At 39.2% G+C, this 67,149-nt stretch overlaps 6 protein-coding genes across 7 annotated transcripts; all 6 read left to right on the top strand.

The window, feature by feature from the left end:
* Positions 1–8,103: 8,103 nt before the first annotated feature.
* LOC139925078 (N-acetylaspartate synthetase-like) lies at positions 8,104–12,771 on the top strand. Its single transcript, XM_078289986.1, has 4 exons — positions 8,104–8,223; positions 10,631–10,844; positions 11,147–11,311; positions 12,284–12,771. Exons 1-4 carry the CDS (start codon positions 8,104–8,106, stop codon positions 12,676–12,678), a joined length of 894 nt encoding a protein of 297 aa, XP_078146112.1. The 3' UTR covers positions 12,679–12,771.
* A 6,014-nt stretch (positions 12,772–18,785) lies between these two features.
* LOC139910680 (uncharacterized) lies at positions 18,786–23,871 on the top strand. Its single transcript, XM_078291469.1, has 7 exons — positions 18,786–18,899; positions 19,244–19,362; positions 19,672–19,770; positions 19,895–20,668; positions 21,525–21,667; positions 21,794–21,903; positions 22,077–23,871. Exons 2-7 carry the CDS (start codon positions 19,284–19,286, stop codon positions 22,210–22,212), a joined length of 1,341 nt encoding a protein of 446 aa, XP_078147595.1. The 5' UTR covers positions 18,786–18,899; positions 19,244–19,283; the 3' UTR covers positions 22,213–23,871.
* An 8,611-nt stretch (positions 23,872–32,482) lies between these two features.
* Positions 32,483–37,935, top strand: LOC139928190 (uncharacterized). The gene is made up of 7 exons (XM_078289982.1): positions 32,483–32,492; positions 33,800–33,931; positions 34,151–34,249; positions 34,362–35,156; positions 35,902–36,044; positions 36,171–36,280; positions 36,454–37,935. Exons 1-7 carry the CDS (start codon positions 32,483–32,485, stop codon positions 36,587–36,589), a joined length of 1,425 nt encoding a protein of 474 aa, XP_078146108.1. The 3' UTR covers positions 36,590–37,935.
* Positions 37,936–45,813: 7,878 nt separating this feature from the next.
* Positions 45,814–51,016, top strand: LOC139910681 (uncharacterized). Of its 2 annotated transcripts, none has more exons than XM_071898058.2 (7): positions 45,814–45,950; positions 46,922–47,074; positions 47,294–47,392; positions 47,505–48,299; positions 49,046–49,188; positions 49,315–49,424; positions 49,578–51,016. In XM_071898058.2, the coding sequence occupies exons 2-7, from the start codon at positions 46,996–46,998 to the stop codon at positions 49,711–49,713; spliced, it is 1,362 nt and encodes a 453-aa protein (XP_071754159.2). In that variant the 5' UTR covers positions 45,814–45,950; positions 46,922–46,995; the 3' UTR covers positions 49,714–51,016. The 2 variants fall into 2 exon arrangements, with proteins under 2 accessions (XP_071754159.2, XP_078138779.1); XM_078282653.1 differs by having other exon boundaries at positions 45,817–45,950; positions 46,897–47,074.
* Positions 51,017–53,230: 2,214 nt separating this feature from the next.
* On the top strand, positions 53,231–56,573 carry LOC144538492 (uncharacterized). The gene is made up of 4 exons (XM_078282655.1): positions 53,231–53,251; positions 55,084–55,239; positions 55,509–55,607; positions 55,715–56,573. The coding sequence occupies exons 2-4, from the start codon at positions 55,134–55,136 to the stop codon at positions 56,536–56,538; spliced, it is 1,029 nt and encodes a 342-aa protein (XP_078138781.1). The 5' UTR covers positions 53,231–53,251; positions 55,084–55,133; the 3' UTR covers positions 56,539–56,573.
* A 3,646-nt stretch (positions 56,574–60,219) lies between these two features.
* Positions 60,220–65,433, top strand: LOC139910688 (prostaglandin reductase 1-like). The gene is made up of 9 exons (XM_071898066.2): positions 60,220–60,383; positions 60,671–60,716; positions 61,708–61,767; positions 62,051–62,218; positions 62,380–62,497; positions 63,048–63,203; positions 63,745–63,850; positions 64,103–64,221; positions 64,679–65,433. The coding sequence occupies exons 1-9, from the start codon at positions 60,278–60,280 to the stop codon at positions 64,787–64,789; spliced, it is 990 nt and encodes a 329-aa protein (XP_071754167.1). The 5' UTR covers positions 60,220–60,277; the 3' UTR covers positions 64,790–65,433.
* The last annotated feature ends 1,716 nt before the right edge of the window (positions 65,434–67,149 follow it).

The following is a 67,149-nucleotide window of genomic DNA, read 5'->3' as shown; positions in this document are numbered from 1 at the left end:
ATAAAAGAAGAAGAGAGAAGAGAAGAAAATGAAGAGAGGAGAGGTGAGGAGAGAGGTTTGGTGGAGAAGAGAGGGCAGGACACAAAAGGAGAACATGAAGGATGTGGAGGAAACGACAGCAGAGGAGACAAATTGGAGGGAAGGGGTAGACAGGAGAGGAACGAACACAAGAAAAACAGACCAGAGCAAAACAGATCAAAATAAATGACCTGTCATTGAAATACCATGGATCCAGACACGGCACTGGCTAACTAAATGACGCTTTGCACATCTTACATTCTATTTAAAATACTATGGGAAGGATAGTTATCACCAACTTAATAAATCTGTCTGACCCGTGAGTCTGACCTTTCTCACTCTCATATTTTGTGATGGTCAGTCTACTCTCTCTTTTTTCTTCCCACTGTATTATTTTTCTCTTGCAATATCACTGCACACTGAACTCAAACTGATTGAATTCACTGTGCCAGTGGTGCCTATGTCCTCTGAAGTATCAAAATACATCATGTTGTGGTGTTGCCTATACCTACTCCAACTTGCTAAAGAGCTCAGACATGCCTGCCACCTCTAATTTGTCTCTGCTCATTGCCTCAGGTGATAATTAACATAAGCCAAAATAATTTTACTGTGCAACAGATTTTTCCATGGTTGCATACAGTATATTGACATAGTCAGCTTCATTTGTCAGGATTTGAACCTCTACTTTGAAACAGGATTTTGTGTTGAAACCTTAATGACCACTATCTTTCTCTTTAAAATGTGGCAGCTACCAAATTATGGCACTTTTGAAAGGAGAGAGTATTTCCTCAGTCCTAGATTGACAAAATGCTAACATTTTTAGAGCCTATATTTAGCTGTCTGTATTTATTATATACAATTTAAACCCCTGAGCGAGGTTCTCCTGTATCCTGGAGGAGTTTGGGGACATAGACATGGAATGGACCCTGTTCAAAACATCTGCTGAGGAAGAGGCTGTGTAGCCAGTAGGTGGTCAGTGTGGGAGTGAGTCAGTGAGGGAGGATGTCAAGTTGAAGAAGGAGGCCTTCCGGGCCTGGTTGGCACGGGGGACTCCTGACTCAGCAGAGACGTACTGGCAGGCCAGAAAGGTAGCAGCTGCAGTAGTGAAAACCCGGGTGTGGGAGGAGTGTGGACAGGCTATGGAGAATGACTTTCAGGCAGCCTCAAAGAGGTGCTGGAAACCCATTCGGCAAGGCAAGAGGGGGATGCAGGACATTGCCCAGGCTGTTCTCAGCAGGAGCGGGGAAACACTGACCTCAACTGGGGGCATTGTCGGAAAGTGGAAGGAGTACTTTGAGGAACTCCTAAACCCGAGAGACGAAGAGGCAGTGATGATTGATGAAGATTCAGGAGGGTCTGAGCCCATCTCCTTGGCAGAGGTCAGAGGTAATAGAAAGCTCCTCAGTGGTATGGTGCCAGGGGTGGATGAGATTTCTCCTGAAATACTGAAGGCTCTGGATATTGTTGGGCTGTTGTGGTTGACACGTCTCTTCCATCTCACGTGGAATTTGATAACAGTGCCTTTGGATTGGCAGACAGGGGTGGTGATTTTCAAAAAGAGGGACTGGGGGATGTGTTCCAACTATGGAAGGATCACACTACTCAGCTTCCCTGGCAAAGCCTATGCCAAGGTGCAGTAAAGGAGACTAAAGGAGTGATTGTCGAACCTAAGATTCAGGAGGAACAATGCAGATTCCATCCTGGCCATGGAACAGTGGACCAGTTTCTGATAATTGCAGGGTCATGGGAATTTTCTAATCCTGTCTACATGTGTTTTGTGGATTTGGAAAAGGCTATGATCGTGTTCCCCAAGGTATCCTGTTGGAGGTGCTGTGGGAGTATGGGATGCCGCGCTGCTGCTGCAAGCCATTCAATCCCTTTATGCTCGGAGTGAGAGCTATGCTCGCATTCTTGGTGTTAAATAAAGCTTGTTCAAGGTGGGCATTGGACATTAGAGTGACATCTCTGCTTTTCGCGTATGATGTCATCCTTCCGGCTTCATTGGACCGTGATCTCTGATGTACACTGGAGCGTTTTGCAGCTGAATGTGATGCCGTCAGGATCAGCAACTCCAAATCTGAGGCCATGGTTTCCCCCCAGAAAAAGGTAGATTGTCCCATCTAGATGAGTGGTGAGCAACTGTCACATGTGAAGGAGTGCAGGTATGTCAGAGTCTTGTTCACAAGTGATGGTAAGAAGGATTGTGAGATTGACTGCCGGTTGGGTGCACTGGCTGCAATAATGTAGCCGTGGTGATGAAGAGAGAGCTGAGCCACAAAGCAAAGCTCTCGATTTACCTGTCAATCGTCATTGTGACCCTCACCTATGGCCACAAGCTCTGGATACTGACAGACAGTGAGATTGCAGTTACAAGCGGCCAAAATTAGGTTTCTCATCAGGGTGTCTGACCTCACTCTTTGTGAAAGAGTAAGGAGCTCAGTGATCCAGAAGAACCTTGGCGTGGAGCTGCTGCTCCTTGAGAGGAGCCAGTTGAGGTGGTTCAGGCACCAGGTAACGGTGTACCGGGCACGACTAACTGGGATGAGACTCCGGGGTAGACCCAGGACACGCTGAAGGGACTATATTTCCCAGCTGCCCTGGGAGGGCCTGAGGATCCCCAAGGAGGAGTTGGTGGAAGTTGATGGGGAAAATTATGTCTGGGCTGCTCTGCTTGTGCCTCTGTGACCCTGACCCAAGGGGCCAAAACCACAGGTGAATTTTGAAGCCAATAAGGAAGTGGCTGAAAGCTGCAATTCCTCTAACGTCCGCTAGAGGCCGGCTCCAAAAAGACTCCAAATCCCGCCCAACTCCATTCATGTCAATGGGACAGCTCAACTTCTCACTCAAAATATAAAGTCAATACATTTTTTTGACAACAGATTATGGTCTCAGTAGCTAATTTTACTTCTTTTAATATGTGTCCGTATGGCGATTTTCAAAATAATTGCGTCATTAACGGGATATAACGGTTATAAAATGGGGTTGTTTTCCGAGTGATTGACAGGTCGCCTGTCCAGTGATCGACAGGTCGCTGATCACGGACCAATAGCAGGCGCCGCTGTGGCACTGCGGGAAACCCCCGGCTTCACTCTGGCTGCTCCGGCTCCAAAAAATGTCAACATGGCGGTGCTCGTAAACCCCAACTTTTGGCTTCCAAACGGCCCTTCATAAACCTATGGGTGATGTCACACTCACTACGTCCATCGTTTTTTACAGTCTATTTTCTGACCCGAATAAGTGGCTAGAAGATGGATGGATAAATGGATGGACAACGATTTTAGCGACTGTGAGTGAAAAAGTTCAAGACTTGAATTTTTCCCCCCAAAGTGAATATACTGTATAGTGTTTTGGAACGGAATTCATGTACAACTGTTTTAGGATATTGAAGAACCAGTGATTTGTCCCACAGTAAATTTTGGCTAATGTTAATAATTGCCAGAGGCTATGAGTACAGAGAAAATATTTCTGGAAACTAGGGGGGCGGGCATGTCTGATCTCTATATCTCATGTAATCATGATACAGCACCAATAAATTACTCCTACCCACAGTTCCTATTGCTCCATGTCCTCATTTCTTTCTCTGCTTCCGGTGCTTAAAACTGTCACAGACCAACTACACTGCAAATTAACCATGGAGTAATCGTGATGCCGCCCCCTGCAGTCCAGTCCCCTCTCCCTCTGCCTTCTTTCTTTATCTCTTCCAGTCCACGTTTTTCTACCTCACATGGAACCACTCCACCTGTTTTCCCCTGCTCACACTTGTGTCTTTCAGTACAGGATATAATGGTGAGTTTGCATTCATCTCAACCCCTTCCCTGCTCCTTGCCTCTCTTTCACTCCCTCCCTCTCCACCTCTCCTCCTCTCACTCCTTTTCTCTTTCTCAGGCACATTCTGTTCTGTTCTAATGGTGATTACTGGTCGTGTCACTGTGGAGTCACCTCTGCCAACAATGATTTATAGTCATCTTTCTACTGCATCCTTACTTGTACATTTTGTCTCCTCCATATTTTGATGGTATTGCATGAGCACAAATTGTACTTATGCATGCATTTGACCTGATTATTTGGTGCTGACACATTACAAGAAAGTTACACAATACAGGATTGACATACAAGGTGTTGGACAAAACATAACAGGACCCCACGAGTCAATATGGTGTTGGGGGGCTTATGTGGATTATCATGCAGTGGTTCATCAAACCTGGTAACCTGCTCCTCTGCAAACCTGTAGCTGCAAGATGGGGGGCGTGTACTGCCTGGCTGATAACCACCTAACTATCTTGCATTTCAATGGGCGGCCTGAGTACCAAAAAACCTTATCAGTTGGGAGCAGAAAAAGGAAAAAAGAAAAAAAAATGAAGAAGGGAGAGAGAGCAAAAAGTTTACTGCATGTCACGTTTATATTTGTTTGCTCTGACGAGCCAAGCAAACATCTAAATGCGGCTTCATCAAGCGAGCTGTCACTCATGTAAATGCGACTTTGGGACAATCACATATCTCTATACAACTTCAGCATCAGTACAGCCAATCAGGAAAGGGGGAGGGGCTTAAATGAGGTTCAATAGATATAGATGAACCGACAGACCAACTTATACTACCTGCTGGTTGCAGCTAATAAAAACATAACTAACACTACATGATCATTTTTGTGACCACTTTCTCACTAATACAATAATTTATATATAAATATGACTATGAAAGTCTATAACCCCCATGTTTGTTGCATTGTAGCAGCACTGGCATTGTGCATCACACGTGACAAATACAACTACGTAGATAAATTATCTCAATAGTCCATTTGTCCATGTGCAGATTAGCAGAATTTAGTCTGTCAGTCCAGACTAGCCACTAGCCCGACAAAGACATTTTTTGCAAAGAACAGATAACCAAACCCTAACCCTAAACCCTACCCAGTCATTGGAGTGAGGGTCATGGGACAGCTCTTTACACACCTAACCCTAAACCCTAACCCTAACCTGTGCCTTGCCTATAACTCTCTATCTAACTGCCCAGTCATAGGACGAAGCAGGGAGAGTCAGAGGATATCATTTTAAAGACCTAACCCTAAACCCTAACCCTGAACAAAAGATAAATCAGGAATGAAAAAACAAACAACAAAAAAAACGGCCAGCGGTCTCAATATCCTGTGGTGACATTCTGTTAAGCATCTTCGCCACCCAGAAATTGGGCAACAACTGTAAGTTTGCTTTTATTTCTTCTTCTTTTACTTCTCTGTCATACACAGGGTCGGTTTTGGTTATATGTTTACTTTACAAACAACAAAAAAGAAAAAGAGAGAAATAATGACCAAAATGACAAAAAAAAGCTATAAATGACACCAAAACTCAAAAACAAGGAGAATGGTACAAACACAATACAATGTAAATAACAAGGGGAACAAAATGCATTAAAATAACCCTGATAGAGATAATGCTAATCATATCATATCATATCATAGGAAAGGTTGACAGTGTGGTAGTGAGTGGGAGGGTGTATGTGTGCATTGTATGTATATTCAAAGAAGGAAAAAATACGAATTTACAGAGAGATGTAGATTTGTTTTACTTAATTTTGAATGTAATATTGCATAAAAAAGACATGGCACATGGTGGGTTAGTGACGTTTTAACCATTCGGATGTCTCTGCCTTATCCACGCCCTTACCAAAAAGTCGCATGTGAAAACCCACATGTGAATTCAAAGCACATGTGCTTTTTGGACACATGTTGGTTTTCATATGTGAACGTGAAATTTCCCATTGACATTTTCACCTGTGAACTGTCTCTTTGCATGTGAAATTAAGTTTTCACATGTGAAATAAATATTGGCATATCTAATGGCAGGTGAAAATGTGAAAAAAAAGTTCACGTGTAAAAATACTCTTCATCTAGAAATGACTAGAAAAACTGTCATGTGACATCAGAATACAACATGAGAAAAATGTTCACATGTGAAACCCAACATGTGTCCAGAAACCACATGTGCTTTGAATTCACATGTGGGTTTAACTTTTTTGTAAGGGACATGCTCTTTATATTTGACCCAAGCTTGAATCGTTCTTTCCCCTCCCTTTTTACTCCAATTTCTTTGCTTCACTTGTGTAGGAAAGGGTTCATGATGTGACAAAGTGTTTCTGAGCAGACAGTGCTGTTAGTCGTTTCAAATAAATGAGAAAGAAGTCACTCAATAGGGGACAGGTGTTCTAATACGTTCATCCAGTGTGTCAGACTAAAGGTATCAGCTTCATCTTTCAGGCCACACTGACAGAGATAGTTAACATTAATGATCCTTGACAAGCGCTCCTACTATCAAAGGTTTGACAGTGCACCCCCTGTTGAGTCCCTTGTCCCTCGCTCTGGTTTGAGCCTTTTATTTCTGCCTTCTTCCACTTTCATATGCAGCACACCCGAAAGGCGTCATCGTAGTTTAATATAGCATCTAACTGATCCCACCCTCATGTCACTTTTGGCACGCTCAGTCTTGTCTGATGTTCACTGAGACTTTCTGATCTCAAAAGATCTTTCTAAAGTTGGCAGGCTATTAATGAGTCATTCTCCATAACTCTCCCTCCCTTCTCTCAGCGCCTCGCCTTCTGTCGTCATCAATGTGATCTATTTTCATCCTTTGAAAGCTGGTCAAATGACTACAGTGTCTACATCCCTTTGTACTGTTGCTGGATAAACTGTATCGTTCATGGCTCATTTTAGTAAGCTTTGTCTTAAGCCTCTAGTCAACACAACAGCAGTTGGTATTTGTATATGTTGTTGACTGTACTCATTCAAAGCTTGCTCCTATGATGCATTTGCACTTGTATGCCTTGAACAATTTGCAATTTATTAGTGGTTTAAACATTGGCCCTAACTCTAAAGGCTGTTTTATAGTTCTGCGTCAAAGTGTCGCCGTTGCTACACTGTAGGTGCCTAGAGCAGTGCAAGCATTCATAGTTCAGTGTTGGTTATTCTGCGTGTAGACCACCGAAATGCTAGATCGTATTGGCGTACTTTGTTAACACGGAAGTAATAACAGAAGAAGCAGCAGTGTTTACATTCTCTGAAACCATGCGGCCAAAACTCACGGGTGGATAATGAAGCCAATAAGGAAGTGGTGGCAGATGGCAAACCCTCTAATGTCCGCTAGGGGTTGAGCTCCAAAAAGACTCCAAACCTGGCCCAAGTCAATGGGACCACAACCCAACTTCTCGCTAAAAATATTAAGTCAATCAATTTTTTCAACAAGAGGTTATGGTCTCAGTAGCTAATTTCCCTTATTCTAATGCATGTCCTTATGGCGATTTTCAAAATAATTATTATTATCATTATCATTAATGGAATATAGCAGTTATAAAACGGGATTGTGTTCCTAGTGATTGACAGGTCCCCGATTACGAGCCAATAGTCTGTGGGACGACTAGGCTCGCTCTGGCTGCGCTAGTCATAAACCCAATCTTTTGCCTTCAAAACGGCCTCTCAGAAACCTATGGGTGACGTCACACTCACTACGTCTTTATGGTTACACTATATTATAGAGAATATAGTGCCGTAGAGACCAGGCATTGTATGGTTGATAAGTATAGTTGAATAAAGCGGTAGGCCTACATGTGAAAGTCCCAATCATGGGAGTCACGTGAGGCGGGCAACAAGTATGTCGGCTTGAAAGAGAGCTCCGGCTGTCGATGCAGTATATTTCATAATATAACGAGATATTACAAACGAATCAACCTCTCTCGAATCGAAATATCAAAGTAAACTGACAAAGATGCCTAACCAAACAAAAACACCCGGTATTCCTACAAGAAACAGCTCAAACACTGCAAAGTCTGGGTTAGCTCCCAGCACCAATGCTAGCCAAGTAACGGACCAAGCTAACCTCGATGCTAAGTCCAGCAAGCCCGATGTGGACAATGCCTCACTGGCTGCGGACATTGCTAAAATGTACGCACTACTTAAAGAAATGTCTGAGAAACAAGAGGAAAAACTCAACATCATTCAGCGAGCAACCGTGAAAACAAACTAGCAGACATTAGGCTACGGCGCGCATCGGTAATGCAGAATCTCGGCTGGATTTTCTTGAAGATGCCAATAAAGCCATGGAAACGGACCCCCCAGCCACCAAGAGTGAAGTTGAACAACTCCGCCGGAAAATCGACGACCTGGAGAACAGGAGCAGACGCAACAACTTACGGTTCGACGGTTTCCCCGAGGGATGTGTGGGTCGGGACGCACTCTCTTTTTTACGCGAAAAAAAGATCCCAAACCTTTTGTTATATCATTTCGCCTTTGGTCTCCGGCACATGGTTCACTGGTCCTTACCCCCCAGAACGATCTCCTCCCTGGTATACCATTGATAGCTCCTTGTGTAGACTGCTTCACCCTATTCACTTTGTCACAACCTAGTTGACAACAGATGAGCAAACTCATCCAATTTTATCTCATATGCAGTGGTTGTGGAAGAGAATCGCTGCCATGTGCAAATTTGACCCTCACCGCCATCTCTCAGCCTCTATTTGGTTAAACCACAAGTTGTGTATAGGGCACTCACCTGTTATCTGGAAATTGTGGTTTGACAGAGGAATTAAGGTACTGGGTGATCTTTATGAGGGGGGCACTATTAGGTCTTTTAATAATCTAAAGGAGTCTTTTGCGCTAGCTCAACATCAGTTTTGGCGTTATTTACAACTTAGACATCTACTTGTTCAAACATTTGGATCCCCCTCCACACCACCCGCCACTGCAGACATCCTCACGCAGATACTTAAGGTATTTGGGCTAGGACACAAAGCATCTTACTGTTACTTAATGCTTCTACGCTGCTCAGATAATTCGGCCTCTGCCCTTAAAGTGGTGTGGGAGTCTGATCTGGGCACATCATTCACAGAAGGAGAGTGGAACCTGATATTAAGAAATTTTAAAAAGATCAGGGATCTATGTCCCTCAGATGCAGAGTGGATTCAAACAGCCCTCATGCTGGGTCGCAAACTAATCATGTGTGAATGGAAGGCCCCCGATGCTCCCTCTGTGAATTCCTGGTCTAGTCAGCTTGGACATCTGGCAGCACTGGAAAAGCTGTCTTTCAGGCTTATGAATAACGTAGACCTTTACATGCCGAAATGGAATAATTGGGAAATCCACATTAAGGGCCCTGATGGAAGTTCGACTCACCGTTAACTCTCTTGTCCTCCATCTCATTGTGTACCATTGTAAAAACATGTTGGTTGTTTTTTTTTTAATCAGTGTTGTTTGTTACTATTTAAGTTTTGTTTGCACTGCAAATATTTTCTCATGCCTCCCTTTCTCTCATTAGATATAAGTCTACTTTATTCAATGCATTATCCTTTTAAGGGGGTTGTTCTCAAGTACTGTTTATGTATTGTTTTGTCTTTGTATTGCATTGGTGTTTACATTGCGTATGTTGTATGTGGCTTCTTTAAAAAATAATAAAAACTATAAAACTTAAAAAAAGAAAGTCCCAATCATGATGTTGTCTGGCCCTGTCAAGCTATAGGAGCATTTCACTAAAGCTAATATAAGCTAAGACACGACCAAGCGTGTTACACATGCCAACACATTAACTGGTAATAACAGGTAATTAACACCTTTTATTTTGAGTCACATCTAGACCTCTAAAACTGACATTCCCTGAAATGTGAAGCTTTAATAATAATTTAATCTTTGAAACACAATGTATTGTTCTTAGGTAATTGGTACTGTTTCTTTAAGAGACTATCTGGCAACAACACACAGTGCTATGGCTTCATCACATCAGAAACGGAACTGAATTAGAATCAGTTCCTGAAAAGACATGTAGCTGTGCCCATCGGTTTTACTGAAAACAAATATTATAAATAAATAATAAAAGTTACAGTTGCAGTTCATATAGGCTAGATATTGCAGTTACTGTGTATCTGAGATCGGTGCTCGGTGGACTTTGAAAGACTTCAAGTTCAGGTAAGGTTGCCAACAAATTCTCATTAAGGAGCTACAATGAACAAAGCTGACCTGCAACTTAATACATGATGTTCATGCTGTCATATTATATAGCAACATAGGCAGGGCCCCTGATGGTTAAACTTTATTAGCCTATTATACCCTTTTTGAAAACCATTGGCTTGCACAGGGTTTAACTTTCCTTCCGTCCAAGCAGGATGTCTTCTCACAGCTGATAACAGTATAGCCTCCAAACGTGCTGGGGACCACAGAGATTAAACAGTTTTCAAACTGTTTTATCCTATTGCTGAAGGCTGTCCATTACTTTTTTCCATCTCAATAAATGGCTCTGGCTTGTCCCAGTCTCACACCCCTGCACCCTTGCCAACTCACATAGTCACGCTGAGCACTTCAGTCAACGTCAGAATACGTAAAAGCCTGTAGTCCGGACGATTAGATTCAGCATATCTCTATGGTGGGGTCCTTATCTGCAAGGGAACCTTACTGACAGACGCGCTAAAACCAACAGTGAAGTTTTAGGTGCATCATACAGTTCCAAAATAGAGAGAAAACTGTTCACAATCTACAACAATGTAAGTACAATGGAAGCATTGTAGAAATAAATTATCAGTGCTGGGGCCTCGGCTAAAGCATGCTCTCAACAAAATCTGCATCATGTGGTTTTCATAGTTTGACATGGAGGAAGAGGCACAGACAGGGGACGACAAAGAACTTGACAGCGGATTCAAAAACAGAAGCGTCGTTGTGCGCGAGTTTGAGCCTGCGGACAATCTGGAGGTGCAGCGCATCTTTTATGAAGGGCTGATGGAGATGGTACCGGACACGGCCTTCAGGGGGTTGAGACATCACCCCGAGAGCCTTTTACTCTACACTGCTGTGACAAGTAAGATACAAATATAATTTAATATTTATGAGTTTTATGGTTGCCTCTTCAGTTAGGAAAACAGGCATAAACGCGCAAAACATGCGCGTTTATACATGTTTATTATTATGTATTAGGCTATTATTATGTATTATTTAATTATATTATATTATATTATATTATATTATATTGTATTATATATATATAAGTAGGCTAGAAGTGTGTGTGTGTGTGTGTGTGTGTGTCATCTGCTATAGCAACTTGCCCTCATCCTTCCCTTTTTATTTTTCTGCTGGTATCTTTTCACAACTTTCCTCTTGCAGTCGTCTGTTTCGTCATCACCGTGTCTTGGTGGGTGGCAGGCCTCGCGCCGGTACTTGTCCTGGGCGGGCGCTACTTCTGCAGCTGGCGGGTGAGCCGCCGATACCTGGAGCGCGCCAGGAGCGGAGACATGGGCGACATCGAGGGGTTTTACATGAAATCACCAGGTAAATTGGAAAATTGTGGAAAATATTGTTAAAATGTCCCGATGTACATGTAAATGTGCAACTACACACTTTCTGTTGTTTAGACCCCTGTCATCTCAAATATTTTGGTATTTGTCAATGAAGAATAATCTTCACCATCCATGGAGTGATATGGCAGTTAGTAGGGACAAGATGGCTATCTATGTAAATTGTATTGAAGACCAAATTCTTCAAATCAAATCAAGAAAATGTTGGAAAAAGTATGGAATTTTGAAATTGAAACTGTGTAGGAACCCCGACTACAACAATCAATAGAACAACATGCAAAAGTGCCTGTTTCAAGCGAGGTTTTATTCCCTTAACAAATAAATACACATAAATACACATAACAGGTTTCCTAATGTAAAGCAAAACCTGGTAAGTTCAATGTAATTTGAATAATTATGTATCACAGGCCCAAAAAAGTTACAGCAAATGATGCATGTCAAAAAAGTTTTGGAAATCATAAACACCTGCTGGTACACCTGGGGGTAATGACAACCCTGAAAAATGTCCACATTATAAAACTCACAGATGATAGCTGTAGCTAGCCTAAACCGGACATTTTAACCAGGTAGGCCTATTCACTACCATCGAGAAAATGTAACATGAACATAGACTTTGACAAATATTGGTCATGGAAATTTTGCTACATGTCATGGAGTAGTCAGTGAATAATGGTGGAATTTGATTAGCAAAAACTCAGACATTACATTACATTATAGGCATTTAGTTGATGCTCTTATCCAGAATAACTTGAGTGCAAAGCAGAATAGGCGTAAATTCCTAGATCACCAATATTGCAAGCAAACAATAGTAAGGAGATTGAGGGGCAGAGCCACAGTGACTTGACAATAAGTGTGACAAATACTCCTGTAACCCAATGATCAGCAGTCTATCTATCTATCTATCTATCTATCTATCTATCTATCTATCTATCTATCTACATTTCAGACTCCTGTCTGTGGGTAGCAGAGCTGGAAGGCAAAGTAGTGGGTGCTGTGGCAGCTGTAGGCCAGCAGGAGCCGAGCGGTGCTGTCGAGCTGCGGCGGATGTCTGTGGACCGGGGCTGTCGGCGCTGTGGAGTTGGCATGGCGCTGGGACGGAAACTTCTGGAATTTGCCGTGACTCGCAGGTACTCGTCGGTGGTCTTGGGAACCACGGCGTACACACCGGCTGCCCACCGGCTCTACCAGCGGCTGGGCTTCCGGTGCACGGGGGTCTCCAATGGATACATCGCACCAGGTGACAGACCGCCCTTACTGGAACGGATGTTCTACCGGGTCCGCCATCATCACTACTACCTGGATGTGCATAAGGACAGGATCACGACCAATGGACAACACTGACTTTTAGTGAGGGTGCAGAGAATTAAACTGGAGTTAGTACTCAGTTGAAATCAATTGACAGTCTCACAATGAGTTTGCCATACATTTTAGTTAAGTTATTATTATCTATATATGTGAGATTATGTGAGCCCACAGTATCCATTAAGTAACCCACTAACCCATTTGAAAATGCTTTAATATAACCCAGCTTGCATGAATGGCACAATAAATATGTTACACAAATATGTGAGTAGCTGTGCTGGACGGTATAATTGGAAAACGGAATCTATCCAATTTTCCATGGCTTTCCTCATAATTAAAAACACTGTTTATTGCTTATGCTTATTTTGCCAAGGCCAGAGGAGGGTGCTGTCTATCACTCTGTGTTACAACACAGGGTGACACATAGCTCCAGCAAGCTGCACAATATGCAATCATACAGTGCTGCTCTCATACAAAATTAATTCCATAACCAGACTTGGTTCAAATTGTTGTTGGAAATAATTCTGTTTAAAGCTTCAGAGTAGCAGACCGGTGCGGCTCAATGCCTCAGGACAAATCAGATACTGCAGTGTTCAGTATGTTATCAGGCCAAGTTGTTCTATCTGTTGGTGAACAACAACTGCTTTTTTTTAATTCTCTGGGTGAGGCCGTTTTATAGATCTTAACGGACCCTGATGACACAACTGCCCCGACTAGATAAGGGAAGGGTGTAGCAGTCTGTCAGGACAGTCTCACTTCCACTTCAATTGTCTTCTCGCTGACAATAGTCAGTGAGGAGATAATTACTGTAACAAGGTATTTTACACCACACATCATCAGAAATGCAGTAATAATTTTGAAAAATGAGAGGATGTCACTGTAAAAACAAAGGAATCCAATTAGACTTATTATATTTGCAAACCATTGCTCTGGCATTGTGTTCCCAGTTCTAGGCTCCTGTGATTTTCCTCAACAACAATATCCACTCCTTGTTTAACTGTTTAATATCCACTTGTATTTACTTTTCCTAACTAGTATCTCATGTTTTTTTTTTCTATGTGAACCTTTTACTGTATTAATTTGAATAGAATGGAACTTTTTCTTAGCCAGCATGCCTACTGGAAAAAAAAAAAAAGTATTAAAATTGTCTCTTCTGCTTTGGTCTCTTCTAGTCTCCTAATAGCTATGGGTGCCTATTTTAGTTTCATCTTCTTGTTCTTAGCCGACAGGAGTGGAACCCACCATGGTCTTCTGCTGCTGTAGCCCATAGTTTGATGTCATGGTTTGATGAGTTATACCTGTATTAGCTTTTATTTCCATACTTGTGGTAGTTAGTTTGAGCAATTTGCACCATTTGTTTGTTTGTTGCACCATTCTTGGTAAACTGTAGTGCATCTGACACACCAGCTCTTTTTGTTTTTGCTTCATATACGTTGGGGTGAGGCTTTCGCAGTAGCTGGGGAGGGGAGGGGTGAGGAGCGAGTGTGTGAGAGGCGAGGAGCCTTGGAAACTGCCCAGACAGCTTGTGCATGCCAGTTACTTTTGGCTAACTATAGGGCAAGTGACCACTGTAGTTACTTCACTTCACAACAACTAACGATATATTTCTCTCCAAGATAAAAAATTAACCGTGGTATAGTTTGGTTATGATAATGAAAATAATACTTGAAGAAAGAAAAGCCAGCACTCTTAATGTCCTTTTGTCATATATTTGAATGGGCAGCTATAGACACTCTCTATAGCTGCCCATTCAAATATATGACAAAAGGACATTAAGAGTGCTGGCTTTTCTTTCTTCATGTATTAATCTTTGGCCGTGCACCTAAGGAGGATTTTCTTCATCGAGTTGTGCTCGCATTTGGCGGAGAATGAAAATAATACTACCTATCTGTCCTGACATTCTCTCACAGAGATAGTATGTCAATAACCGTTATTTGGAAACAGCATGTTCAGCATTTCTGTGTCCTGTGTAATCGGAACTTCCTCATATTTGCTCATGCTACACTAACCACTGATTGTGAAAGTGTCATTGCTGGCCTCTTTGTATAACTACTGTACCATCCTGATCTCAAACACACTATGGAGCAGTGGTCTTCACCCATGTGAGAGGAAGCAGGTGTTTATTCCAACCAAACACAACAGCTGATCTCACTAATGAGTTTCCCCTCTCTGGCTGAAGGCGTGTTAATCAGTGGTATCAGCAGTGTCATCGCAATTATATGTGCTCACAGGGGTTTAAAGTCATCATCATCCATTATCTATTGGCCAACCTCATTTTCCTCATTCTTTACAAAACATAGATATTGTGAGACACATAAATAACCTAAATCATTAAAAATAAAGAATAAACAAAAGGCGATAGATTGTATATCTGCTTTATGTAGGCTATCTCCTCCCTGCAAATATCTTAGGAATTTATCCCATGTTTCCTATGACTTTTCACTTTTTGTAATTCTTTTTGTTAACGTCATTTTATATGTAACTGCATTGATTAACATATCTACCCATTCTTTAACCTCTTCTTCCCTGGTGGCCCCGCCACTGGGCCCATCACTACAAACACAGGTTGCACGGCCAAGCTTCATTCAAACCCACAGAACTTTATTTTAATAACAAGTTTTCCAAAAACACAAGTTTTCCAAAGACACCAAATGTGTCATGCTGAATTACAGGGAAATTTGTATAAAATGATGCACAAACATCTAGATTTTTTCCATTTGATGTAATGGTGCAGCCATAAAAACATGGAGTCTTGTATTTTAATATTTCATTCAATATAAGCAGCTAGAGCTTCAAGAAAGTGTTGCAACGATCAGATAAAGAATATGGACGTGACATTGTTGTACAGTTATAGGATTTTTTTTTTTTTCTAACTTTGAAGCTGCTTAAGGGGAAATTTAAGGGTAAAGTCAGGGTACAAGGGGTTAAATGCAGGCCTGTGTAGATTTCCAGCCTTTTAATACCAGCCTTAACATTGCAACTTTACCCATGCGTAGAATTTCAAATTCAGTCTTGTCCCATCCTGGAACCTGGGATCTATCAAACAGCAGGGACATCCTTGGGTTCCGTACTACTGAAAGTTCAAGGTCCTCCTCTATACACTGTAGGACCTGTTCCCATACAAGGCATATTACCCAACATTCCCAGAGAGCATGGAGAATTGTACCCTTTTCTCCCCCTCGCATCTCTGATATAATCCCTATTCCTTGACAAGATTTGCTTCCATGCATTATAATCAATCTCACTTTGTAAATCACTTTGCCAGACTATTCGCAAGGTTTCACACTTGCCATTAGTTCTTTTACATAGCATTTTAGCTCAGGCAAAGAAGAAAAATCCTCCAACTACATTCTTATTTTCGACCTTCTCAAAGACTGTGACAGAACTTATTTTTACCAAGAGAGATTTTGGGATTATACCAAACAGATGTTTGTTTATAAGGTGATTGTTTCAGCATTTTATGTATTGCTATTAATACTGTTTTTGAATGTATGAACATCGGACTGTTATATTGCTGGTCTGTTGACTCTAACCTTTCCTGGGATAGCACATGCAGTGGTCCAAAGGGAGCTGTTGAGCTTTTCTCTAATTTCATCCACCTCTGTTCCCTATCATTCAATTTTCAGTGTTTTGCAAGCTTCACCATCTCAAATGTCATATTATATAACTCTGCATTTGGGACACCCAAACCACCATTTTCTTGTAGTGCATATCATTTTTGCATACTAATACATGTTTTTTTCCCACCCCAAAGAAAATCTGTAAACATTTTATTAGTTTAAAGATGGTCTCTGGGATATCCACTGGGAGCATCATAGAAACATAATAAAATTTAGGTATAATTGCCATCTTCACTGTATTTATTTTTCTGCACAAACTAAGTTTCAGGATTTTCCATATGGCAATCTTCCTTCCTCTTAAAATTAAAAGGAATAACCAAGGTTGGTGAACAATCCATGGAGACGGGCATAGCCTCTGACTTATGCCAATTACCTTTTACCCTGATATAACTGAGAATCCGTCAACAACCTGTATAAGTGGTGGTATAGATTTTGTTGGGTTTTTTATTAGTCGTAAAATGTTGTCCGCCAGTAAGAAAAGTTTATGCTCTTCCTGTCCTCTCATCACTCCCTCAAGTTGTGGGTTTGATCTAATTGCAATTGCCAAAGGCTCAAGTGCAATCAGAAACAATAACAGAGATACAGAACAGCCTTCTTTGATCTGGATAATAAAAAAAAATTGGGATATCATATATATTTGTTTGGACAGCTGCCTTTGTACCACAATACAATACATCAATCCATTTAAAAAAACAAAGACCAATACCAAATTTCCTCAGGGCAAATCTAAGATATTTCCATTCTACCCTATCAAAGCTTTTTTCTGCATCTAGCGAGAGAACAGTGACAGGTCAGGTTGACTTCCTGTGCATCCACATGAGATGTAAAAGGCATCTAATGCCAACCGCACACTACGCGATTTTAGCCCTGATTTTCCCTCCCCAGACAAGTTTTTGAGATAGGGGACAAAAACTCCAGGTCAGAGCCAAATCAGTGCTCATGCCCGTCACCGACGCTCGTTAAGTATGAGCAGTTCAGAGACTCGTTCTGACCCAGTCTTGGAACCGTCCCAGACGGCCCGACATTTTCAAGCATGTTTGAAATTATCGGCACAAAATCTGAAATGGTCTTGTAGTTTGAGCAGTGTATGACAAGTACTGAGGACGGCAGAGTTGTAAGTCTCTAGAACGAGACCAGTCTTGAGACCAGCAGTGCCTGATCTCGGTCTTGGTCTTGGACCTATTTTGTCTTGGTCTTGTCTTGGTTTTGACCTCAAGTCTTGAGGTCGAGACCAATTTTTATTCTTTAATGATGAATAAAAACTTAAAATCATGAATAAAATGGTGAATACAATTATTATTATCATTATTATTATTTTGCAAAAAGGATGACATTACATGCTTCAGCTCGGTCACCTGACCTCTACCCGCTGCTGACATTTTCTCACACAGAGAATGGAATGACAAGCACACACCAGTAATCATTCAGGGCCACTTCTTGTGTGTGTTTTCGTGAGAAAACTGTGTATCGCTCTTTGTCAGGGATCCCTGTAGGTGAGAGATCTTGTAATTTGTAAATCTCGTCTGCGCTTGATTGTGTAGTGTGCGCAGCACTACATCGACAAGACAACAGATTACAAGAAAGAATGTTGTGTAATGTGTGCGGTACAGCGATTTGGCGATTTTCAAAGTTGTGTAATCTGCATTTAGCATAAAAGGTCTTCTGCTGTTAGACTCAACTTGGTGACAAGTAGAGTTGGTGCAGGTGCATCAAACTATTATTTGACAGGATGCTGATATCTGTTTTTTTGAAACAGCAAGTTCAGCATTTCTATGTTGAAATCGGAACTTACTCATATTTCTGAACCACTGATTGTGAAAGTGCCATTGCTGACCTCTTTGTATAATTACTGTATCTCAAACACACCATGGAGCAGTGGTCTTCACCCATGTGTCATCATGACCAAAGAGGAAGCAGGTGTTTATTTCAACAAAACACACCAGTTGATTTCACAAGTTTCTGTCAGCATTACAACAATAATCACAACACAAATTGTGCACCACCGGTGTTGAGATCAATCTTCGCCTCACGGCAGGGACGGGCATCATCATCATCATGTGCCATGGAGAGTCGAGAGTATGCAGCTTTTCATTCCAACCATACACAGCAGCAGTTTTCATTGATTAACTTCAACCAGAGATGGGGAAATAATCAGTGAAGTCTATACTGCTTGGTTAGAACAAAAACCTGCGTGGCACATGGTTGCCTGTCCCTGCTCTTTATAAATTCTACCCATTCAGGGATAAATTCAGTAGTCTACATACAAATAGCCTTTTTAGGTTGTCTTTAGGCGTAAGGACGCACACTCTCGTCCGTCAGTACAACGGCTTTCCTACCAGCATCTACTGAAACACACAGATAATGTATATAGACAGAGGGTAAATAGGTGCAGGTATGCCTCTTGGACTGCCCCTGGCTCTCTCTCCGCCTCCTGTCCAACCCTCAATTCCCGCCCCACTGGCCACAAGTATAAAGAAAATATCACAAGGATTCAAGGGTGGTATAACTGCTGCTTTTGCAGGCTGAACTCTTCCAGTGGTCGAATCATTGAAACGTCATTGTATCCTGGGATTGCTCAAGAGGAGTACCATTTTATTTCAAGTCCTTCTGCTGTGTTTGTTATTATCTCTTCAAGCCCAGGTAAGATTTATGCAGGAACATTTATGATAAGTGACACACTACAAGCTAAATAAATTATAAACAATCAACAGGAAGGAGTGAAAGGGTCAGCACCCTGTCAATACACCTAGATGTAACAAAATGTTCCTGTGATGATGTTAGATAAAATAATAAGAGCTGAGGAGAACAGATAGGAAGGATATATTTTCTTGAAGACATGAGCATACTGGGGCAAGTAGAGGAGGTAAAGACGTGAGAGGGGGATGCAATTCAAAGGAGATGTAAGGGGAGAGAGGTTGTAGTTAGATCGTTTAAAAATTCTGTCTGACTTCATATCAGAAGTGAAATATTTTGTTGACTTGCAGAGATTTACTGTAATCTCTTGCCAGCAAGAGTGACTCTACGATGACAACCATGGAGACTGATGACAGCCAAAATGGCTATAAGCTCCTTACAGCGGGTGGCAGAAGGTTTCAATATTCAGGTAAAATGAGAGCTTCATTCCAAAAGGAGATCATGCATTTGTTAACGTTAAACTCACTGTGGAAAGTTGTTTGCCAATTCAAGAATTTTCCAAGACCTTCAAAATAGCAGCAGAATCATGTATAACTCTGAAATAACAATGACTTAATTTCTGGTAATGTTTTTTCTTGAAATTAGTATTCTGTATAGCATTTTGTAATTAAATAGTTCAATATCCTAGTCAATCACATTCACCCTGATGCTGACAAACCCACAAGTTCCTCAGATCACTTCATCTTTTTTTACATTTCTACTGCTTCCTGTGATTCAGTTCATGAGTTGAGAAAGAGCCCTCTCAGGCCTGTTGCAGTCTGTCTGGGGCTGCTGTGTGTTCTCCTGCTGGCTGGGATCATAGGCCAGGGAGTCCACCGTGAGTCTACCTTTCTATTTTCTTTGTCAAATATTCCAATGTTTTATAGAAGTTACCTGAGATGAGATCATTGGTGAGATCACTGATCCAGGACACGTTTATCAATATTTCACCTCTTCTGCAGATCGCAATGTAAAGAGAGACCAAGAGAACAGCTACAATGCCATGACTAAAGAAAAAGACAACATACAGGAGAACCTGAAGACAACGCTTAAAGACAAAAGGGAACTACAAGGCATCCAAACCCGGTTACAGAGCAATAATGATTACATAACTACACAGAGAGAACAATTACGAAAAAATATAAACATTCTGACAAAAGAAAGAAATGATCTTAAAATTAGTGAAAGCCAGTTACGGACCAGTAACAATGCTTTAACGAATGAGAGAGATCAGCTAAAAAACAGTCAAGGCCAATTGCAGACTAATAACGATGCCTTGACTAAAGCCAGAGACTTGTTACAAACAAGTTACAATTCAGCGGTCAAACAGACAAATGAGTTACAGACCAATTACAACTCATTGACCAAAGACAAGGACAATTTACAGAACAGATACAACAACCTGACCAGATCAAGAGAGCAGTTGCAGACAAGTTACAACTCCATGATTAAAGAAGTAGAGAAGTTACAGATCAGCCACAACTCCGCCACCAGTGAGAAAGACAAGTTACAGAGCAGTCACAACAACCTGACTAAGGAGAGAGAGAATTTAAAGGCCAGTTACAACTTACTTGAAAAAGGGACAAACCAGCTGCAGGCTAGTTATGCTGCTTTGATTCAACAACGAGACCAGCTACAGATCAGTTACAACAACGCAACTGCGGAGAGAGACAAGTTAAAGATGAGATGCGACAACCTGACTGCCGAAGTTGAGAGACTGAATGCAACGATAAGAGGTAAGAAAAAGGAAACAGAAATAAAAGAATGAATTCAGCATATTCAGCATAAAAGCATAGTTTGGATGTCTAACCCAGTGGTTCTCAACATGGGGTCCGGGGACCACCAGGGGTCCTTGAGGGGGTTCCAGGGGGTCCACAGGAAATGGATGAATTGTTAAACTTCAGCATTATTTCATTTACAAGAAGTTAACACAATTATTATAGTATTACTTTTGTAATAGTTGAGAGCTCTGCTTTCAGAACATTGTCTAGGTTAGGCTTGGATTGCAATCTGTCCTTGGATGTTCATTATTTATATCCCTCATCATTACTATTCTTTCAACAAAGAAGGAAGACATTGAGCAATTTTGCGTTGGGAGGTCTTAATGGTGATTAATGTTTAAGCTAAAATTTTGCTATATATAGTGATTAAAAGTGAAAGTTTAGTAGACGGCTATGACTCCATCTTTATGACGAAAACAAAGCTTTATCTTGTACATATAGACTTCTCTGGTACATAACTTTGATATTCAGCTACAGCTGTTTATGTGTTGTTTAAATATTTAATAATGTATTTACTGCTTGATCTAAACCTGGGCTATATACGAGAGCTAAAGCATAGACACAACATTGAAATCATGTCTAGTGCTCAGTGGGAAGGTGTATCACTGAGAAAGGTGGGCTGCTCTGCTCCACTCTTAGCATGTGGAGCAAAAGTGAAATGTCACTTTGTTGACAATGCCGTTTTGTGAAAAACTAATCAGTCAACCATCAAAAATGAGTTAAAAAATTGTAATACTCCAAAAGGATGGTAGGGAGCACTGACTTGTTCTCACTATCTACTTATCGATTGATGTATATATTAAATTTACAGAAAAGACCTGTCTTCCTGGCTGGAAGAAGTTTCAGAATAGCTGCTACTTCCCTTCTATGGCCCGTAAATCCTGGATCCGGAGCAGACAGGACTGTCAAAGCAAAGGGGCAGACCTGGCAATCATCAACAGCCCAGAAGAAATGGTGCGTTTATCTGTGTGCGCATGCATTTATATGTATGTGTGCAAGTATGTGTTGCTGTACTCTTGTTCACGTAAATTTGCTTGATGTTTTGAATGTTATCTCTCTTCATCATGTTATCTCTCTCAGTCATTCATCAATGGTTTGTATGGAGATGGGGACGAAATCTGGATTGGCTTGAATGACGAAAGAGTAGAAGGAGATTGGAAGTGGGTGGACGGGACGTCACTGACCACAGCGTAAGAGACTGAACTCATACCTTTGCATGATTTAAAAAAACAACAACCAAGAACGGTTTGTCTTGCCACCATTCATGAATTCATATCCTCTTTGTTGATTTCAATCATCCAGGAATTGGTAAAGTCATGGAAACAACAATTAATCTCCTTTTGAATGTCTCTCTGTACTGCAGGTACTGGGGCAGCGACCAGCCCAACAGCTGGAATGGACACCAGGACTGTGCGGAATTCTGGCGTCGTCATACAGGGAACGGGGTTTGGAACGATGAGTCATGTGACAAAGACGAAAAATGGATCTGCGAGATGTAGATTTCCTATATAGAATGGCCTTATAGCCAACCTTTCTGGTCAGTGTATGGTAGGTCAGAGATCTTATTCAACCTCAGTTTTAGGGTAGAACAAATATCACTGTGAAGCGTGTTAGGGAAAAAAATCGCACATAGGATCTGCTCTCAGTGTATTGGCGTTAATGGCAAAATAAGGGCAACTGAAGCAAACATCTTTCATTCAAAGGAGCAGATAGCTTCCGTTCCAAATTTGTATTTTACCAAATTACACACAAACCTAAAGCATTGTTGACACTGAGAACTAAAATTTATGTTGTGATGAGTAACTTTGGAACTTGGATTTGGAAAAAGTTTAATTTACCAGTTGGCCCTCTAGAGTGCTAGAGCAGATAGGTTGAGAGAGGCTAATTATCATATTAGCATTGTACTGAGATTTTCAAAAATACATTCTGTACAGTTTATACCTATTAGCATTATACCTGATTCCAGTTTCACATTAGTAGATATTGGAGCTATCGTTCTGTATGGGATACACTGAAATAAGGAAACTATCAACTAACTGTGGCATTTTTAACAAATAAATATTTTTTTACAGATCAGTCTACCCAGGTGGGGAAAGTGTCAGATTATGTCACACTCATTTGCTACTGTGATTGGTTGAGGATGATCCAATGACAAAGGGCACAATGGCGCTCTCATTAATGGATTCCCAGGCAGGGAGTGACATAGCAACTGTGGCGGTTGTACCCGTTTTAAAGTCACAATGAAACAGCATTTTTGAGAGCATCTTGCTCTCTTGATGTGTTTCCTGTTGAAACAGGATATTGGGCCAGGACATAACGTGGGGAGGGATCATTCGACAGTGTAAACCAATGGGATATCCGTTTTGGAAGAGGGGCGGAGCGTAATTGTTCAAAAATATGTGATGGTATTGCTTGGAATTTTTATTCTGCCTACTGGTATGGAATGAGGTAACCATTCAAAATACATTGTTTTCCCAGTAAGGATTTTGATATGAAAATGCAAGAAAATAAACATTTTGAACACTGAATACTTTTTACTTTTACTCACTACATTTCAAAAGAAAAATCTGTACCTTCTACTCATTACATTTTCAAAACAGACTTGTTACTCTTGGGAAATCATCAACTGATTTTCTAAAAGAAATGTATTTTGTGCATCAGACAGCTTCCATCCCGGAAGCAGCTGATCAAGAGCCAAATGAGTTTGGCTGCTTGTTCAGCAAAGCGACACCACAAAGGAAGGAAAGGGACAGAAAGAGAAGCAACACGAAGAAGAGAGAAGCAACAAGAGAGAGAATTAACGTAGTTAATTCAGCTGCTAGAATTAACGTTAGTGATTTGAGCTGCAGACTATTTCTCATCTGGGATTCAGAGGAACTCTCAACAGAGAACCAGTTTAGTTTATTAGAAATGACTTTTTTACAGAACGACTTTTACTTTTATACTTTAAGTAAATTTAAGACCATGTAAAGGACTTGAGTAAAGGATTTGAAATGGTACTTCAACTTCTACCAGAGTATATTTTTAGATGAGTATTTGCACTTTTACTTGAGTAGGGAATTTGTGAACTTCTACCACCTCTGACATTATAGCATGAAAAATCAGCTAATAAGAAAGTGGACATACAAATGTTGAGTAGCTGCTGCTGGCTAATGTGGAGGAATTGTGAATATTGAAGAAATTCCACAACAGTTTCTATGCACTCAGTTACTAATGCTTATGCTATTAAGAACCATTCAATTAATGTTTTTCTTACTGGAAATTGACATGTGTGGCAAATGGCTGTGTTGTATGATAGTCACATTGCAATGCAATAGATTTCCCCCCCTTATTTTGCAACCTCAATTTCAGTTTAAGAGTAGTGTTTATTGTATAGGATGAATCACAAGTCGTTGATGCATTAGTGCAAATTATTACGCTGTTTTGTTAAATACTCACACATTGGCCATACCTTTTAAGGTCTGTTATTTCTGTTTCTGATTTCTAAAATATCTCTAATATTTTCTTGCTCTTTAACTATCTACTAACACTCATTGTGCTCAGGTGCTTCAATCATACATACAAATACAAAGAATGATTGATTACAAATAAAATAATTCACCTTGTATTTCTTGTGCTACTGGTGTGATGAATCACTGCAAAAAAGAGCAAGCAGGGTTTACTAATGCTGGTTTGGTTAAGTGTTATGTGTAAACAGGGTAGGAGAGTAACTGATTAGGCCTACATGTAATTACATTACAGTAGTCTGATAAAAATAGTAACTATCTGTTACAGGTACTGCAAAAACAGTAATCAGATTACAAACAGTCTTGTAAAGGAATGATTGAATGATTAATAACAGATGAAGTGAATACTTGCTATTGGATTACTTTGTTGGATTACTCTGAAACATATTTGAAGGGAAAAAGCAAAGATTTAGAATTAGAATACATTTCTTAATTGCTCATGCTATGAGTTTTTGAGCCAATGCAATGAAAAAGCTATCAGATTTCATGGGATTGAGTGTTCCAGTGGATTAAGTTTGTGTTTACAATGATAAGCACATATTTGGTTAACTGTAAGGACTACATGTTGAAAAGAAGTGCAGTGTAGTGTAGATAATGTACAGAATTTTGTCTTGGTGATATTGGTGCTGAGACATATTGACAATTCACAGTCCCACAGTGCATACTGACACAGATACAACACAGGTAACATGACATTACATACAGCACAAAGGGACAGTGCAATACATAATGTGGACAGTGGGTTATACAGTACTGTACACATCACTCTGCACATATAGGCCTACTGTCAATATTGTATAGCTGTGTGCTTTCATCATCAGTCATCTGCTTGGCACAAACTCACACATGATATACTTTGGGGCTGGTTTACTGTAAGCCTTGTTCACCACTACTGCTGCTCTAAGATTTAAGAAAATATACTTATACAAGCATTTATCAATAGACAGGATTTGATGTTGCAGTCCTTGGTGTCGTAATCCAAGGTGAGCATTCAATGCAGATGTCAAAAGAATGATGTACTAACCTACAAATGGTGACTACAGAGGACATCAGGCTCTGCCGTCATAAATCTGCAGGAAAATCAGTCAGCACCATCACCAGCCACCTAATCTAAATGTTAAAGGGTGGAGTGTGGGTGCGGGTTTGTCACTTGGGTTATAGAAGCACCTATGTGTTGGATTTGAATATTGTTGATTTTGGCGACTCCTAGTTGTAGTACCAAAAAACGACACCGTCGCAAATGTCTTTGCAACCTCTTAGCGATCTCATACAGCTAGAATATGTAAACAAAATACTGCTGCAGATAACTGTAGCTCAAACATTAGTTCCTATATATATTCGATCCGTGGGGCTACCGGGAGCTCTGGGACTCGCGCTGCCCTCCCTCTCCCTCTTAGCTGTTTTAGCCTCTTCTGTTATAAGCTTCCTGTTTTGTTTTGTTGCAGAAGGTCCAGCAGTTACCGTCCTGTCTTCCATCTTACCACTATCTGCCATATTGAGTAGCTTCACGCTGTTCAATCTAAGCAACTAGTCTGCATTCAAACTGCATCTGTTTTCTTCCTGGTTTGGTTGAGGCGCCGTCTTTCTGCCGTAAGTCACTACGGCCAGTTGCGGTCCGGGGACACAGAGAATGAATGCAACACACAGACTAAACCAATTTTGTCTGCGATTGTCTAATTTTTCTACTGACAAACTTTTATGGTACCAACATTAATTGGAGGATGATATAATCAGATACAAATTCTACACATAGGGGCTTTAAGTATTCATTCCCATCACAGATGTCAATGCCTCCTAACGGCCACTAGGACTCAGATAGGCTAACCGTGAGGATGTGAGTGAATGAGTTACTTTACAGGTCCATGAGTTGCTTCACACCAAAAAAAGACAGAGCATTTATTCATTTATTCATTCATTCATTATTGTAAAGTAACCTAAGACCAGCTACAAGAACAGCTAACACACTAGCTAACATACTTGCTAACAAGGAAGAAATATAAATAATGAAATGTAGGCATAAAATTAGCCTCATGTCAGTGTACAAGCTCTCAACATAATGGCATGTTCAAGAGTGTGTTTGCAAAGTTTCCAATAAATCAGCAACACATTCAGCCATCTCGAGTGCTGGAGAAGTGATGTGATAAAGCTGTCATTCACCTACCATAGCGCTCCCTCACCACACCCTTCTCTTGTACACAATACCCACAAAAATGAAGCCAAAAACATTTGAATGACTGAAAAAAATGTCACAATGTCAATAAAAAATTGACATTGTGAGTGAAAAGTAGAAAAATCAAAAACTGAACATCAAACTATCAAACTTTTGTTTTCAGTTGCTACTTTCAGACCGTTTTTCAGTTTCAATTTTTTTTCACTTTCAAAATAAAGATACAAAAGCAACTTCATACTCCTCACTTTTGCCACAGTAGTTCAGAACATACTATTAATTCATTCATTATTCAGTCCCTCCAGGAAATTGTGATTTTGCGATCGCAATAATTAATGCAAATTCAAGAAATCTCCGCAATCTTTGCGAGAGCTTGCAGTTTTGCAAAATTGCCGCAACTTTTCCGCATGAAATGGCCAAATCAACAGACCGCTTGTGATTTGGACCAATTGTCGCATTTCGTGTTGTGGTAACTTACGTCATCGCAGCGCGCATTCAGGTGGAAGATGAACAAAGCTCACCTGCCAACAAAAATTACTGCCATAGACCGTGCAAAACAACAACAACAAACTTACATTTTTTTTACTACATGAAGATGTGCTCATCAGTGAAATGACCTGGTATAGTGTTTGGTTGGAATGAAAACCTGCATACTCTCAGCCCTCCATGGAACATGGTTGCCCACACATGTGTAAGTAAGGCTGGTGAGGAGGAAAAGTTACCTGTAGAGATAGTGAATGTTCTATTGAACAGATAAGAAGAAAACCAATCAAGGGCTGTTCCAGATATGTCAACCCACTTATTAAGCCTATCAAGGAGGAGAAGGTGATTCCTCTGCATCAGCATTCATTAAAATGTCATTGGTCCCTAAGAAGTGCTGTTCTGGTGGAGTTTTACTGGCGGAAGCCCCATTGAAGCATCTCAAAAATGTTGTTTCGTTGTACATCCAGGAGCTGTTGGAGGCCACTTTTTCTAGGACTTTTGAAATGAAGGGCAGCTTGGAAATAGGTTTTTTTTTTAGAGTAGGACCAAGTGTAGATCTTTTAGAATGGGCTGAATGCTGGAAATAATGAGAGAAATATTTTTATGCAACAGATGAGTTTAATTCTGCATTTATTTTTAACAGCAAAGCCTTGGACCAGACCTGTTTCTGTGAGAATCATACTATGTAGTTTTTCCCATGGTAACTTCTCTTGACAGGCTTAAGATCCAAACCTGTTAAGCTTACATATATGGTGGTTGAGGGAAGTGGAACTAGAAAAGATAATTCAGTAGCATGAAAAGTGCTTACATCAGACTAACAATCTGGGTAAGAACAACGGTAAAATGTCTGCCTGTTCCCCATTCGCATGAACACATTGCATGTATATAGTTAAGTTAGTTAGTTAGTTTATTGTCCTCAGAGAGGAAATTCTTTTCACAGTTGATGCACACACGAAAACAGTTCAAAGACATGATACAAAATAACAGAAAAAACACACACAATCAATAAACAGAAACCCAAAAACACATTGACATTGTACAGTGGTACAGAGACAAAAACATACTGACATTGTACAAACAAGTTACAAAAAGTTAATATTCACCGGGACGGGGGGGTGTTCCTATTTAAAGCTTGATATCACAAATGTATCATAGAATGCAGGAAATCCAGCCAGCAACTACAGTTAAACATCATGGATCATGGTGCTAGCATGTTTGAGAAATCAAGTGCAGCCTTTTTTTTTTTTTTTAATGTTTTATTTTTGATAGAGACAGTGTGAGAGAGAGACAGGAAGGTATGGGAGAGAAAGGGGAGGACATGCAGCAAATGACCACGGGCCAGATTCGAACCCGGGTCGCTGCGGGAAGGACTGAGCCTTATGCGGTACGCGCTCTACTCTGTGAGTCACCGGGGAGCCCCAAGTGCAGCCTTTTAAGAGAGAATAAGGAACATTAAATAGTATAAGGCTATGTTGACTGAAACAGCATATTCAGCATTTCTGTGTGTTCTGTGAAATCTAAACTTCCTCATAATTTTTCATGTCACATTGAACCACTGATTGCGAAAGTGACATTGCCAGTCTCTTTACATTACTCACATTATTATATCCCCAAAATGGTGTTCATGTTAATTAAGGTATTAATTTATACATTATTTAATAGTTTATAAAGATGATTATTAAATCATGTATAAATTAATACCTTAGTTAACATGAACACCATTAGTAAATGATTACCAGACACATTAGTTAACTGTTAGTTAAGGGTTAGTTAATGCTTATTAAGCATTAACTAACCCTTAACTAATGTACCCTTATTGTAAAGTGTTACCGTTTATGATTATAATAACTATTATTAATTAACTGATTAAATTAATCTCCATGCTATTTGGACCCATATCTCACCAATGGTGCATTATATTGGATTTCAATTTGTCAAGAGAATTGTTCAGGCAATTATGGAGATTTGTATGAAGTTTGCACTTCATACAAATACATCTGTGATTATTATTAATAAATTACTAAATTAATTTTTATACTGTTACTTTATTTTATTATTATTATTTTTCTCTTTGGGCTCAATTTCCCGAGAGATGGTAAATGCTAGAGCCATGAAACTTTGCACCATGGTCTAGTATGGCTTCAATTAGACCCACAAGAAATGTGACCCCCATCAGCCCGACTGTGGCGCTATAATTAAAGGTCAAAATCTAAAAAGTTTAAAGGGCTGTATCTCCCACACCGTTTGTCTGATTTACATGAAACTTAAGCCATAAGGACCCTCAAGGTTCGCTTGAAAATTTTTGACATATTATGAATTATTTGAAAAACACATTTTTAACTTCTCCTCCTACACCGTTTGACCGATTACCACCAAAATCGGTCAGTATAGCATTTATGGTCCTACGCTCTTTAAATTTTGTCTATAGATTGTTGATATCTACTATAGTTTTGAAGATATTAACTCACAACAAGGAGGTGTGGCCTATAAGCTAAATTGTGATAACTTTGTGATAGATGGTCCAATCATCATGAAACTTGGAAAACATTTTCACATATAATGAATGAACATGTGTGCAAAGCCATTAAAATATTGACCAATAGGGGGCACCACAAAGGCCAGAAAACTGTATCTCCTAATCCAATAGGTGCAAATGCACGAAATTCGGTACACATGCTCTAGGCCAGAGGTTCTCAATTGTTTTTCAGCCAAGGACCCCTTACAAGATAGAGAATATACCGGGGACCCCCTCATTCTGATTTGTGATTTTGGGCTATATAAATAAAAATTGACTTGACTTGACATGTATGTCCCTTGGAATAATCTGACGTAGCCTATTTTTTACACTTCTATAGTCTTAGTTATGTGAAAGAACAACACAAGAGAAATGTATTAGAAAGATATTAGATATTTATTAAAAATATTTGCACCATCTCAACACAGAATACCCATAAAACAATCAATCAATTAGCTGCAAGTAACACTGTACTTAAACAAAATATCAAAGGGAAATCAAGAGAAAAGTGCTCATTTGAAGTGCATACACACACACACACACACATCAAGATAAAAGTGTTTCACTCTTAGTTCATACGTAATGATTGATAAAAGTCTAATCATAAAATAAATGCAGGCTATAACAACTGAACACATGCCTGCATTGCAACATATGTATCAAGTAGATTGCAAAACATCTGCAACATTGCTACAATCCCAAACCACAACTTTGTCACCATCCGTTGCTGGCGGTAGTCCTCGCCCTTCCTCTCAAAAAAAGACCGGCCTTTTTTTTACATAATCTGGATGCTTGGTCTCGAGGTGTCTCTTCAATTTGGCAGGCTTCATCGCCTCATTGGCAAGACACTGCAGGCATATAAGACATTTCGGCCTCCCTTCCACTTCAGTAAATCCATACTGGAGATACTCCTCATCGTATTTCCTTACTTTTGTTTTTTGTTTTTCATTTACTTCATTTGTAGCCGTAACCGGTTGTTTTAAAAATCTGTCCATCTTCGTAGCATGCTAGCAGCCGGAGGCGCTCTCTGACTGACGTACCAGTTATTGTTGTTTCCACGGTAACGGGTGACGTGCTTGACTTTTATATTTATAGATTTGTTAGATTAGAACGTAGAACTTAGAACGTAGAACGTTGAACTATGAAGCCTTTTGTAAAAAATAAATAAATAAAAAAAAAACTTTTTTTTATATCATGATAATTTAAATGAATGAATCTGAAAACTTTTCACGGACCCCCTGGCAGAGTGCCACGGACCCCTGGGGGTCCCCGGACCCCACTTTGAGAACCACTGCTCTAGGCCATGTCTTGTCAAAATCTGAGTTTGGTCGTCATTAGTGAAAGTGGGTTTAGCCTGTGACATTTTGGCTTATAACTCAAACAGAATTTCACCAATCGTTATGAAACTTGGTAATCATGTTCCAACCTTCATGTGGAACATGCACACCAATTTCCATACAGATCCGACCAGATTTTGCCCAACAGCAGCATTTTGAGTGTACAGCTAAACACAGTAAAGCCAATTCCAAATTGGATTGACACCTTTTAACTTGCTATTACATTCTTCAGTATCAGAACTTGATAACTTGAGGCCGGATGGCTCAACAGCCTAGCGGCGATGGCTGGGTTCATGCCAGCACAGCAGCCAGAGCTGAAACGTGGAAGTTTGCATTAACATTACTGTCAGTTTTGTCATATTAGGCTGTTGAGCCATCAGGCCCCAAGTTATCAAGTTCTGATACTAAAGAATGTAATAGCAAGTTAAAAGGTGTCAATATCCAACTTCGTATTGGCTTTATGTGTTTAGCTGTACACTGTACACTGTTGGGCAAAATCTGGTCGGATCTGTATGGAAATTGGTGTGCATGTTCCACATAAGGGTTGGAACATGATTACCAAGTTTCATAGCGATTGGTGAAATTCTCTTTGAGTATAAGCCAAAATGTCATAGGCCATGCCCACTTTGACTTACGATGACCAAACTTCAGATTTTGACTAGGACATGGTCCTAGAGCATGTGTACATGTTCATTCATTATATGTGAACATGTTGTTTAAGTTTCATGATGATTGGACCATCTATCACAAAGTTCTAACAATTTAGCTCATAGGCCACACCTTCTTAACAAATTTAAGAGTTAATATCTTCAAAACTACAATAGATATCAACAATCTATCAACAAAATTTAAAGAGCGTAGGACCATAGATGCTACTGACCGATTTTGGTGGTAATCGGTCAAACGGTGTAGGAGATGTTAAAAATGTGTTTTTCAAATAATTCAAAATATGTCAAAAATTTTCAGGCGAACCTTTAGGGTCCTTATGGCAAATTTGTAGAGTATGGTTAGGTGGACATGTGTACCAAGTTTCATGTACATCGGACAAACGGTGTGGGAGATACAGCCCTTTAAACTTTTTTATTTTTGACCTTTAATTATAGCGCCACCATCAGGCCGATCATATTTCATGTGGGTCTAATTGAAGCCGTGGTGCAAAGTTTCATGGCTCTAGCATTTACCATCTCACGGGCAATTGAGCCCAAAAAGAAAAACATTAATAATAAAAAAAAGTAACAGTACAAAAATGTATTAATTAATTTATTAATAATAATCACAGAAAGTGCAAACTTCATACAAATCTCCATAATTGCCTGAACAATTCTCTTGACAAATTTCAATCTAATATAATGCACCATTGGTGAGATATGGGTCCAAATAGCATGGAGATTAATTTAATCAGTTAATTAATAAAAGTTATTATAATCATAAACATATCAAAATCAATACAGTTCTTCCTCTAGAGGTCATCAATGTCCATACCAAATTTGAAAAGATTCTTATAAAAACTGTTCAAGTTATCGCGTTCACACGAAGGATCGGCAGCGGACACGGCGGTGGGTGGGGTGAATCCATAATATCCCCGAAACTTATTTCGGAGATATAATTACACACCTCCAGTGTTGAGATCAATCTTCAGCTCACGGCAGGGGTGGGCAACCATGTGCCATGGAGAGCCGCTATCAGGTTTACTGACGCACTCGTCCGTCAGTGCAACAGCTTTCCTACCAGCATCTACTGAAACACACAATATCGAGGTAAATGGGTGCAGGTATGCCTCTTGGACTGCCCCTGGCTCTCTCTCCGCCTCCTGACCAACCCCCAATTCCCGCCCCACTGGCCACAAGTATAAAGAATATATCACAAGGATTCAAGGGTGGTATAACATGACACACAAAACCAATACTTCTGCAGGCTGAACTCTTCCAGAGGTCGAATCATTGAAACATCCATGATTAACTGTTTCTTGGGATTGCTCAAGAGGATTACCATTTTATTTCCAGTTGTTTTGCTGTATTTGTTATTATCTCTAGCAAGCCCAGGTAAGACTTACTTTATTTTTCAACTTACATTCACAGTATACTTTAGGGCTTTATCTGGCATCCTTATGCAGGAAAATGTGTGATGAGTAACACACTACAAGCCAAATAAAGTTCTAGATTACCAACTTTTGTAAGCAATCAACAGGAAGGATTGAAAGGGTCAGCACCCTGTCTCTACACCTAGATGTAATAAAATGTTCCTGTGATGGTGAAAGTGTTAAGGGTTAGGGTTAGGGTTAGGGTTAAATAATAAGAACTGAGGAGAACAGGTAGGAAGGATTTATTTTCTTATTTTCTTTATTGTCTTTCTTTAAGACATGAACATACTGGGGCAAGTAGAGGAGGTAAATAAGTGAGAGGGGGATGCAATTCAAAGGAGATGTAAGAGGAAAGAGGCTGTAGTTGGATTGTTTAAATATTCTGGTAACACTATAATAAGGTTGTATTAACTAACAAGAGTTAATGCATTAATTGGTGAACAAATGCTTAAGGCATGAATATGTATTTAATTTGTATTTTAATTTTATTTGTTAACTAAGTAACAAATGCATTAAATACTGTAGTTAAACTTGATGACTGATCTGTCTCAGTTTTAGAACTTCCTCTTCCATTAATAAACCATTTACTAAAATTAACAAAGCATGCCCAAAACTGTAATTACAACTCCTTTCAAAAGATCTCCATCCTCTATTAACAGTTTCCTGGTGATTTGTTAACTCTTAAATAACCCATTTCACATTACCTACTGTAAAGTGACAGCTCTTTATGCCTTACCAATGGCTTACAAGTTCATGTGAAACATTACTTAACTCTGGCAATGATGCATCAAGTTGGTCCAGTTTGATTACTGCATTTACAAATGCATTTGTTAATTACTTAGTTAGCATGTATTCATTCCTTAGTTAAGCACTTAGTAAATACATTAACTCATGTTAGTTAATACAACCTTATTATAAAGTGTTACCAAAATTCTGTCTGACTCCATTTCAGAAGTGAAATATTTTGTTTACACTAGGTCTGGTAAGACTTTGATGAGGTCAAACCCATGAAGCAGATGCAGAGATAGTTGCCAGCAAGAGTGACTCTACGATGACAACCATGGACATTGATGACAGTCAAAATGGCTATAAGCTCCTTACAGCGAATGGCAGCAGGTTTCAATATTCAGGTAAAAAAATGAGAGCTTCATTCCAAAAGGAGATAGCCACCATGCTTTTGTTAAATTTAATCTCACTGTGGAAATGTCTAAGTTGTTTGTCTGTATAGCATTTTGCAGTGAAATCGTTAAATATCTTAGTCAGCCACATTCATCCTCATGTTGACAAACCCACAAGTTCCTCAGATCACTTCATCATTTTTTACATTTCTACTCCTTCCTGTGATTCAGTTCATGAGTTGAGAAAGAGCCCTCTCAGGCCCGCTGTAGTCTGTCTGGGGCTGCTGTGTGTTCTCCTGCTGGCTGGGATCATAGGCCAGGGAGTCCACTGTGAGTCTACCTTTTTATTTTCTTTGTCAAATATTCTAATGTTTTTTAGAAGTTACCTGAGATGAGATCATTGATCCAGGACACGTTTATCAATATCTCACCTCTTCTGCAGATCGCAAAGTAGAGAGAGACCAAGAGAACAGCTACAATGCCATGACTAAAGAGAAAGACAACATACAGGAGAACCTGAAGACCACGCTTAAAGACAAAAGGGAACTACAAGGCATCCAAACCCGGTTACAGAGCAATACCGATTACTTAACTAGACAGAGAGACCAATTACGGACCAATAACGATATTCTGACAAAAGAAAGAAACGATCTTAAAATTAGTGAAAGCCAGTTACGGACCAGTAACAATGCTTTAACAAAAGAGAAAGACCAGCTAAAAAACAGTCAAGGCCAATTGCAGACTAATAACAATGCCTTGACTAAAGCCAAAGACTTGTTACAAACAAGTTACAATTCAGTGGTCAAACGGACAAATGAGTTACAGACCAATTACAACTCACTGACCAAAGACAAGGACAATTTACACAACAGATACAACAACCTGACCAGATCAAGAGAGCAGTTGCAGATTAGTTACAACTCCATGATTAAGGAAGTAGAGAAGTTACAGATCAGCCACAACTCCTCCACCAGTGAGAAAGACAAGTTACAGAGCAGTCACAACAACCTGACTAAGGAGAGAGACAATTTACAGGCCAGTTACAACTTACTTGAAAAAGGGACAAACCAGCTGCAGGCTAGTTATGCTGCTTTGATTCAACAACGAGACCAGCTACAGATCAGTTACAACAACACAACTGCGGAGAAAGACAAGTTAAAGATGAGATACGACAACCTGACTGCAGAAAGAGAGCAGTTACAGAGGGAAGTTGAGAGACTGAATGCAACGATGAGAGGTAAGCAAAAGGAAACAGAAATACAAGAATGAATTCAGCATATTCAGCATAAAAGCATAGTTTGGATGTCTATCCAACAGTTAGGAATGTCAATAGTGTAGATGTGTACTTTTGTAATAGTTGAGAGCTCTGCTTTCAGAACATTGTCTAGGTTAGGCTTGGATTGCAATCTGTCCTTGGATGTTCATTATTTATATCCCTCATCATTACTATTCTTTCAACAAAGAAGGAACACACTGAGCAATTTTGTGTTGGGAGGTCTTAATGGTGATTAATGTTTAGGCTAAAATTTGGCTACATGTAGTGGTTCAAAGTGAAAGTTTAGTAGACGGCTATGACTCCATCTTTATGACGAAAACAAAGCTTTATCTTGTACATATCTTCTCTGGTACATATTTTTGATATTCAGCTACAGCTGTTTATGTGTTAAATATTTAATAATGTATTTACTGCTTGATCTAAACCTGGGCTATATACGAGAGCTAAAGCATAGACACAACATTGAAATCATGTCTAGTGCTCAGTGGGAAGGTGTATCACTGAGAAAGGTGGGCTGCTCTGCTCCACTCTTAGCATGCGGAGCAAAAGTGAAATGTCACTTTGTTGACAATGCCGTTTGATGAAAAACTAATCAGTCAACCATCAAAAATGAGTTAAAAAATTATAATACTCCAAAAGGATGGTAGGGAGCACTGACTTGTTCTCACTATCTACTTATCGATTGATGTATATATTAAATTTACAGAAAAGACCTGTCTTCCTGGCTGGAAGAAGTTTCAGAATAGCTGCTACTTCACTTCTACTGTCCGTAAATCCTGGACCCAGAGCAGACAGGACTGTCAAAGCAAAGGGGCAGACCTGGCAATCATCAACAGCCCAGAAGAAATGGTGCGTTTATCTGTGTGCGCTTGCATTTATATGTATGTGTGCAAGTATGTGTTGCTGCGCGCTTGTTCACGTAAATTTGCTTGATGTTTTGAATGTTATCTCTCTTCATCATGTTATCTCTCTCAGTCATTCATCAATGGTTTGTATGGAGATGGGGCCGAAATCTGGATTGGCTTGAGTGACAAAGGAGTAGAAGGAGATTGGAAGTGGGTGGACGGGACATCACTGACCACAGCGTAAGAGACTGAACTCATACCTCTGCATGATATTGAAAAAAAACAACCTAGAACGGCTTGTCTTGCCACCATTCATGAATTCATATCCTCTTTGTTGATTTCAATCGTCCAGGGATTGGTAAAGTCATGGAAACAACAATTAATCTCCTTTTGAATGTCTCTCTGTACTGCAGGTACTGGGGCAAAGACCAGCCCAACAGCTGGAATGGACACCAGGACTGTGCGGAATTCTGGCGTCGTCATACAGGGAACGGGGTTTGGAACGATGAGTCATGTGACAGCAACGAAAAATGGATCTGCGAGATGTAGATTTCCTATATAGAATGGCCTTATAGCCAACCTTTCTGGTCAGTGTATGGTAGGTCAGAGATCTTATTCAACCTCAGTTTTAGGGTAGAACAAATATCACTGTGAAGCGTGTTAGGGAAAAAAATCGCACATAGGATCTGCTCTCAGTGTATTGGCGTTAATGGCAAAATAAGGGCAACTGAAGCAAACATCTTTCATTCAAAGGAGCAGATAGCTTCTGTTCCAAAGTTGTATTTGACCAAATTACACACAAACCTAAAGCATTGTTGACATTGAGAACTAAAATGTATTTTGTTGTAATGAGTAACTTTGGAACTTGGATTTGGAAAAAGTTTAATTTACCAGTTGGCCCTGCTGGTGCTAGAGCAGATGGGTTGAGAGAGGCTAATTATCATATTAGCATTGTACTGAGATTTTCAAAAATACATTCTGTACAGTTTATACCTGTTAGCACCTAATCCCAGTTTCACATTAGTAGATATTGGAGCTATCGTTCTGTATGGGATACACTGAAATAAGGAAACTATCAACTAACTGTGGCATTTTTAACAAATAAATAATTTTTTACAGATCAGTCTACCCAGGTGAGGAAAGTGTCAGATTATGTCACACTCATTTGCTACTGTGATTGGTTGAGGATGATCCAATGACAAAGGGCACAATGGCACTCTCATTAATGGATTCCCAGGCAGGGAGTGACATAGCAACTGTGGCGGTTGTACCCGTTTTAAAGTCACAATGAAACAACATTTTTGAGAGCATCTTGCTCTCTTGATGTGTTTCCTGTTGAAACAGTATATTGGGCCAGGACATAACGTGGGGAGGGTTCATTCGACAGTGTAAACCAATGGGATATCAGTTCTTGAAAGAGGGGCGGAGGAGCGTAATTGTTCAAAAATATGTGATGGTATTGCTTGGAATTTTTATTCTGCCTACTGGTATGGCATGAGGTAACCATTCAAAATACATTGTTTTCCAGTAAGGATTTTGATATGAAAATATGAGAAAATAAACATTTTGAACATTTTTGGCATTTATTGGTAAATAGGTATATATTATAGCATGAAAAATCAGCTAATAAGGAGATAATAAAGTGGACATACAATTGTTGAGTAGCTGCTGCTGGCTAATGTGGAGGAATTGTGAATATAAGCTGTGTACCACTATAGGCCTGTAGGTGTCACTGCAGGCTGGTTGTATGTAAGTTTCCACTTCTTACTACTTAGCTCCTCTCAGAGCAAAGCATAAATAACGGCAGGTATCCAGTGTCCACTGTGAAGAATCATTTCACTATAGGGTGTTGACCTTTCTCACGTGCATGTAAAATAAAAGCATAATCAAGAGCAGTCAAGTGAGTTTGTTTATTGAAGAAATTCCACAACAGTTACTGCAATACATTCTGCCATTGCTGCTCATCATGTGACCGGGAGGGGACACGTTTGCCCATTGTGTGTGGCTGACATTAATTCAGGGGGAGTGGACTCCAGCAAGTAATTATACATATGCTATATGTATTAAGAACCATTCAATTAATGTTTTTCTTACTGGAAATTGACATATGTGGCAAATGGCTGTGTTGTATGGTAGTCACATTGCAATGCAATCGATTTCCCCCCCTTATTTTGCAACCTCAATTTCAGTTTAAGAGTAGTGTTTATTGTATAGGATGAATGACAAGTCGTTGATGCATTAGTGCAAATTATTACGCTGTTTTGTTAAATACTCACACATTGGCCATACCTTTTAAGGTCTGTTATTTCTGTTTCTGATTTCTAAAATATCTCTAATATTTTCTTGCTCTTTAACTATCTACTAACACTCATTGTGCTCAGGTGCTTCAATCATACATACAAATACAAAGAATGATTGATTACAAATAAAAGAATTCACCTTGTATTTCTTGTGCTACTGGTGTGATGAATCACCGCAAAAAAGAGCAAGCAGGGTTTACTAATGCTGGTTTGGTTAAGTGTTATGTGTAAACAGGGTAGGAGAGTAACTGATTAGGCCTACATGTAATTTCATTACAGTAGTCTGATAAAAATAGCAACTAATCTGTTACAGGTACTGCAAAAACAGTAATCAGATTACAAACAGTCTTGTAAAGGAATGATTGAATGATTAATGACAGATGAAGTGAATACTTGCTATTGGATTACTTTGTTGGATTACTCTGAAACATATTTGAAGGGAAAAAGCAAAGATTTAAAATTAGAATACATTTCTTAATTGCTCATGCTATGAGTTTTTGAGCCAATGCAATGAAAAAGCTATCAGATTTCATGGGATTGAGTGTTCCAGTGGATTAAGTTTGTGTTTACAATGATAAGCACATACTTGGTACATGTTGAAAAGAAGTGCAGTGTAGTGTAGATAATGTACAGAATTTTGTCTTGGTGATATTGGTGCTGAGACATATTGACAATTCACAGTCCCACAGTGCATACTGACACAGATACAACACAGGTAACATGACATTACATACAGCACAAAGGGACAGTGCAATACATAATGTGGACAGTGGGTTATACAGTACTGTACACATCACTCTGCACATATAGGCCTACTGTCAATATTGTATAGCTGTGTGCTTTCATCATCAGTCATCTGCTTGGCACAAACTCACACATGATATACTTTGGGGCTGGTTTACTGTAAGCCTTGTTCACCACTACTGCTGCTCTAAGATTTAAGAAAATATACTTATACAAGCATTTATCAATAGACAGGATTTGATGTTGCAGTCCTTGGTGTCGTAATCCAAGGTGAGCATTCAATGCAGATGTCAAAAGAATGATGTACTAACCTACAAATGGTGACTACAGAGGACATCAGGCTCTGCCGTCATAAATCTGCAGGAAAATCAGTCAGCACCATCACCAGCCACCTAATCTAAATGTTAAAGGGTGGAGTGTGGGTGCGGGTTTGTCACTTGGGTTATAGAAGCACCTATGTGTTGGATTTGAATATTGTTGATTTTGGCGACTCCTAGTTGTAGTACAGGTCCATGAGTTGCTTCACACCAAAAAAAGCCAGAGCATTTATTCATTTATTCATTCATTCATTATTGTAAAGTAACCTAAGACCAGCTACAAGAACAGCTAACACACTAGCTAACATACTTGCTAACAAGGAAGAAATATAAATAATGAAATGTAGGCATAAAATTAGCCTCATGTCAGTGTACAAGCTCTCAACATAATGGCATGTTCAAGAGTGTGTTTGCAAAGTTTCCAATAAATCAGCAACACATTCAGCCATCTCGAGTGCTGGAGAAGTGATGTGATAAAGCTGTCATTCACCTACCATAGCGCTCCCTCACCACACCCTTCTCTTGTACACAATACCCACAAAAATGAAGCCAAAAACATTTGAATGACTGAAAAAAGATGTGAGTCAATAAAAAAATATTTGAATTAATGAAAAATTGACATTGTGAGTGAAAAGTAGAAAAATCAAAAACTGAACATCAAACTATCAAACTTTTGTTTTCAGTTGCTACTTTCAGACCGTTTTTCTCTTTCACTTTTTTTTTCACTTTCAAAATAAAGATACAAAAGCAACTTCATACTCCTCACTTTTGCCACAGTAGTTCTAATTCTATAACTATTAATTCATTCATTATTCAGTCCCTCCAGGAAATTGTGATTTTGCGATCGCAATAATTAATGCAAATTCAAGAAATCTCCGCAATATTTGCAAGAGCTTGCAGTTTTGCAAAATTGCCGCAACTTTTCCGCATGAAATGGCCAAATCAACAGACCGCTTGTGATTTGGACCAACTGTCGCATTTCGTGTCATGGTAACTTCTGTCATCACAGCGCGCATTCAGGTGGAAGATGAACAAAGCTCACCTGCCAACAAAAATTACTGCCATAGACCGTGCAAACATACAACAACAACAACAAACTTACATTTTTTTTACTACATGAAGATGTGCTCATCAGTGAAATGACCTGGTATAGTGTTTGGTTGGAATGAAAACCTGCATACTCTCAGCCCTCCATGGAACATGGTTGCCCACACATGTGTAAGTAAGGCTGGTGAGGAGGAAAAGTTACCTGTAGAGATAGTGAATGTTGAACAGATAAGAAGAAAACCAAAGCCTGCAAAGCCTTGGACCAGACCTGTTTCTGTGAGAATCATACTATGTAGTTTTTCCCATGGTAACTTCTCTTGACAGGCTTAAGATCCAAACCTGTTAAGCTTACATATATGGTGGTTGAGGGAAGTGGAACTAGAAAAGATAATTCAGTAGCATGAAAAGTGCTTACATCAGACTAACAATCTGGGTAAGAACAACGGTAAAATGTCTGCCTGTTCCCCATTCGCATGAACACATTGCATGTATATAGTTAAGTTAGTTAGTTAGTTTATTGTCCTCAGAGAGGAAATTCTTTTCACAGTTGATGCACACACGAAAACAGTTCAAAGACATGATACAAAATAACAGAAAAAACACACACAATCAATAAACAGAAACCCAAAAACACATTGACATTGTACAGTGGTACAGAGACAAAAACATACTGACATTGTACAAACAAGTTACAAAAAGTTAATATTCACCGGGACGGGGGGGTGTTCCTATTTAAAGCTTGATATCACAAATGTATCATAGAATGCAGGAAATCCAGCCAGCAACTACAGTTAAACATCATGGATCATGGTGCTAGCATGTTTGAGAAATCAAGTGCAGCCTTTTTTTTTTTTTTTAATGTTTTATTTTTGATAGAGACAGTGTGAGAGAGAGACAGGAAGGTATGGGGAGGACATGCAGCAAATGACCACGGGCCAGATTCGAACCCGGGTCGCTGCGGGAAGGACTGAGCCTTATGCGGTACGCGCTCTACTCTGTGAGTCACCGGGGAGCCCCAAGTGCAGCCTTTTAAGAGAGAATAAGGAACATTAAATAGTATAAGGCTATGTTGACTGAAACAGCATATTCAGCATTTCTGTGTGTTCTGTGAAATCTAAACTTCCTCATAATTTTTCATGTCACATTGAACCACTGATTGCGAAAGTGACATTGCCAGTCTCTTTACATTACTCACATTATTATATCCCCAAAATGGTGTTCATGTTAATTAAGGTATTAATTTATACATTATTTAATAGTTTATAAAGATGATTATTAAATCATGTATAAATTAATACCTTAGTTAACATGAACACCATTAGTAAATGATTACCAGACACATTAGTTAACTGTTAGTTAAGGGTTAGTTAATGCTTATTAAGCATTAACTAACCCTTAACTAATGTACCCTTATTGTAAAGTGTTACCGTTTATGATTATAATAACTATTATTAATTAACTGATTAAATTAATCTCCATGCTATTTGGACCCATATCTCACCAATGGTGCATTATATTGGATTTCAATTTGTCAAGAGAATTGTTCAGGCAATTATGGAGATTTGTATGAAGTTTGCACTTCATACAAATACATCTGTGATTATTATTAATAAATTACTAAATTAATTTTTATACTGTTACTTTATTTTATTATTATTATTTTTCTCTTTGGGCTCAATTTCCCGAGAGATGGTAAATGCTAGAGCCATGAAACTTTGCACCATGGTCTAGTATGGCTTCAATTAGACCCACAAGAAATGTGACCCCCATCAGCCCGACTGTGGCGCTATAATTAAAGGTCAAAATCTAAAAAGTTTAAAGGGCTGTATCTCCCACACCGTTTGTGGAAGGACCCTCAAGGTTCGCTTGAAAATGTTTGACATATTATCATCTCCTCCTACACCGTTTGACCGATTACCACCAAAATCGGTCAGTATAGCATTTATGGTCCTACGCTCTTTAAATTTTATCTATAGATTGTTGATATCTACTATAGTTTTGAAGATATTAACTCACAACAAGGAGGTGTGGCCTATAAGCTAAATTGTGATAACTTTGTGATAGATGGTCCAATCATCATGAAACTTGGAAAACATTTTCACATATAATGAATGAACATGTGTGCAAAGCCATTAAAATATTGACCAATAGGGGGCACCACAAAGGCCAGAAAACTGTATCTCCTAATCCAATAGGTGCAAATGCACGAAATTCGGTACACATGCTCTAGGCCAGAGGTTCTCAATTGTTTTTCAGCCAAGGACCCCTTACAAGATAGAGAATATACCGGGGACCCCCTCATTCTGATTTGTGATTTTGGGCTATATAAATAAAAATTGACTTGACTTGACATGTATGTCCCTTGGAATAATCTGACGTAGCCTATTTTTTACACTTCTATAGTCTTAGTTATGTGAAAGAACAACACAAGAGAAATGTATTAGAAAGATATTAGATATTTATTAAAAATATTTGCACCATCTCAACACAGAATACCCATAAAACAATCAATCAATTAGCTGCAAGTAACACTGTACCTAAACAAAATATCAAAGGGAAATCAAGAGAAAAGTGTTAATTTGAAGTGCATTTCAGAACATACACACACACACACACACACACACACACACACACACACACACACACACACACATCAAGATAAAAGTGTTTCACTCTTAGTTCATACGTAATGATTGATAAAAGTCTAATCATAAAATAAATGCAGGCTATAACAACTGAACACATGCCTGCATTGCAACATATGTATCAAGTAGATTGCAAAACATCTGCAACATTGCTACAATCCCAAACCACAACTTTGTCACCATCCGTTGCTGGCGGTAGTCCTCGCCCTTCCTCTCAAAAAAAGACCGGCCTTTTTTTATATAATCTGGATGCTTGGTCTCGAGGTGTCTCTTCAATTTGGCAGGCTTCATCGCCTCATTGGCAAGACACTGCAGGCATATAAGACATTTCGGCCTCCCTTCCACTTCAGTAAATCCATACTGGAGATACTCCTCATCGTATTTCCTTACTTTTGTTTTTTGTTTTTCATTTACTTCATTTGTAGCCGTAACCGGTCGTTTTAAAAATCTGTCCATCTTCGTAGCATGCTAGCAGCCGGAGGCGCTCTCTGACTGACGTACCAGTTATTGTTGTTTCCACGGTAACGGGTGACGTGCTTGGCTTATAAATTTATAGATTTGTTAGATTAGAACGTAGAACTTAGAACGTAGAACGTAGAACGTTGAACTATGAAACCTTTTGTAAAAAATAAATAAATAAAAAAAAAACTTTTTTTTATATCATGATAATTTAAATGAATGAATCTGAAAACTTTTCACGGACCCCCTGGCAGAGTGCCACGGACCCCTGGGGGTCCCCGGACCCCACTTTGAGAACCACTGCTCTAGGCCATGTCTTGTCAAAATCTGAGTTTGGTCGTCATTAGTGAAAGTGGGCTTAGCCTATGACATTTTGGCTTATAACTCAAACAGAATTTCACCAATCGTTATGAAACTTGGTAATCATGTTCCAACCTTCATGTGGAACATGCACACCAATTTCCATACAGATCCGACCAGATTTTGCCCAACAGCAGCATTTTGAGTGTACAGCTAAACACAGTAAAGCCAATTCCAAATTGGATTGACACCCTTTAACTTGCTATTACATTCTTCAGTATCAGAACTTGATAACTTGAGGCCGGATGGCTCAACAGCCTAGCGGCGATGGCTGGGTTCATGCCAGCACAGCAGCCAGAGCTGAAACGTGGAAGTTTGCATTAACATTACTGTCAGTTTTGTCATATTAGGCTGTTGAGCCATCAGGCCCCAAGTTATCAAGTTCTGATACTAAAGAATGTAATAGCAAGTTAAAAGGTGTCAATATCCAACTTCGTATTGGCTTTATGTGTTTAGCTGTACACTGTACACTGTTGGGCAAAATCTGGTCGGATCTGTATGGAAATTGGTGTGCATGTTCCACATAAGGGTTGGAACATGATTACCAAGTTTCATAGCGATTGGTGAAATTCTCTTTGAGTATAAGCCAAAATGTCAAAGGCCATGCCCACTTTGACTTACGATGACCAAACTTCAGATTTTGACTAGGACATGGTCCTAGAGCATGTGTACATGTTCATTCATTATATGTGAACATGTTGTTTAAGTTTCATGATGATTGGACCATCTATCACAAAGTTCTAACAATTTAGCTTATAGGCCACACCTCCTTAACAAATTTAAGAGTTAATATCTTCAAAACTACAATAGATATCAACAATCTATCAACAAAATTTAAAGAGCGTAGGACCATAGATGCTACTGACTGATTTTGGTGGTAAACGGTCAAACGGTGTAGGAGATGTTAAAAATGTGTTTTTCAAATAATTTAAAATATCTCAAAAATTTTCAAGCGAATCTTGAGGGTCCTTATGGCAAATTTGTAGAGTATGGTTAGGTGGACATGTGTACCAAGTTTCATGTACATCGGACAAACGGTTTGAGAGATACAGCCCTTTAAACTTTTTTATTTTTGATCTTTGATTATAGCGTCTACCATCAGGCCGATGTGGGTCATATTTCTTGTGGGTCTAATTGAAGCCATACTAGACCGTGGTGCAAAGTTTCATGGCTCTAGCATTTACCATCTCACGGGCAATTGAGCCCAAATAGAAAAACAATAATAATAAAAAAAAGTAACAGTACAAAAATGTATTAATTAATTTATTAATAATAATCACAGAAAGTGCAAACTTCATACAAATCTCCATAATTGCCTGAACAATTCTCTTGACAAATTTCAATCTAATATAATGCACCACTGGTGAGATATGGGTCCAAATAGCATGGAGATTAATTTAATCAGTTAATTAATAATAGTTATTATAATCATAAACATATCAAAATCAATACAGTTCTTCCTCTAGAGGTCATCAATGTCCATACCAAATTTGAAAAGATTCTTATAAAAACTGTTCAAGTTATCGTGTTCACACGAAGGATCGGCAGCGGACGCGGGAGGATGAATCCATAATATCTTCGAAACTTATTTCGGAGATATAATTACACACCTCTGGTGTTGAGATCAATCTTCAGCTCACGGCAGGGGTGGGCAACCATGTGCCATGGAGAGCCGCGATCAGGTTTACTGACGCACTCGTCCGTCAGTGCAACAGCTTTCCTACCAGCATCTACTGAAACACACAATATCGAGGTAAATGGGTGCAGGTATGCCTCTTGGACTGCCCCTGGCTCTCTCTCCGCCTCCTGACCAACCCCCAATTCCCGCCCCACTGGCCACAAGTATAAAGAATATATCACAAGGATTCAAGGGTGGTATAACATGACACACAAAACCAATACTTCTGCAGGCTGAACTCTTCCAGAGGTCGAATCATTGAAACATCCATGATTAACTGTTTCTTGGGATTGCTCAAGAGGATTACCATTTTATTTCCAGTTGTTTTGCTGTATTTGTTATTATCTCTAGCAAGCCCAGGTAAGACTTACTTTATTTTTCAACTTACATTCACAGTATACTTTAGGGCTTTATCTGGCATCCTTATGCAGGAAAATGTATGATGAGTAACACACTACAAGCCAAATAAATTTCTATCAACTTTTGTAAGCAATCAACAGGAAGGATTGAAAGGGTCAGCACCCTGTCTCTACACCTAGATGTAATAAAATGTTCCTGTGATGGTGAAAGTGTTAGGTAAAATAATAAGAGCTGAGGAGAACAGGTAGGAAGGATTTATTTTCTTATTTTCTTTATTGTCTTTCTTTAAGACATGAGCATACTGGGGCAAGTAGAGGAGGTAAATAAGTGAGAGGCGGATGCAATTCAAAGGAGATGTAAGAGGAGAGAAGCTGTAGTTGGATTGTTTAAAAATTCTGGTAACACTATAATAAAGTTGTATTAACTAACAAGAGTTAATGCATTAATTGGTGAACAAATGCTTAAGGCATGAATATGTATTTCATGTTAACTAAGTAACAAATGCATTAAATACTGTAGTTAAACTCGATGACTGATCTGTCTCAGTTTTAGAACTTCCTCTTCCATTAATAAACCATTTACTAAAATTAACAAAGCATGCCCAAAACTGTAATTACAACTCCTTTCAAAAGATCTCCATCCTCTATTAACAGTTTCCTGGTGATTTGTTAACTCTTAAATAACCCATTTCACATTACCTACTGTAAAGTGACAGCTCTTTATGCCTTACCAATGGCTTACAAGTTCATGTGAAACATTACTTAACTCTGGCAATGATGCATCAAGTTGGTCCAGTTTGATTACTGCATTTACAAATGCATTTGTTAATTACTTAGTTAGCATGTATTCATTCCTTAGTTAAGCACTTAGTAAATACATTAACTCATGTTAGTTAATACAACCTTATTATAAAGTGTTACCAAAATTCTGTCTGACTCCATTTCAGAAGTGAAATATTTTGTTTACACTAGGTCTGGTAAGACTTTGATGAGGTCAAACCCATGAAGCAGATGCAGAGATAGTTGCCAGCAAGAGTGACTCTACGATGACAACCATGGACATTGATGACAGTCAAAATGGCTATAAGCTCCTTACAGCGAATGGCAGCAGGTTTCAATATTCAGGTAAAAAAATGAGAGCTTCATTCCAAAAGGAGATAGCCACCATGCTTTTGTTAAATTTAATCTCACTGTGGAAATGTCTAAGTTGTTTGTCTGTATAGCATTTTGCAGTGAAATCGTTAAATATCTTAGTCAGCCACATTCATCCTCATGTTGACAAACCCACAAGTTCCTCAGATCACTTCATCATTTTTTACATTTCTACTCCTTCCTGTGATTCAGTTCATGAGTTGAGAAAGAGCCCTCTCAGGCCCGCTGTAGTCTGTCTGGGGCTGCTGTGTGTTCTCCTGCTGGCTGGGATCATAGGCCAGGGAGTCCACTGTGAGTCTACCTTTTTATTTTCTTTGTCAAATATTCTAATGTTTTTTAGAAGTTACCTGAGATGAGATCATTGATCCAGGACACGTTTATCAATATCTCACCTCTTCTGCAGATCGCAAAGTAGAGAGAGACCAAGAGAACAGCTACAATGCCATGACTAAAGAGAAAGACAACATACAGGAGAACCTGAAGACCACGCTTAAAGACAAAAGGGAACTACAAGGCATCCAAACCCGGTTACAGAGCAAAACCGATTACTTAACTAGACAGAGAGACCAATTACGGACCAATAACGATATTCTGACAAAAGAAAGAAACGATCTTAAAATTAGTGAAAGCCAGTTACGGACCAGTAACAATGCTTTAACAAAAGAGAAAGACCAGCTAAAAAACAGTCAAGGCCAATTGCAGACTAATAACAATGCCTTGACTAAAGCCAAAGACTTGTTACAAACAAGTTACAATTCAGTGGTCAAACGGACAAATGAGTTACAGACCAATTACAACTCACTGACCAAAGACAAGGACAATTTACACAATAGATACAACAACCTGACCAGATCAAGAGAGCAGTTGCAGATTAGTTACAACTCCATGATTAAGGAAGTAGAGAAGTTACAGATCAGCCACAACTCCTCCACCAGTGAGAAAGACAAGTTACAGAGCAGTCACAACAACCTGACTAAGGAGAGAGACAATTTACAGGCCAGTTACAACTTACTTGAAAAAGGGACAAACCAGCTGCAGGCTAGTTATGCTGCTTTGATTCAACAACGAGACCAGCTACAGATCAGTTACAACAACACAACTGCGGAGAGAGACAAGTTAAAGATGAGATACGACAACCTGACTGCAGAGAGAGAGCAGTTACAGAGGGAAGTTGAGAGACTGAATGCAACGATGAGAGGTAAGCAAAAGGAAACAGAAATACAAGAATGAATTCAGCATATTCAGCATAAAAGCATAGTTTGGATGTCTATCCAACAGTTAGGAATGTCAATAGTGTAGATGTGTACTTTTGTAATAGTTGAGAGCTCTGCTTTCAGAACATTGTCTAGGTTAGGCTTGGATTGCAATCTGTCCTTGGATGTTCATTATTTATATCCCTCATCATTACTATTCTTTCAACAAAGAAGGAACACACTGAGCAATTTTGTGTTGGGAGGTCTTAATGGTGATTAATGTTTAGGCTACAATTTGGCTACATGTAGTGGTTCAAAGTGAAAGTTTCATAGACGGCTATGACTCCATCTTTATGACGAAAACCAAGCGTTATCTTGTACATAGACTTCTTTGGTACATATTTTTGATATTCAGCTACAGCTGTTTATGTGTTAAATATTTAATAATGTATTTACTGCTTGATCTAAACCTGGGCTATATACGAGAGCTAAAGCATAGACACAACATTGAAATCATGTCTAGTGCTCAGTGGGAAGGTGTATTACTGAGAAAGGTGGGCTGCTCTGCTCCACTCTTAGCATGCGGAGCAAAAGTGAAATGTCACTTTGCTGACAATGCCGTTTTGTGAAAAACTAATCAGTCAACCATCAAAAATGAGTTAAAAAATTGTAATACTCCAAAAGGATGGTAGGGAGCACTGACTTGTTCTCACTATCTACTTATCGATTGATGTATATATTAAATTTACAGAAAAGACCTGTCTTCCTGGCTGGAAGAAGTTTCAGAATAGCTGCTACTTCCCTTCTATGGCCCGTAAATCCTGGACCCAGAGCAGACAGGACTGTCAAAGCAAAGGGGCAGACCTGGCAATCATCAACAGCCCAGAAGAAATGGTGCGTTTATCTGTGTGCGCTTGCATTTATATGTATGTGTGCAAGTATGTGTTGCTGCGCGCTTGTTCACGTAAATTTGCTTGATGTTTTGAATGTTATCTCTCTTCATCATGTTATCTCTCTCAGTCATTCATCAATGGTTTGTATGGAGATGGGGACGAAATCTGGATTGGCTTGAATGACGAAAGAGTAGAAGGAGATTGGAAGTGGGTGGACGGGACGTCACTGACCACAGCGTAAGAGACTGAACTCATATCTCTGCATGATATTAAAAAAAACAAACCTAGAACGATTTGTCTTGCCACCATTCATGATTTCAGTCATCCAGGGAATGGTAAAGTCATGGAAACAACAATTAATCTCCTTTTGAATGTCTCTCTGTACTGCAGGTACTGGGGCAGCGACCAGCCCAACAGCTGGAATGGACACCAGGACTGTGCGGAATTCTGGCGTCGTCAAACAGGGAACGGGGTTTGGAACGATGAGTCATGTGACAAAGACGAAAAATGGATCTGCGAGATGTAGATTTCCTATATAGAATGGCCTTATAGCCAACCTTTCTGGTCAGTGTATGGTAGGTCAGAGATCTTATTCAACCTCAGTTTCAGGGTCGAACAAATACAACTGTGAAGCGTGTTAGGGAAAAAAATCGCACATAGGATCTGCTCTCAGTGTATTGGCGTTAATGGCAAAATAAGGGCAACTGAAGCAAACATCTTCGTTTCAGAGGAGCAGATAGCTTCCGTTCCAAAGTTGTATTTGACCAAATTACACACAAACCTAAAGCGTTGTTGACATTGAGAACTAAAATGTATTTTGTTGTGATGAGTAACTTTGGAACTTGGATTTGGAAAAAGTTTAATTTACCAGTTGGCCCTGCTGGTGCTAGAGCAGATGGGTTTAGAGAGGCTAATTATCATATTAGCATTGTACTGAGATTTTCAAAAATACATTCTGTACAGTTTATACCTGTTAGCACCTGATCCCAGTTTCACATTAGTAGATATTGGAGCTATCGTTCTGTATGGGATACACTGAAATAAGGAAACTATCAACTAACTGTGGCATTTTTAACAAATAAATAATTTTTTACAGATCAGTCTACCCAGGTGAGGAAAGTGTCAGATTATGTCACACTCATTTGCTACTGTGATTGGTTGAGGATGATCCAATGACAAAGGGCACAATGGCACTCTCATTAATGGATTCCCAGGCAGGGAGTGACATAGCAACTGTGGCGGTTGTACCCATTTTAAAGTCACAATGAAACAACATTTTTGAGAGCATCTTGCTCTCTTGATGTGTTTCCTGTTGAAACAGGATATTGGGCCAGGACATAACGTGGGGAGGGTTCATTCGACAGTGTAAACCAATGTGATATCAGTTCTTGAAAGAGGGGCGGAGGAGCGTAATTGTTCAAAAATATGTGATGGTATTGCTTGGAATTTTTATTCTGCCTAGTGGTATGACATGAGGTAACCATTGAAAATACATTGATTTCCAGTGAAGATACAAGAAAGTAAAGATTTTGAAAATTTTTGGCATTTATTAGTAAATGGCATGGAAAATCAGCTAATAAGGAGATAATAAAGTGGACAAACAATTGTTGAGTAGCTGCTGCTGGCTAATGTGGAGGAATTGTGAATATAAACTGTGTGCCACTATAGGCCTGTAGGTGTCACTGTATGTAAGTTTCCACTTCTTACTACTTAGCTCCTCCCAGAGCAAAGCATAAATACCAGTAGGTATCCAGTGTCCACTGTGAAGAATCATTTCACTGCTAGGGTGATGACCTTTCTCCCGTGCATGTAAAATAAAAGCATAATCAACAGCAGTCAACTGAGTTTGCTTATTGCTTATACTACTTTTGGCTACCAAAATAGTACACTTTTAAAAAGTATACTAAAGTACAGCTTAAGTGAGGTAACTATTTCAATATACTTTTTATAAGTGTACTTAGACTACAATTGCAGCATATTAATGACTCATACTAAATCTGTACTTTAAATTAGTACATTAAAGTACATAAAAATACCAAAATTAAACTGCCAGTATACTCTTTGAAAAGTACATATGGGTAGAAATATACTCAAACAAACTTTTAACGCACTTTATATACTAAAAATATACAGTAGCCTACTTTAAGTATGGAAAAATATACTATTTTTTTTTACTTTGGTGCACACTTCTCTCCATATGAAAATATTTATTTTACATCACCAACAGGGTGTCATGACACCGTGAAGAAGGCATAATGCCGAAACATGTTGGTGATGTAAAATAAAATATTTTCAACCTTCATATAATTACTTATTCAAACTAGTAAAGGTTGAACACACTTTTGATAAATATACTTTAGCATATTTAGAAATATAGTCTATCATACTAAGTAGTTTTTCCCATGGTAACTTCTCTTGACAGGCTTAAGATCCAAACCCTTTAAGCTTACATATATGGTGGTTGAGGGAAATGGAACTAGAAAAGATAATTCAGTAGCTTACATCAGACTAACAATCAGGGTGAGAACAACAGTAAAATGTCTGACTTTTCCCCATTTGGATGAACACATTGCATATACGTATATATCACAAATGTATCATAGAATGCCAGAAATCCAGCCAGCAACTATGGTAAAACATGAGATCATGGTAAAACATCATGGATCATGGATTATCATGGTGATACCACGTTTGGGGAAATCAAATGCAGCCCTTTAAGAGAGAAGAGAGAACATTAAATTGTACAAGGCTATGTTGACTCCATTAAGTTGGAATTGGGTTCAAAATAGGTATGTTAAGTATATTGTTTGAAACCCTAAATTTACTGAGTTTTGCCAATATATATTCTACATGGAGTAAGTAACAATAGACTAAAAATACTTAAATTTATCTAAAGAAATCTTTGATGCTCTTATCTACTATCTGTACAAATGATAATCTGCACATCCAAAATTACTAGGACTAAAAGAAAGAAAAAAAACCCTGCTCTCTTCAATGAATAAGATAAGATAAAACTTATTGCCATACCAACTAAGCTAATCTTGAATCTTGAATCTTAATGATCCCCTTGTGAAAATTGGGTCCTTGCAGCAGAAAATAGTAATAGAAAAAAAAGAAGAAAAAAAAAAAGAAAAAAAGAAATAAAAATAAAAACATATATATATATACACCGTATATATACAGTATATGTAACAATAAGAGGGATATAGGAATGTAAAGAAAGCAGATCTGTGAATTTACAGCAACATACATGATGTGCATCATATATTTAGATTAGAAGTACAATACACACTAATTTCTATGCTAAACTGCCAATCCACTAGACCTTATCAAACAGCACTCTCATATCATTAAGACATACAGTCTTTATCTAGTATCAAAAGTACACATGCTAGTTGTTTTTATTATGACCACAGTGGAACTATAAGCCCACTCCATAACTTTTAAGTACAGCATAAAATAGGCAAACTTTAAGTTCACTGGAGGAACTGAACTGAAGTAACTGAGCTGACTCCTGATTCAGATAAGTTTCAGACAGCATGTTGATCGCTGAACTATTGAAACAGCATGGTCAGCATTTCTGTGTTCTGCGAAATCTGAACTTCCTCATAATTTTTCATGTCACATTGAACCACTGATTGTGAAAGTGATGTTGCCATGGAGCACTGGTCTTCAGTGCTCAGGTATACAGGTATATGTGCGTCATATATGTGATATACTGTATATATGTGTGTCAGTAAATCTGTATACTACGCAGTCTCGTCCATCAGTACAACGGCTTTCCTACCAGCATCTACTGAAACAGACAAATAATGTACATAGACAGAGGGTAAATGGGTGCAGGTATGCCTCTTGGACTGCCCCAGGCTCTCTCTCCACCTCCTGACCAACCCTCAATTCCCGCCCCACTGACCACAAGTATAAAGAAAATATCACAAGGATTCAAGGGTGGTGTAACATGACACACACAAAACCAATGCTTCTGCATTGGTTTTCTTGATTGCTCAAGAGGAGTATCATTTTATTTCCAGTTGTTTTGCTGTATTTGTCATTATCTAGCCCAGGTAAGACTTACTTTATTTTCAACTTACACTACTTCTTATTTTCTTTATTGTCTTTCTTTAAGACATGAACATACTGGGGCAAGTAGAGGAGGTAAATAAGTGAGAGGGGGATGCAATTCAAAGGAGATGTAAGAGGAAAGAGGGTGTAGTTAGATCGTTTAAATATTCTGGTAACACTTGGTAACACTTTATAATAAGGTTGCATTAACTAACGAGTTAATGCATTAATTGATGGTGAACAAATGCTTAAAGGATAAGGCTGGTGTTTTTTAATGCATTGCTTACCGTCAACAAATCCTATGAAAATAACAAAATCAGCAATGATTTTGTTTTGCCAACAAGTCTCGTCCATGTAGCCGGTGCCCAATGAAGCCATAGAACTCCATTGTATTAAAAAAACGATTAAAAACACTTCAAAGAGCCATGCCGTTGCTCTGGGCAGCATATTTCATCATCGCGATGCACTGGGCCAGCCGACTTTTTCCTCAAACAACTTAATAAGCTGTAAACACATTTGCGATCTCAGGAAAGTAGTTCCGTAGCACCGAAAATAGTCCCCAGCGTAATGAAGCATTTGTTCCCATTTGAATTTGATTTGGTAATAACTACAACAGTCTGACTTTTCGTGGTAACAGTTAGCGATTTTTAAAGGAGGGGTATCATTTGCTTTTTCAGCAATTTTATATAATTACCTGGTGTCTATAAAATACATCTGTTAAGTTTTTTTCAGTAAAAATCGTTTAGTTATATCTTTAGCTATTCACTTCCCAGTGTTTGTTTCCCGCCTACAAGAAAATAGGTTGTTTTACATAAGCACCTTCATATGCTAATGAGCTACTGCTCTGATTGGCTGGCCATTCTGGAAGGCCCGCCCTCCTCTTTGCACTGATTGGTCGATTTCAGACAGTCCAGTGTCTACATAGAAACTGGAGCAAAATCTGACTGGCTTGTACAAGGGGACATGTTTTATAGTTGGTGACTGTGGGGAAACAGCATAGTAACATGATTCCATTTTTTTTTTACTGTGATTACTTCACACCTCCAAGAACCAAAATCACCATAAATACTAAGAATTGCCACATCCTAGGATACCCCCCCTTTAAAATTGAAACTTTGTCTTTGTGAGCTGTATTTCAAGGTTTTTAGCTTACAATTGGAGCCAATGACTTCCGGGTTGACGGCTAAAAACGATACGTGGGAAGTCAGAAAGTAACAGAAGTAGAGTATAGCATTGTTGATTTTGCTATTTTCATAGGATTTGTTGACGGTAAGCAATGCATTAAAAAACACCAGCCTTATCCTTTAAGGCATGAATTTTTTTTTTCATGTTGACTAAGTAATTAACAAATGTATTTGTAAATACTGATCAATGACTAATACTGGTCAATGACTGATCTGTCTCAGTTTTAGAACTTTAGCAAGTTTACTACTTGAACAAGTTTACTCGCTCGCTTCATCGATTCCGCCATTACAAGAATGTTTTTCAGGGATGGGAGGGGGAGAGCGCCACTTTCAAACAGTGAGGGAGGAGACAAGGTACTTGTCACTAAAATGAAAAGCTACTGAATGGACTGGGAGGAGCTCTGATTCAGTCCGAGTTTGACAACAAGCTTTAGAAAAGAGATGAAAACAACAACACAGCTGGCCCACGTGTGTGGCTAATTGTTTATATAATTACGTCTCAAAAAAATCTCCACGTAGCACATGTTAGTTTCAGGATTGGTTATAGGGTCTGAAATCGCTTATTGCAGGTTTAACTCATGTTAGGTAATACAATCTTATTATAAAGTGCTACCAAAATTCAGTCTGACTGTGAAATCTTTTGTTTACAGAAATTCTGATAAGACTTTGATGAGGTCAAACCCATGAAGCAGATGCAGAGATGGTTGCCAGACAGAGTGACTCTACGATGACAACCATGGACATTGATGACGGTCGAAATGGCTATAAGCTCCTTACAGCGGATGGCAGCAGGTTTCAATATTCAGGTAATAAAATGAGTGCTTCATTCCAAAAGGAGATAGCCACCATGCTTTTGTTAAAGTTAATCTCACTGTGGAAATGTCTAAGTTGTTTGCCAATTCAATACTTTTTCAGGACCTTCAAAATAGCAACAGAATCATATATACTTGGTGCATTTTGCAATGAAACCGTTCAATATCCTAGTCAGCCACATTTACCCTCATGCTGACAAAACCACAATTTCCTCAGATCACTTCATCTTTTTTTTACATTTCTACTGCTTCCTGTGATTCAGTTCATGAGTTGAGAAAGAGCCCTCTCAGGCCCACTGTAGTCCTTCTGGGGCTGTTGTGTGTTCTCCTGCTGGCTGGGATCATAGGCCAGGGAGTCCACTGTGAGTCTACCTTTCTATTTTGTCAAATATTCTAATCTTTTTAGAAGTTACCTGAGATGAGATCATTAATCCAGGACACGTTTATCAATATCTCACTTCTTCTGCAGATCGCAATGTAAAGAGAGACCAAGAGAACAGCTACAATGCCATGACTAAAGAGAAAGACAACATACAGGAGAACCTGAAGACCACGCTTAAAGACAAAAGGGAACTACAAGGCATCCAAACCCGGTTACAGAGCAATACCGATTACTTAACTAGACAGAGAGACCAATTACGGACCAATAACGATATTCTGACAAAAGAAAGAAACAATCTTAAAATTAGTGAAAGCCACTTACGGACCAGTAACAATGCTTTAACAAAAGAGAAAGACCAGCTAAAAAACAGTCAAGGCCAATTGCAGACTAATAACGATGCCTTGACTAAAGCCAAAGACTTGTTACAAACAAGTTACAATTCAGTGGTCAAACGGACAAATGAGTTACAGACCAATTACAACTCACTGACCAAAGACAAGGACAATTTACACAACAGATACAACAACCTGACCAGATCAAGAGAGCAGTTGCAGATTAGTTACAACTCCATGATTAAGGAAGTAGAGAAGTTACAGATCAGCCACAACTCCTCCACCAGTGAGAAAGACAAGTTACAGAGCAGTCACAACAACCTGACTAAGGAGAGAGACAATTTACAGGCCAGTTACAACTTACTTGAAAAAGGGACAAACCAGCTGCAGGCTAGTTATGCTGCTTTGATTCAACAACGAGACCAGCTACAGATCAGTTACAACAACACAACTGCGGAGAGAGACAAGTTAAAGATGAGATGCGACAACCTGACTGCAGAGAGAGAGCAGTTACAGAGGGAAGTTGAGAGACTGAATGCAACGATGAGAGGTAAGCAAAAGGAAACAGAAATAAAATAATTAATTCAGCATAATTCACCCAAATGGTTCCTTGTCTGGGAAAAAGCATAGTTTGGATCTTTGTAGTCAGCATTAATTCTAGAAACAGTTAAGGAAAAGCAATGCATACTTTTGTAATAGTTGAGAGCTCTCCTTTCAGAACGTTGTCTAGGTTAGGCTTGGATTGCAATCCGGCCTTGGATGTTATTCTTTCAACAATTAAGGAAGGTGTATTATTGAGAAAGGTGGGCTGCTCTGCTCCACTCTTAACACACAGCACAAGTGAAAAGTCATGTTTGCTGACAATTCCATTTGGTGAAAAACAAATCAATAAAGGTATACACTTTTTGACCACGAGGAACCATCAAAAACTATTTAAAGAATGGAAATACTCCAAAATGATGGCAGGGAGCACTGACTTGTTCTCACTATCTACTTATTGATCAATGTATATATTAAATTTGCAGAAACTTGTCTTCCTGGCTGGAAGAAGTTTCAGAATAGCTGCTACTTCACTTCTACTGTCCGTAAATCCTGGATCCAGAGCAGACAGGACTGTCAAAGCAAAGGGGCAGACCTGGCAATCATCAACAGCCCAGAAGAAATGGTGCGTTTATCTGTGTGCGCTTGCATTTATATGTATGTGTGCAAGTATGTGTTGCTGTGCGCTTGTTCACGTAAATTTGCGTGAAAAACATTGCAATAATGTTTTGAATTTTCTCTCTCTTCCCTCTAAGTCATTCATCAATGGTTTGTATGGAGCTGACAAAGAAGTCTGGATTGGCTTAACTGACGAAGGAGTAGAAGCACATTGGAAGTGGGTGGACGGGACGTCACTGACCACAGCGTAAGAGACTGAACTCATACCTCTGCATGATATTGAAAAAAACAACAACAACTGTTTTTCTTGCCACTATTAATTAATTCATATCCTCTTTGTTGTTTTCAATCGTCCAGGGATTGGTAAAGTCATGGAAACAACATTTATTCTCCTTTTGGATGTCTCTCTGTACTGCAGGTACTGGGGCAAAGACCAGCCCAACAGCTTTGATGGGAGAAACCAGGACTGTGTGGAATTCTGGCATCGTGCGACAGGGAAAGGGGACTGGAATGATGAGAACTGTAAAATAGAACAAGAGTGGATTTGTGAGATGTAGGTTTCCTATATAGAGTGACCTAAGCTATGGCCAACCTTGCTGGCCAGTGTCTGGTACTGATGATCATGATGTAATGTCAGAGCTTTATCTCCATTGGGTGGTAAATGGGGAATATATTTGCCTGGATCCAGGCCCCAGAAATGCTGTCAGCCACACCCCCATTTCTGAACCTATTTTGGCGAAAAAAGAAGGTGGAGAAGAAAGTGGAGGGGCACTGATGGCCTTAAACAAGTGTGCTCAATATGTGTGGCTGAAATTGATTCTGGGGGAATGGACCCCAGCAAAAAATATAATATGCATATGCTATATGAATGAATGAATGAATGAATGAATGACATTTTATTTTCGTATCATGCCAAATTAATGGCCCATCCCACATGAGATTACATGACACAGTGTTTTGCAAACAAACAAAAAAAACGCCATATTGGGCCATATATAAACCAACCAATCAATGTTTTTCTTAACTGTAAATTGCTGTGTGGCATGGCTGCATTATTATGCTATAGTCAAATTGCGATCTAATTGATTTTTTTTTTTTTTCCACTTATTTTGTACTTGCAGTGGCATAGCAAAGGCAATTTCAGTTTAAAAGTAGTCTTTGTTGTAGAAAATGAATGATAAGTTGTTGGTGCATTAGTGCAAATTATTATATTGTTTTGTTAAATACTCAATTCTGATTGGCCAGTGAAGGCAGTTTAAGGTCTGTTATTTCTAATAAGCACCATTAGTAAATCCAACAAAATGGACCAGGCTTCCTGACTGTGGAGTGATATGATTCGATTTGAAACAGTTTATGTGAAACAGTGGTCTGTTGTTCAGAAATAAGAGACCTCAGAATGCGTTCATTGGCCAATCAGAATTGAGTATTGAACAAGGCCAAGTAATAATGCAAAATAAGCCCCGCCACGCATCAGGGACTTGAATCACTCTGACTGGGATTATTTTGCAATAATGACTGGCTTGCTGGTATTCTAGAAATCAGATCACCTCTTGGTTCAGAATTTTCTTTTCTTTACTATTGACTTGCTCTTTAACTATCTACAAATAGCCTACTTGTGCTCAGGTGCTTCAATCATATTTACAAAAACATTAGAATGACAAATTACAAATAAAAGAGTTCACCTTGTATTTCTTGTGCTACTAGTGTGATGAATCACTGCACACACAAGGATTTACTAATGTGGGTTCTGTTGGGTCTTATGTGTATAAACAGGGTAGGCAAGTAACTGATTACAAATAATACATTACAGTGTCACAGGTATTGCAAAAACATATATAGCCTAGTCAGATTACAGATGCTTGTAAAATAAAAAAGTAAAAAGTACTGATTACTGAAAAATAAAGTGAATACTTTGATTACTTTGTTTTATTTTGTAGTATGTCTATGTGTACTTTTCATTCACATAATTTTGCCCATATTATACGTATATAGATGAAAGTCCTGATGTGGCCTCTCCGTGTCTCTTCTGTCTGGTTCTGGTTCTTGGATATGGAAGCTTCCCCAACCCTGTGCTTAACTGATTTTGAACAACTTCCAACTGCAGCTGTACCTCCAGTGTCAATCGACTGCAGATTTCCTCTTATTGGCTACCTTTGATGTTCTTTTTCTTTTTGCAAGCACATGTCCCTCGTCCCTGAGTTTGCCTAAGACGATGACATCACCCACCCTGTCATTGCTTTCCGCCATCCAAGGAGCTTTTCTCTGTGGGCACGCCCTGAGCACACTAGCTTTCTTGCATGTTGCAGAGGAATACCCTATAGTTGAAGTTAAAGTCTAGTGGTAGTTGTTCAGATCAAATGCCCCACCTTTCTTCACCATCGTTGTATAAGAGCCAACAGGAGAACATAATAAAATGAAAGTTATTTTTATAACATCCTTACATTGTCAGTTGTTGCTACAGTAAGCAGTAGAAACAGTAAAAACTGCTTGTGACAGAAAATCACATGATTCGTTTTTGATCCCATGAAGCTAGTCAAGAGGCCTCCATGTGTCCAAGATTATTGTGTTTCATTACTCCTATGGACATCTGCTGTTTCTGAAGCTGAAGGGGGAACTGAGTCTGTCACCACCAATTTTGCTCAGTTGACGTGTGTTTTGACGAGTGACACTTTTGGAAAAGATGATTGATGGAAAAGATGCAAGGAGACCGCTGCACTGCTGCACTGCTGCACTGCTGCACTGCTGCTATTATTACTGTAGGAATTTGCAAAACTTTTCAGTAATACCCACACATGGTGAATATGTAGGCCTATTGTAAATATTTAAACATGTATTTAAATGTATTGCACCTATAATAAATATAAATTTACTACAATATATATTTCTGACATTTCAATGTGCCCTGTATACTGTGTTAAAACTAACAAGACTTCATGTTGTTACACACACACACACACACACACACACACACAGTAGTTGCAACATCAGCTCGCCCATAGAGCACGCCCACCCATGCTCTTACGTGTACATGCAGTGTGCAAACTACACCACATGACCCTCAACAGTTTTTTCCTTCTCTTTTCCCTTTCTGCCTATGATTTTTCTCTCTCACCACTTGCTAACTCTCTCTGTTTTTTTCAGTTATTAACAACAGAGAACCATGGTTGTAGCACAGGTCTGGACTCTCCAGCGACACTTTGTGGGTTTCCCTAAACTTAGTGATTTTGAACTAAAGGATGAGCAGCTGCCTGAACCCAAACATGGAGGTCAGTATTAACGATCACCTATCAATTAATGTATCAAAATGACCATGGAAGCTATCTTCATAGTTAAAACCCATGACTCTTTTTCAGAAGGTTTTGACATGACCATGACAGTGTTGTTTGTCATTTTGCAGCAGTTTTGATTGCTGAAGGGAGTGCTTTCATAGTGAAATTATAACACTGGAGTCAGGAAATAATTCTGTTTCCTACTAACCTACTGTGGTAGTCAAGCAGTATGGTGGTGGGTGTGACTTCAGCGTATAGTTTCAGTGGCTGCCTTGTGTTTCCAGAGGTGCTCTTGGCAGCTGTGTTCCTGAGTGTGGACCCATATATGAGGTTTGTAGACTTATAATGCTACATAACACACTCCTCCCGCTCAGCCTTTGTCTAAATAACAGAAAATTACTAGGAATGTTCCAAGTTATCTCAGGGGGCCACTGCAGCCAAACAAACCCCCAAAAAAGTAAAAAATAGTCAAGCTTCGCAGCACAGGTTACTAAACATAAACTGTAAAATTACAATCCAGAATGGTAGAGTACATTATCAAAAAAGCATCCAAAACAAAATTACAGTTGATATGTTCTTTCCATTACAGGTTGTTACTGCTGTAATGTTACATTAACTGTTGAAATTATATTTTTTTGTAGATTCAAACAATGTATTAAGAATGTAAATTGACAACAAGCTGTAAAATTATGGTAAACAGTTTGAATAGAAACTGTAATTTTACAGTTTGTCTTTCTTTCCCTGGTAACACACTTGCCCATATTTTTCAAACAAAAATGTGATAATTCTATCTCTAAACTGTAATTTTACAGTTTATGTTTGACAACTTGCGCTTCCAAACTTTTCAAGTTTTACAGTGCATGCTACCTTGAATTTGTCAAACTGTGAGTGATTTGATTTAAGTTTGTCAGCTGACTGCCCGTCTGTTTGCGGGTGTGTCTGTCTGCCTGCCTGCAAGCATGCCTGTCTTTCTGTGTACTATTGTATGAAGGAGGGAAAAATGTTTTGCAATATCCAGTCCAGGCCTTATCTAATCTGTGGTTGTGGCTCCTCCCCTCCTATGATTTGTACAGAAATACTATGTATAGTTATCAGTCTCTCTCTCTAACAACAGGTTTATTTTATGAGGAGTGGTTCAGTGTATAATGAGACATTGCTCGGAAACTTCTCTCACAGAACAAATCAGACAATACTACAAAGGTGGAAAATCCCTCGAGACATAAGCATTCTTATGTTGGCAACATTCACATTTGCACATCCATTTTAATGATCAGTTATCAGTATGTTGGATAATAGATCAACTATTTGTTCCCTCCCGTAGGCCTTACAGCAGTATGAGGATGAAGGAAGGAGATGTGCTGATAGGAGCTCAAGTTGCCAAGTATCTTGCACTCAAAAATACTCCAACAATATCTATGATGCACACTCCTGTTCACTTTCACACATGCACACACATACAAATGCGCACTCTCATATTCAGTCGTTCATGCAGTCATTCATGCAGTCAGTCAGTCAGTCACTTACTGTCCTATCCTCTCCTTCCCTCCCTCCCTTCCTCCCTCCCTTCCCCTCTGCCACCTATTACCTTCTCTGTATTTACCCAATCTGCACTCCACGCCTCTTTCTATTTCTCCGTCACCCCTGTGCCTCCCCCGCCTTCCAAGGGTAATCCAGAGTTGTAACCCCAGTTTCCCAGTGGGGAGTCATGTAGTGGCCCCGTGTGGCTGGAGAAGCCACTATATGTGTGACGGGACTGGACTGACCCCTCTGCCGCTTGACTGGCCCCAAGACGTCCCTCTCTCACTGGCCCTTGGGACCATCGGCATGCCTGGGTAAGATGAAGGGAGGCGCAAGTTTGTGGATGGGTGGAGAGATGGATGGATGCCGATGGACAGGTGGATGGATGGATCAATGGTGGGTTCAACAAAGGCGGTTAAGATTTTAAGTTAAGACTCTCTCTCTCTCTCTCTCTCTGTCTCTCTCTCTCTTTCAGTCTGACGGCTCTGTATGGTCTGGAGGATGTGTGTGAGATAAAGAAAGGAGAGACTCTGCTGGTCAATGGTGCAGCTGGAGCCGTGGGGTCAGTGGTCGGACCGATCGCCAAACTGAAGGCATAGTGCACTCAACCACACTTTTTATGATCCAATACTGTCTAGCAAAGTTGACCAAGTGGCTTGGGTGGCTATGAAGCTGTTTTTGTTAATCATGGACTGAATCTTTGATTTGGCTTTGATTAATTGAGTGTATACGGTATATATACAGTATTCTAGATGGGCTGTGATTTAGGGATGATTATGATTGCTTTTAACAAAAAATGTTTTACAGAAAACAAAGGACACAAAAGCAGATAAAAGCAAGGATAGTATACGAACGAGATAGAATGAGTATATCACAAACTCAAAGATAATGACTATGGCTCAACGCATAGACCTTGGCGCTGCTGCTGCCAGAATATTCTCTGTAAAGTCCTTTGAGACATGCTTGTGATAAAGGGCTATATAAATAAATGAACTTGAAGTTGGCACTAACACTGCCACGTTTAGGGGTTATTTTCCCACTTGGGCCACCGATGGAAAAACAAAACTCATGATGTCATAAGGAATGTTGGATGAAAGTGTCCACTAAATATCTAAATATAGTCTCTCTGTCACATTTGCCCAGGGTTGTACTGTTGTGGGTTGTGCGGGGACGGATGCTAAGGTGGCCTATCTGAAGGACCTGGGCTTTGACCACGCCTTCAATTACAAGACAGTCTCCTCATTGGAGCAAACCCTCAGAAAGTCCGCACCCGACGGTTATGACTGCTACTTTGATAATGTGAGTGAGAGAATGAGTGAGAGAGAGAGAGAGAGAGAGAGAGAGAGAGAGAGAGAGAGAGAGAGAGAGAGAGAGAGAAAAAACATATTGTTTAACCAAATCTTTATATTTTTGTTCACCTGATGTTAGTCCTATCAACTTGTACATATTTGGTACCAGCTGCCAAAAGGTTGTAAAATTATACTTTATTTTACATCCCGCTAATTACGGGGTAACTAGTTTGTAATTATGGGGTACTAATAAAATAATAATTCTGTAGTTACAGGTTAACAAAACAAGAAGTCCGGGGATGAAGGAATAACATTTTTGTAATTATGAGAGATCTATAAGGTAGTTATGTTGTAACTATTTTCGTAATCACCACATAATGTAATTATGGGGGACAAAACAAATGTTAGCGGTGCTTCTTCCCTGTACTTATGGAGCAAGTCCAAGGTGTGTGGGCTGTAAAATAAAGCAGTGCTTGTTCCCCTCTTGCCCCCCCCCCCCCCCCCCCCTCCCACACACACACACACACACACACACCCACACACACACACAGGTAGGTGGCGAGTTCTCCAGTGTTGTGATGCCCCTGATGAAGCAGTTTGGCCGTATTGCTGTGTGTGGGTGCATCTCCACGTACAATGACATGGCTCCTCAGAAAGGTAGAATAAAAAAGTCACAGCCTCACACACTTGATAAATACTTTCACACAATATGTGTTCAGTCATTTTCTCATAAATCAAAATATACCACAGGACTGGCCATGCATGCTTTGCCAGATAATCATATACAATATGATAATAATCATATAGAGTATATTTGGCCACGTTTACTGTCATAGAGCTGATTGTTAATGTCTATCAGAAACTGTATATCGTTGGTTAATTTAATCGTGTAATATGATAACTCATCAGGTCCATATATGCAGTCCCATATAATCTCCAAGCAGCTGCGCATGGAAGGCTTCCTGGCCGGACGTTGGGAACACAAAAACCAGGAGGCCCTAAAGAGACTGATGGCCTGGGTCAAGGAGGTATGGTTGGACTGGTCATGTAGAAAAGTTTGGCCCAGTAAGGGTTTAGTTAGGAATTCACACCAACTCAAAAACATAATAGATCATGAATTCAGAATTATAAGGTACCATCTGTGTTCAGAGTAGTTTTCACATACTGTATTAAGACAATAAGTTTTGATATCCTGTCAAGCAAAGCTAAGTTTTTACCCACTTTTTTTACACACATTTTCAAAAATCTTATTTCAGCACCATATACTGTAAAGAGCTGGATTATATGACTGGCTTTTTTTAAAAAATTTTTTTTTACCAAAATATCACATGGAGACTCATAATTCTAATTTCCTGTATCCGTCCTTCATTAAGATGTGATGTGGATGCATGCATGAAAAGTTTTTGAGAACATTATGACATTTTGGGTTTTTGTTTTTACCTGTTTTCTGAGTCAAAGTTTGTGTCTATGTGTATTTTCTCTCAGGGTAAACTGAGCAGGACTGAGCATGTCACTGAAGGCTTCTCCAACATGCCTGCTGCCTTCATCGGCATGCTGAGCGGAGACAACACCGGCAAGGCTGTAGTCAAGGTCTGAAGACAATGCAAAGATGAACTAATAAATGTGTTTTATAGTAAAATTACTTCCATTTCAGTAAATGTTTTTTATGATTTTGATGATTATGAAAGACTTTAGATATGTTGCAGAAAATGTGGATTCTGTGAGGCACAAATGTCATCATACTTCATATGTATGGTACTTCAGTTAATTTAGGAGTATATGCAGGAGACCTGAGGTGCATGAATAAAAATAAATATCACTATCAATATACAGTATATCAGTTGACAACGTAGTCAGATATGTATTCCACACAGACAAGCAGATGGACATGCAAACAGACAGTCTGATATATTTCCATTGACCAACATATGTTGTTAAGTTAAAACTTAACCTAAACTGAGAACAGTCATCACATTGAAGAGTTCATCAACCATTGTGGAGAGCCTTCACAACCGTATCAGCCTTATCAATTTTACAAGCTTATTCTGTGTCATCTTCAACCTACCTGAAATTATATGTGCATTTTGCTAACTGTAAACTTTCTGTGAAGTAAAACATTTCTTATTGTGCATGGCTGATTGTTTGGTGGGGAATTTATACTTAAAATCTGATGACTTGGATGTCTGCTTTACCCACCCATACTGCTTTTTAAAAATAAATTGATTTTTTCTTTTCTTTTATTCTTAGTCTCTTTTAATTATCTTTAATGGGTCAAATGCATAAAGTTTTAATCATTGGGGCAACTGAACATGTTCATGAAATGTGTTAGGGTTAGTTTGAAAAGTGACTTTTCTGCAATTATGAGACCAAATTCATTCACATAATGTAAACAACCAATCAGTATCATTGTTTGTATTGCTTTCCTTGAATGGAAGTAGTTTTCAGCGCATTTTATTTATGTGTTTTTCACATTATCACACTTGGACCGCTCATGCACTTGAACCTATGGCTTTTTGATAAGTTATCCAGAAAAGAAAAGACATGCAAGACATGAAATGTATAAAGTCTGCATACATTTTAGCATCCCTTTTTTTATATTGTGTTATGCTACTTTTTTTTTTGCCTGAGATGTACACAAATCACTAAATACACCATTCTTAAGTGGAAAAAAATGTAGAAATGTAGGGGAGGTAGGTATTATCACAGAATTTGAAACTCTAAACTAATACACTTTATTTTTACTTTTATTATATAATACCCATTTATTTGACATCGTTTAACGATATTAATAAAGAGTGAGACTGTTCTGGAACAGGAGGACCTCAGTAAAGACTAGGACTGTGCTGGGATCCATGTCTCCATCACATGGACCCAGTGGGAAACAAATGATTAGCCATACAATCGCAAGCTGTTCTGAGTCGGAAACAGGCCTCTAAACAGTTCCCATATCAAAGAGTCACTCTGTCTTGTGTGGAACCTGAACTAAACAAAGCAGTTGTACACTTGTATGTGTGAAAGCACACACACACACACACACACACACAGTTGACTCTGAGAGTTGTGTTGCCACTTCAGATTTCCCAGATATCCCTTGCTGCCACTGCCCACACAGCAGTTTCACCTTCCAACTTTTGCAGTGTCACTAGGCTACCAGTAGATGGCAACCTAACGTGAATGTACTTGAAACATTTCATTTCATTACAGACTTACTGTGATATCATAAAACATTATAGTCAAATCTAGATAGATACAGAATGCAAGAACTCATACTTGATATGTAAACTTGATATCTTCCTGCTTCTGTCCCTTCTTGCCCCCCCCCCCCCCCCACACACACACACACATGCTGGCACATGCATGATGATGGTGCATTTTCATCATAACACATTTTCACTTTTTTTTTTTTCTCTCAGTGAGCTTTGATGTCAGGAAAGACGTTTTACAGCCTTCCACTGGCATCTGAGACCTCAGTATGGTTACTTATTATACAGTTCAGTGTTGAGGCAGAGGTCAGCCACTCTGCCAGTGAGATTGTGAGTGATATGGAGGGACTATTTGTCCTGTCCCAGATTCATAGATTCATAGGTGCAACACGTAAAGGAACACCTTCCTCTCCTCCCACCTAACACTCCACCTTCAAACTGAACACCTTCCGCCCCATTTCAAGTCTCCAGACTCTCACTCAGTTTGACTAAATCACCATGGGACTCTTTCAGGTAGGCTACTTGTCATGCAGTTTTTCATTCCAGATACAATATTAGATTGATTTATTTTGTTAGGTATCAAAGATTTTGAATAGTGATTTTACATCACTCTGACAAAACAATTGACATTGTTTAGTCCCTTGTCTGATAGTCTTGGTGCTACATTGCTGCTTTGGAAATCTAATCTAAAAAGTTAGATTTTCAGGAACTGTTCACTTAATAGAACAAGCAAACATTTTGGATTGATGACCA

Source organism: Centroberyx gerrardi, chromosome 3 (genome assembly GCF_048128805.1).
Source record: "Centroberyx gerrardi isolate f3 chromosome 3, fCenGer3.hap1.cur.20231027, whole genome shotgun sequence".
Taxonomy (NCBI): domain Eukaryota; kingdom Metazoa; phylum Chordata; class Actinopteri; order Beryciformes; family Berycidae; genus Centroberyx; species Centroberyx gerrardi.
The sequence above is the reverse complement of the archived record's forward strand: the minus strand, read 5'-3'. Positions and strand labels throughout refer to the sequence as shown.

Excerpts from the sequence above, each read along its gene's own strand:
- LOC139910680 (XM_078291469.1), top strand. The coding sequence starts at position 19,284 with ATGACAACCATGGAGACTGATGACAGCCAAAATGGCTATAAGCTCCTT. Across the intron at positions 19,363-19,671 it reads CAGAAGGTTTCAATATTCAG|TTCATGAGTTGAGAAAGAGC; the intron begins GTAAAATGAGAG and ends CCTGTGATTCAG. Across the intron at positions 19,771-19,894 it reads CATAGGCCAGGGAGTCCACC|ATCGCAATGTAAAGAGAGAC; the intron begins GTGAGTCTACCT and ends CCTCTTCTGCAG.
- LOC139928190 (XM_078289982.1), top strand. Across the intron at positions 33,932-34,150 it reads CAGCAGGTTTCAATATTCAG|TTCATGAGTTGAGAAAGAGC; the intron begins GTAAAAAAATGA and ends CCTGTGATTCAG. Across the intron at positions 36,045-36,170 it reads TCAACAGCCCAGAAGAAATG|TCATTCATCAATGGTTTGTA; the intron begins GTGCGTTTATCT and ends TATCTCTCTCAG.
- LOC144538492 (XM_078282655.1), top strand. The coding sequence starts at position 55,134 with ATGGTTGCCAGACAGAGTGACTCTACGATGACAACCATGGACATTGAT. Across the intron at positions 55,240-55,508 it reads CAGCAGGTTTCAATATTCAG|TTCATGAGTTGAGAAAGAGC; the intron begins GTAATAAAATGA and ends CCTGTGATTCAG. Across the intron at positions 55,608-55,714 it reads CATAGGCCAGGGAGTCCACT|ATCGCAATGTAAAGAGAGAC; the intron begins GTGAGTCTACCT and ends CTTCTTCTGCAG.
- LOC139925078 (XM_078289986.1), top strand. The coding sequence starts at position 8,104 with ATGGAAACGGACCCCCCAGCCACCAAGAGTGAAGTTGAACAACTCCGC. Across the intron at positions 8,224-10,630 it reads ACGGTTTCCCCGAGGGATGT|TTTGACATGGAGGAAGAGGC; the intron begins GTGGGTCGGGAC and ends TGGTTTTCATAG. Across the intron at positions 11,312-12,283 it reads GTTTTACATGAAATCACCAG|ACTCCTGTCTGTGGGTAGCA; the intron begins GTAAATTGGAAA and ends TCTACATTTCAG.
- LOC139910688 (XM_071898066.2), top strand. The coding sequence starts at position 60,278 with ATGGTTGTAGCACAGGTCTGGACTCTCCAGCGACACTTTGTGGGTTTC. Across the intron at positions 60,717-61,707 it reads AGTGTGGACCCATATATGAG|GCCTTACAGCAGTATGAGGA; the intron begins GTTTGTAGACTT and ends TCCCTCCCGTAG. Across the intron at positions 64,222-64,678 it reads TGATGGCCTGGGTCAAGGAG|GGTAAACTGAGCAGGACTGA; the intron begins GTATGGTTGGAC and ends ATTTTCTCTCAG.
- LOC139910681 (XM_071898058.2), top strand. The coding sequence starts at position 46,996 with ATGACAACCATGGACATTGATGACAGTCAAAATGGCTATAAGCTCCTT. Across the intron at positions 47,075-47,293 it reads CAGCAGGTTTCAATATTCAG|TTCATGAGTTGAGAAAGAGC; the intron begins GTAAAAAAATGA and ends CCTGTGATTCAG. Across the intron at positions 49,189-49,314 it reads TCAACAGCCCAGAAGAAATG|TCATTCATCAATGGTTTGTA; the intron begins GTGCGTTTATCT and ends TATCTCTCTCAG.